Source organism: Mytilus californianus, unplaced genomic scaffold (assembly GCF_021869535.1).
Source record: "Mytilus californianus isolate M0D057914Y unplaced genomic scaffold, xbMytCali1.0.p SCAF_1, whole genome shotgun sequence".
Taxonomy (NCBI): Eukaryota; Metazoa; Mollusca; class Bivalvia; order Mytilida; family Mytilidae; genus Mytilus; species Mytilus californianus.
The window spans coordinates 139,470,786-139,542,874 of NW_026262581.1; the positions used below are offsets into that span (position 1 = coordinate 139,470,786).

Consider the following 72,089-nt stretch of genomic DNA (forward strand, 5'->3'; position numbering starts at 1 on the left):
CACTTCATGGAGGGGACACAATCTGTGATTCAACCAGCCGATATATTTAGCCTTAATAGTTATTGCGTGGCACAAAGGGAAAATTACTATAGTTTATAGTTTTTTCATTACCGTTGACGGGCAAATTCCGAAAGTGTCATGCTTTATCAGCACTGCTTGGTTAATCACCGTTTTGACTAAGGACATAACAATTCAAATAAGGGTAAGTATTTATGTCAGACATAAAAAGTTCCCCGGTTTTGTACATACACAGCATAGCTTACATGGTCAAGAAAAATGTTGCAAAAACATGAAATTTTGTTTTTAATTTTTTCTTCATGTGATAATTTTTTTCATATTGTTTCTTTGAAACCATGGAAACCTATGCTTTCCATATGAAATGGTTAGGTAGATATGTCTCCCGTTTCCCACAAATTGCACTATTTCAGCATGTTTAGTACACAGTATTCACTAAGAAAACAGCTAAATAAAGGAGAACTAAATAATTTCTATTCATATTACATACATATAAAACTGTTTATCAAATTGCCGTGACTGTAATATCAATGAAATAAAATAAAAACTTAAAGTGTTCTTTTTCTTATCAATGCAATATCACAATAACAGTAGTTTGTATATGCTGCCCTTCAAAAGAGCATGAACACTTTAAATAAAGGCAACAGTAGTATACCGCTGTTCAAAAGTCAAAAATCGATTAAGAGAAAACAAATCCGGGCTACAAACTAAAACCGAGGGAAACACATCAACTATAAGAGAAAAATAACGGAACAACAGAAACACTGAACTGCAACAAAAACAAACGCCAACATGCATAGAAACGGACTATCTGATAACAACTGCCAACTTCCTGACTTGGTACAGGACATTTAAAGAAAAATGGTGGGTTGAACCTGGTTTTATGGCTAGCCAAACCTCCCGCTTATATGGCAATGTTAAAAAATATCGCTAAAATGACAACACTACATGACATGAAGTACAAACAAACGCAAGAACACTCAGCACAGCAAAATGCATAAATAAATAATATAATAGTACATTACAACATGTAAATCGCAGAATCACAACAGACATCTCCCATTAGCGACAGCACAGGAAAGTGACGTATTTTTGTGACGTATATATAATCATACAATTATATGGAACGAGATCCAAAAATTCACAATTATTTTCACAATACTAGTCCAAATAATTATCATGGTTATGACGGTCTTGAAAGGCTATCTTAAATTAATGCTGTGACGACGTCATAATTATTTGGACTAACACAATACTTTATCCATGGAAAAATGGAAACTAACTCGACTATACTGACAAATAAGACATGTGAAATGTACCGAAAATACAGAATTTAAACCACAAACGATAGGACATAACACAATATCCAACCGAACTTACAAAAAAAACATCATAACTAAATACATGAATGGTGGATGATTAAATACCGAAACACGTCGTATAGCAATGCGAATTCACACTCGGCAAAACAGTCATATTCGGGAATAGGTCACATTCGGTACTTAGCAGACATTAGTGAATTCAAGTTGAAATATTAAAAGACAAGAGGCTGTCAGAGTGACAGCAAACCGGATTTTCCTGCAGAGGTCAAACACTGCACAGTTGAGCAAGTATGGACAAAACATTTAAGCTTAAAACAGCTCTGAATTTTGATTTTGATTGAATATTTGACACAGCATAGGTTAGGGACCCAAAATGAATGTAGTCAAAGAACTGAAAAATTTGAAATTAGACATTTACCTTTTATGGTTCAATATTCAAAATCTAAGTATATTGTAAGAATTAGCATTATCAAAGAACCCCAAGAATTAAATTTTTTATGAAATACTCATTTCTGTTTAAAGGGAAATAACTCAAAATTCATATAATAACTCAAATATATATAATCAATAATCATAATAAACAACCAGTGATAACTAAATACTCTAAAATTAGATATGATGCAATCACTAAAATATTGTTAGAATCAGCATATCAAAGAACCCCAACGTTTGATGAAATTAAACAAAAGTTTAATTTAAGACCCTTTAGACCTCAATGTGATATTATTTAATTAATAATGAAAATAAATACAGGTTTAGATTCAGCATTTCAAAGAACCTATATATTTTCAATTTATGTTGAAATCAAACACAGTTTAATTGTGGACCCCATTTGGACCAATTTGAAAACTGGGCCCAAATTCAGAAATCTTAATATATGTTTATTAATAGACATTATAAGCTTAGTTTTTAAAGGAGTTTTCTTCAACAAAAAAGTATATAAAGCATTCAGAAAATCAGTTTTTACAGAATAATAAACAAACCTACCACAAAATTCTTCAAACAATTTACCAAAGAAAAGAAAAAAATATATATAGCATTCAGAAAATTAGTTTTTACATAATAACAAACAAACGTACCACAAAATTCTTCAAACAATTTACCAAAGAAAAGAAAAAAAATCAAAATTTTATTTATCATTAATACAATGTCTTTTAAAAATCTATAAAACTTATCTGTAATTATCTTCAAAATGTCTAATAATGAACAGTAAATTTCTAACTTTATCTATACAGTCCTATATAAAATTGAGAAGGGAAATGGGGAATGTGTCAAAGAGACAACAACCCGACCATAGAGCAGACAACAGCCGAAGGCCACCAATGGGTCTTCAATGCAGCGAGAAACTCCCGCACCCGGAGGCGTCCTTCAGCTGGCCCCTAAACAAATAAGTATACTAGTTCAGTGATAATGGACGTCATACTAAACTCCAAATTATACACAAGAAACTAAAATTAAAAATGATACAAGACTAACAAAGGCCAGAGGCTCCTGACTAGGGACAGCCGCAAAAATGCTCAACCCTCCCCCTATACCTCTAGTCAATGTAGAAAAACAAACGCACAACAGTACGCACAGTAAAACTCAGTAAAAGAGAAGTCCGAGTCCGATGTCAGAATAGGAAACAAAAGAAAATAAACAAAATGACAATAATACATAAATAACAACAGACTACTAGCAGTTACTGACATGCCAGCTCCAGACCTCAATTAAACTGATTGAAAGATTATGTCTTCATCATATGAATATCAGGCACAATCCCTCCTGTTAGGGGTTTAGTATTATACCGTCATAAAATATATGAGAAGAACATAACCCGTGTCATGCCAACAACTGGTTTTAGAATAAATGTGTTAATTCCGATGCAAAGACCCTATAAGTGAATCAATATTAAAGCCAAAATATGCAATCTTTAATGACCTGACAACAGTATCGTAACTATATCCCTTCTTAATAAGTCTGTTTAAAGGTTTTGTTAGCTTTTGAGGTGAACACTGACATTTTTGTGCTTTGTAAAGAATATTACCATAAAAGATTGGATGTGAAATACCCGAACGTATAAGATGTCTGCATGTTGAGTTATATTTACGAATGATGTCCTTATACCGATGATAAAATTTAGTAAATGTTTTGACTAGTTTATGATATCGAAAACCCTGGTGTAATAATTTTTCAGTAATACATAAATTTCTCTCGCTAAAATCTAATACGTTGTTACATACACGAGCGAATCGTACAAGTTGAGATATATAAACACCATAAGATGGTGACAAGGGAACATCACCATCTAAAAATGGATAATTAACGATAGGAAATGAAAAATCATCTCTTTTATCATAAATTTTTGTATTAAGCTTCCCGTTAATGATATAGATATCAAGATCGAGGAAAGGACAGTGGTTATTGTTAGTATCAGCTTTATTTAAAGTAAGTTCAACAGGATAAATTTCTTTAGTATACATACTGAAGTCGTCATTATTGAGAGCCAATATATCATCCAAATATCTAAAAGTATTGTTAAATGTTTGTATAAGATATTGTTTCGATGGGTCTTTGCTGATTTTAGTCATAAATTGTAACTCATAACAATACAAAAATAGGTCCGCAATAAGTGGTGCACAGTTAGTCCCCATTGGTATTCCGATAACTTGACGACATACGGAATCTCCAAAGCGAACACAAATGTTATCAAGTAAAAATTCAAGGGCAGATATAGTATCAAAGCATGTCCAATTGACATAGTTCTTTTGTTTGTTGCTACTAAAAAATGACCTAAAAGAGTTTGAACATATGTATTCGCATTCCGACTTTTTAAATGCCCATTTAATTAGGTGTGTTTCTTAATAAGAATATGAGGCAAAGTGGTATATAGGGTAGAAAAATCAAAACTTTGAACAGATTCAAAATCACCAATATATGCATGCAATTTATCAAGTACTTCCAACGAGTTTTTGACACTCCAAAAGTAATTAACACCACTATTTTCAATGGCCTTATTTGAACAATTTATTATCAGGTTTTTGATTGTACCAAGTGTACTAGTAAGTACAATAGACAATTTAGTAGTGGAATAATGACTTGAAGACGAAATAAATCTATATTTGTAAGGTGATTTGTGTAGCTTCGGAAGCCGGTACATAGTTGGGACTTTCATTGTATTTGGTTCTGCTTGTAAAGAAGTAGCTAATAGTTTATGTTTGTTACAGATATCGTTTTCTGAAAATGAAGTCAGTTGGAATGTTGGTGAATTGGTGATTTCCTTTTGCAGAACCTCAATGTAAAATTTACGTCAAACTATAATGATATTATTAGCAGCTTTATCAGCCGGGACAAAAAACAAATTCCTTGGCTAGTTCTTTAAGTTTATGTTTGATACGAGAAATAGGATTTTTATGGTTGTTGTTAAGAGTAAAATATTCTTTAAAATGTTGTATACGTATATCAACTATCTACATTACTAAATTAAAAAAAGAGTCCAAAGATTTTTTGTCAGCTTTTTCCCGTTTTATCCATTTCAAACAGTAAGCACGAAGTGAGTCGTGGATGATATTACGACACTCATTCCAATTATTAATTGACGGGGGACGATATTTAGGTCCTTTACTGAGGAATGATTTTAACTCTCGGTCGCGAACGATGTTAAGGTCTCCTGTTATAACATGGGAAATGGGGCCATAAGTGTATTCGGAATATAGTATATAGCTTAAAATCATCAACACTTAGAAAACAGAAAATTTTCAAATAAAGTCAATCCAATTATAATTGTGTGAGACATTTACCAGATGCTCTTATCTATCAACAGGTGAAAATTAGTCATGTTAGTGTAATCAAACTTTATATATATAATTAACCATTTCTGTTCAAAGAGAAATAACTCATCCACATTAAAAATACCTCTTTTGGATATTAAAAGGGCAATAAGTCAACAAGGAGAAAAGCTAAAATCGTGAAAATTGAACTTGACCTTCATTTAGTCACAGGTAACAACATATCTAAATTTGAAAAAAAATTGTCCAAGCGTTTTCATGTCACCTCCGCCCGCCCGCCCGCCGTACATCCCCAAATCAATAACCAATATTTCCTTCGAAAATCCGGTTAAAAATTAAAGAAAATTTACTTTTAAAAAATTTTGAATACAAAACAAAAATTAACAAAAGGAGTCCACCCCACAAGCGCCTGTAGATTTTGTCTGATAAAAAAGAGTTGTGCCTTTGACAAAACAATATACAAAATAATAACTCAGCTAGAGTGTTCATTTATCAAACTAACTATATCATTGTAACCTTTTTTAGAAGCAATAATCACAGGTGACTGACCATCCTTGTTGCATTTATTATAATCTGCTCCTATCTCTAACAACATCCTTACTGTTTCTGTATGTCCATATCTACAAGCCCACATTACAGGTGACCAATCATTACGGTTACATTTATTATAATCTGCTCCTATGTTTGACAACATCCTTACTGTTTCTGTATGTCCATATCTACAAGCAATCATAACAGGGGTCACACCATCCTTGTTACATTTATTATAATCTGCTCCTATGTCTGACAACATCCTTACTATTTCTGTTTGTCCAAATTTCCAACAAACATAACAGGTGACCAACCATCATTGTCACATTTTTTATGATCTGCTCCTATATCTAACAACATTCCTACTATTTCTGTATTTCCAATTTCTGTATTCCCATAACTACAAGCACTCATTACAGGTGACACACCATTCTTGTTACATTTATTATAATCTACTCCTGAATCTAACAACATTTTTACTACTTCTGTATGTCCGTTTTTACAAGCTCTCATTAAAGGTGACCAACCATTATTGTTACATTGATTTAAATCTGCTCCTATATCTAACAACATCCTTACTATTTCTGTATGTCCCTTACTACAAGCAACCATTACCATTGTACCAGGTGACAAACCATAGCTATTACATTTATTATTATCTGCTCCTTTGTTGAACAACATCCTTACTATTTCTGTATGTCCATATGTACAAGCACACATTACTGGTGACAAACCTTTATTGGCACATTTATTATAATCTGCTCCTAAGTCTAAAAACATCCTTACTATTTCTGTATGTCCATATCTACATGCATACATTAGAGGTGACCAACCATCATTGTCACATTTATTATAATCTGCTCCTATGTCTAACAACATCCTTACTATTTCTATATTTCCACTACTGCAGGCACTTTTTATAGATGACCAACCTTTATTGTCACATTTATTATAATCTGCTCCTACATCTAACAACATTCTTACTATTTCTGTATGTCCCTCACTACAAGCACTCATTAGAGGTGATAAACCACGACGGTCAAATTTGTTATAATCTGCTCCTTTGTCTAACAACATCCTTACTATTTCTATATTTCCATATCTACACGCAGGCATTACAGGTGACCAACCTTTATTATAATCTAATCCCTTGTCTAACATCATCCTTACTATTTCTGTTTGTCCATATCTAGAAGCAAACTGTATAGGTGACCAACCTTTATTACAATCAACTCCTTTGTCTACCAACATCCTTACTATTTCTGTATGTCCATATCGACAAGCCCACATCACAGGTGACCAACCATTACTGTTACATTTATCATAATTGGCTCCTATGTCTAACAACATCCTAACTATTTCTTTATGTCCCTTACTACAAGCCCACATCACAGGTGACCAATCAGTACTGTTACATTTATTATAATCTGCTCCCATGTCTAACAACATTCTGACTATTCCTGTATGTCCATTTTTACAAGCACACATTATAGGTGACCAACCATCACTACTACACTGATTAACATCAACACCATGACTTAAGCACCAGTTGGTGATAGGAATATCACCTAAAAAACAAACCATCATCAGTACAGTAAACTCGTATTGATTTACATCACTGGTGTGTGCTAATCGTATCTGATATGATATGTCCAGATTATTCAAAAGACTGATAAATTGCTTTCTAAACTGTGGCTTTGTCATATTCATGTTACAAAATACTTCATGGACTTTACCCTTTGACCAGTCATCAATCATTCTTTGTATGTACATTTCATGATACTTAGGAGGCAAAATTGTTATAAACTGATTCATATTGTCTTCTCTTTCTAACAAAAATCTTTCATTGATTAAACTACTATGTGCATTCTTCATCAAGCAGTGGATTATTTTCCGTGCAAAGTAGTACACTAGAAAGTCAAATATTTTATCATGAATAGTTTTGTATATGTTTTGTTCTTTTTTCAGGAATGTATGTATAAGTGTGTTCAGTTCATCCTGTAAAGTAAGCCTTGATGTCCCTCTGTCCAGTCCACATGATTCACATGTATTCTCAATAATGGTTCTGGTTTCTTCCATCACCTCCTCTGTTAGCGTTTCTTCCTTTAAATTGTTGTTAAACATGACACATAAAGCCAAAGCACAGTATTTACTACAAAATTCTTTTTTCTGTAGCTTGTCAATCTCTGCTTCATAAACAGAAAATGGTCTCTGGAAAAATTCTTTTATATCTAGTGCAGGATTTTCATGATACAAATTACATAAAAGTGGAAAGCAATCATACAAATCACAAGACTCGGCAATCTCAGGAGCTTTTGTTTTCAGATATAACTCAGCTATTGATTGTTTTTCTGCTTTTGACAAGCAGATGCTATCTGATAAAAGGTTACATACACATGATTTGAAAACTGATAAAGATTCGAATTTGTCATCCTGATACACTTGTAATCGACATGCTACAATTATTTTAGAAAGTTTATTTAAAAGGATCTTTTTTATTTGCTTCATGACTGGTTCCCATACTTTCATGTCAGTCTGGTTAAAAGAATAGTTTCCACATAAATCATCAAAAACAAACAACATTTTCTGGTTTGGATTGTAAAACTTGACAATATCACTTGGATCTGTAACAAGAAGTACATCGTACCCTTCTTTTGCCATTTGTAAAGCCACATGTCGGAGTGTGGCCGTCTTACCCACACCAGAACTAGCAGTAATAGTTACACAACTGTTCTCTTTTATACATTCCAGTACATGTTCGGCAGCTCTGGTTGTTATAAACCTCTTGTCATTGTCCTGCCATTCCACAATGATCTGATTGATTTGTACTGAAATATAAATAACAACATACATATTATGGAATTTATTCAGATCATTTTGTGCTTGATACAATTGGTTATGGTTGTGATTCAGGGCTGGATATTGAATTTGTTAACGAATAAGTTTACTTATTTACAATAATTTCACTGAAATTTGACAACCAAGTTTAACACAAATATATAGTTAATATATTATGAAAATAAAATATCTTTTTTAAACTTAACCAGTTGTACGTGTCTTATTGTAGTCATTGACATCTAAAAGCATTTTTACTGTTATGTTGTATATTTTTATCTGAATGAATAAACCAAATCTCATACAATGTTTTATAAATGATTTCATTGCCCTTTGCAAAGGAATCTATCATGTTTATTTAAAGTTAAAGAACTATTAACCAGCAAGCTCACAAGCCCCAACATAAAGAATAAGAGATTATTACGGACGGCTTTCTTACTATTTTCAGTTTACTATAAGGTATGATTCCTTTAATTTATGATTTCAGAGACTTATAATGTTTAAAATTAAGTTGTTTTTATAATATAAACAAAAAAGAACATCTATTAGGGAACAACACTTCTCCAATAAATGGTCCCCAGTTTCAGAATTTTCTGATTATCGAACACTGAGGTTTTGATGAGTGGACATCTTCAATCAACCGCTTCGATGGTTTAGTGCGCTTCCTGAGTGTGGAAAGACGAGGGTAAGATCTCCAACCAGGTCAAATCAAAGACTACAAAATTGATATTTGCTGAATCTACATCAAGCACGCGGTATTTAGGAATACAAACAAAGATTGGTCGGTTGGAGCAATGAGCCAGGGTTGGGATAAATGTTTCCTGCAGACTCTTCCTTCGTGAACTAGCACATTAAAAATCCGTCTACGTGTCTCAGTCTAGTAAAAGTAGGGTCCATATCACATTTACATGTTCTCGTCCTAATATGCATTTTATTTTGCACTGAACATTGAAACACCAAACCATCATCATCATAACAAAACATATCAAATTTGAAGAGGATCTTATTAACTGAAGCATTGTAAAGCACGAAAATCACTGAAAAGTCAGTTTTTGTCTTAACTTAGTTATATTGGTGACTTGCAATTGTATCATTAAGTGGAAGAAGGGAATAAAATAAAAGGCTTTAAACAGTGCACTTTTTTTTTAATCTTATATTTTGCAAATGCGCAAAATCTTTTATCTCAGTTTCAGATAAGTTCATGGACTCAAAAAGTGTCAGAACTAGTTTGGATAATTTAACTGGTTTGGTATTTCTACTGACTTTCTTGTTATTATGTCATTTAGTGTATTACATATACATTATAAATTATAACATTTCCCTCTTTTGAGTATTGTTACTGACGTCATGGATGTGGGGAACTATAGTCTACACCGAGTCGTTGTGCTTAACCTTTTTACCCAATCTTTTCCTTGTGGGACTCAATGACCGAAGAATATTCAGCATTTAATTAATATTGTCATCATCTTACAATAATTTGAAACATAACATGTTGATGATCCAACGGTAAAAAGAAGTAACCAGTTTAACAGTATTCAATGGGTAGGACAATTATAAAAGGTGTCAAAAAGATCTAATTTCAGAAAGGTTGGAAAGGAGTTCATAGGTTGGATAAGGCCTTAATATAATGAATATGGCCCCTAGTTCTAGCTTAAATTTAATATATTGACCAATATCACAATGAAACAAATCTTAAACAATGCCATTAGATAGGTAATTTGTATTCTTGTTGAAAATTTAAGTATATATATATATGAGCGTTCTTTTCAAAACATCACAAATAGCACAAATTTTGATTTCAATTAAAAACTTAATGAAAACAGGTAAATTTCCATTATATTAGTTGTAGAAGTTGAAACATGTAGTGCATGCGTCGACAAAATAGATCTTAAATATTATGTTGATTGACATATCTGATTTGAATATTTAGTTTGTCGAAGCCTTTGCTCTATATGTTTACTAGGCCTAAAAATATTTCAAATCTAGATAATTTGGCCAATTTTCACCAAAATCTCTATTTCTTGTCTGTTTCAGGTGTAAATATGAATGCATAAGGTAGCAACACACAGTTAGGTAAATAACAAAGAAAATTGACACTCGTAATTGTTAACCACCTTCTTCCTTCCCTATCTCCTATTGATTTGATTTCAGATAGTTAAAATATAATCTCTTTTTGGTGTAACCATGGCTAGAATCTGTATTGTTTAACATATGCATTTCACCTCATTTTTCCATTAAATTGATTTGAAAAGTTCGAGCATAATACATTTGTTGGAAAACACTACAATAATGTCTGGACTTATGGCCGGTACGGATGTGAAAATACTGAGTGTCAAACAGTAAATGGCCTATACAGCATGCAAAAAGCAATCTTCATGTACATCATGTTCATATGAACCCACCTTGAAGGCTATACTATTCTTCAGCTATCTAAAAATTTATTTTATTGTACAATAACTTCCATATTTGAAAAATTCACCGGGGGCCAAAATGTGGAACCAAATTCCTAACTGTATATCGCTACCTAAGAAAAACTTGACAAATATAGATCTATTTCACTTTCTTACATGTCTTTTTGTCAACTTGAACGAATTTTTATCTTGAAAAATGGACTTTATATACAGGGCCAAATATTGCCATAACCGAACTGACGACTCTTTTTATCATGTCATTCTAAAAATACTTCAATAATTTAAATAAATTTACAGTCAATCCTTTTTTATTTCTTCCTCTTTTTATGCAACCTATTTACTTTCACAGATGTATAGTTATCAAGTATCACACATGTACTGCCCATTTCACACAAAATTGCTCTACACAACAGCAAAAAGGTAAAAAGGGTCTTTCCAAAAAAAAGGTTGTATCCTGGTGATAACAAAGTTTTGGTCAGACAAACTGATCGCAAGGTACCATCTAGTTGCTTGAGATACAATTATATATAAATATTTATTGACTGACAAATATTAACCTCGAATATTCCAAGGAACTGTATCTTTCTGAGAAGTTTTTAACTTATTCATTTGTACTGTCATATCTTCATTGATTTTCATCAAGCTCTCGAAAGATTTTTTCAGTTCCATTATTTCACCATTTGAACGCTTGATATCCAGCATTATTTCCTGATTAGTCTGATCCAGTATTTTTGTCTTCAAGTTATCACACTCCTGCTTCATTGGCTGTCCACCTAATCTGCTGATAGCCTGGAAATGTACAGATAACAAACATCACAAAGGTGAATGTAACTAACTCATTTTCTCCCTTCAACAACTGTATTTCTCTTCATAAAATTACTAAAATTCAAATTATATTTAGGTCTGGTGTGGATAGACGAAATTGATGTTAACTTCAGGTAAGTTTGACTGAGCAATGGCATACTTCAGCTGCTATCTATAACAAAAAAGATAACATAATCCTTGAAAAATATCATGTTTAACTGTTTTCATTAATAACAAAACCCCATGTTAATTAAGTAGGTTATTCAACTTTATGAGATAGCAACATCAAAACAAAAAATATACAATAAATCTTGAGTAAGGCAATTATAACAAGTAAGATTGCATATTGCTTTAGTGAACATCAAACGATTCTATACTAATTACATTAGTAATATTGACCCATGCTGTGGTGAACATCACATCATTCTATATTACTTGCATCAGCAATATTGCCTCATGCTTTTGTGAACATGGTATCATTCTAGATAACTTTCACCAGTAATATTGCCTCTTGCTTTGTTGTACATCGTATAATTCTATATTACTCACCAGCAAAATTGCCCCATGCTGTGGTTAACATCCATTGCCCCCTGCTGTGGTGAACATCATATCATTCTACATTACTTACACCAGTAGTATTACCCCATACTGTGGTGAACATCATATCATTCTACATTACTTATACCAGTAGTATTACCCCATACTGTGGTGAACATCACATCATTCTTTATTACTTACACTAGTAAGTTTGCCCCATGCTGTGGTGAACATCATATCATTCTATATTACTTATATCAGTAATATTGCCTCTTGCTTTGGTGAACATGGTATAATTCTAGTTCTAATATGACGTTCTTCAAACGCTTTGAGTACACACCCACGGCAAAATTCGAATATATTCATATGTCAGCTGATAGGCAACGTCATGATTTGTTTCGGCTGTTCCAATCCTACTCCCATGTCGTATACTTTTTATGAATGATTTACCTCACGTCAGATGGTGTAAATGACGCCATGGAATGATGACGTAAGAATGTGAGGATTTTACGGGAAAATGCACGAATGAGAAATTGAAAGTCGTCAAAACATGAAAACAAAAATAATTGATGGTAAGAATTTGTATAGTGTCCATATCTTCTTAAATGAAAGTAAGATAGTCAATTAAATTCATCCAAATCTGTCTTAGTATGTAAACGTATATCGTTTATGAATGTCACTTATTAAATTTTCTGCGTCGTTTACGTCAATACTAATAGTGTGTTCAATTACGGGAACAGCAAACATTTCCCTTCACATGAATTATTTCTTAAATTACTTACATCAGTTATATAGCCACATGATTTGGTGAACATCAATCATTCTATATTACTTACACCAGTAGTACTGCCCCATGCTTTGGCGTACATGATATTATTCTACATTACTTACACCAGTAATATTGCACAATGCTTCGGCGTACATGATATTATTATATATTACTTACGCCAGTCATATTGTCCCATTTTCTGAACTACATGGTATTTTATTTAATTTTACTTACACCCGTTATATCGTCCCATGCTGTGTTGAACTCAGTATTATCTATTTTTCCATCATCAAGGTGAGCCAGGATATTTCTGTAATATTTTATTCTGGCTAAATCTGAGGTTGGTGTAGCTTCATTAGCAGTAGGCAGTTTGTCATATCCACTATGAGGAGGGTTCAAACTGGTCAGGTTTCTAAGTAACGTTATCATAAGAGTTACATCAAATGTTTTAGAATCCGGAACATCTAAAATAAAATACAAAAATCATCATATAATTATGAAGAGTGAAGGCTATCATAACGAAGATATTATACATTGTAATAAGACTCTATGTTGACCTCTATGTTGTATGTTATTTGTGTGATTGGGTTGCTGTCTCATTGGAATATAATTAACAGCATCTCTTTTTATTCATCTGCACTAAATAATGATACAATCTCTATTCACAATGATGGAGTGTTGGTATAAGACATTTCACGGGAGCGCCGATTGGAAATCATACATCTCCTCATCATTCCGCCTAAAAGAGGGATGCACATTGTTTGTCCGTTTGTCACTCCGTCACAAGTGTAGTTTCTGGGTAATATAATTTTTTTAATACACTAACAACATTTTGTATTTTCAAATACAAAATTTACCTAAAATACATAAACCCTGAGGCCAGTCCACAGCGGCTGACAGACCGGTCCCAATTTTTGTTACATTTCCCATTTGCCAGGGCAATTACAAATTAGTGAAAATACTACTCCTTGCATAATTATGATAATACATTCTACATAAAAACCTGCATCTATTTTCAGTTAACATACTACACACCTTGAACCTTTTGGGTTTTGAAATGAAATTATGTGTTGATAAATTGATAAATTATCAAATCAAAGCATTGTCCGTGATGTGATCCAAACATTTGTGTTTGGCGAGTGGGAAATTTTTTCTGATCTAATTATGATATACTTTCTTTATACCAACTCCACAAGAGAGCAGATGCTAAGAGACAATCTAAAATCATAACCTCAATAAAAATAAACAACATAATGAGTAGATTGTAGAATGTCGTTCTAAGTATTATTTCACTAAGAGAAATACTAGAGTAATTTTCCTTTTTAAAACCACCCCTTTCAACTCATGAAATTTGAGAGAAAAAAATTCAGTTATGTAAGATACTTTAATTCTGACAATCAAAGTAATGGAAAGATTGGTAGAGTTGTGTGTATAATTCATATTTTCATATAGTTGATGTGTTTCCCTCGGTTTTGGTTTCAGTGAAATCGATTTATGACTATTGAACAGCGGTACACTACTGTTGCTGTATTCAGGTATTGTGCTCGATTTTCATATGATGAAAAAATAATCTTTTGATCAGTTTAATTGAGGTCTAGAGCTGGAATTCCAGTTACTGCTAGTAGTCCTTTGTTAATTTTTGTTGATCATTGTCATTTTGATAGTTTCTTCTGTTAATTATTCTAATATCGGACTCGGACTTCTTTTAGACTGAGTTTTATTGTGCGTATTGCTGTGTGTTTGTTGATTCCACATCGGCTAGATGTAAAAAGAAAATGTTGAGAAATCACAAAACATGTTTGACCCCGCCGCATTTTTGCGCCTGTCCCAAGTAAGGAACCTCTGGCCTTTGTAAGTCTTGTGTGTTGTTTTAATTTTGGTTCATTTATATGTTTTTGAGTTTAGTGTGGCGTCCATTTTGCTGACCAGTTTGCATTATTGTTTAGGGGCAGCTGAAGCCCGCCTCCGGGTGCGGGATTTTCGCTGCGCTGAAGACCCATTGGTGGCCTTGTGCTGTTTGCTGCTCTTTGGTAGGGTTGTTGTCTCTTTGACCCATTCCTCGTTTCCATTCTCAATTCTATGGTGTTTACAAAAAACTTGGTATATACATACATATCACTATTGCATAAGTTTAGAAAGATAACCTTTCTTCTTTTTTCAGCTGATAAAACCAGCTTGTTCCTCTTAATTTTCATATAAATAAATATAGTTGCTTTTGGGAGTATTGCTATGCTCAAACATAGGTATGACATTTTTATCTCTCATCTTATGATCTTTTAGATTTTTGAAAAAAAAAATTCTCAATAGTGATGCAAATTTTTTCGATATTTCAATTTTAGAAACATGTAGGAGCAATGATTTTTCACTTTTTTTTTAATATTTTTTAATTAAATGATTGTGATAAGGATGGACAGAAGAATCTTCAAAGGAAGTTAGGTATATTTTTTTTATGTAAAAGTTTAACTTGATAATTTTCAGAAAGATGCATTGAAAATGCACTTTTTCAACAACAACAAAATATAAAGTAATTTTTATTTAAATTGGTGTTCATTTTTTTCATTTGGAAACAAACATTTCCTGTATTCAGATAAACATATACAAATATCTTATACTGTTAAAAAATCAATTTAAAGATTTAAAGGTGAATAAACAAATACATTTTATTGCATAAAATGCTCAGGTTAAAGTTATGCAATTCTGTTTATTGTTTCAAGCTTAAATTATTAACTAATATCAGATGATCATGACACTGATTTCATAAGTAAAATAGACCCAGCGACGGCTGCTTGCATTTACTTTAACATTTTGTCTTTTCTTTGAAAAAGAAATGCATTGTATTAATCAATAATCATTCATCTTTGATTCATAATTTATGGAATGCTTTTATGTAATGTAGATCAAAGATAATTATTGGTATACTACTGGGGTCAAGAACTGTGTATACAGTTGTGTATTAAGTTGTATAATAAAGTGTCGATTCAATTATATAATACAAGATATATTTACTGTGGTTAATTACGATTATCATTTAAGTGGGGAAAATTCCAATTAAAACTCACACCTTTGTAAATCATGACAATTGTCAATAAAACTGGTATTGTATCAGTATTCTTACTTTACTTACGAATGAATTGACCTTATTGGACCACCAGGAAATTTAGGGAACAGGAGGTGTCACTAAGACTTAGTCTCTCTATACTTCCTATGAAATATGGGAAACTTTAGGTTCAACTGAAGCTGGAATTTAACATGCTTGTCTAAATATGTTCACTAACTAGGAAATCTTGGGAAAACAAGGTTCCACTTTGGCTAACATAAAGCATGTCTCTCTTATCTTACAAGGAAATCTAGGAAACAGGAAGTGTTCGAATGAGACTGACATATACTATGTACATGTATATTTATACATACAAGGAAATCTAGGGAACATAGGATGTACTGCGACTTCACATAAAACATCTATATATATGCTTACCAGGAAGTCTAGGGAACAAGATGTTCTACAGTAACTGACATATAGCTTGTCCCTCTGAACTTTCCAGGAAATCTCCAGAACAGGAGGTTCAACGACGACTAAAACATAACATTTCTCTCTTTACTTACCTGGTGACCTGGGGGTCAGGAGTTTCCACTGTGCTTGATTTATTACCCTCTTCTTTTGAAGATTTCGCAGTTTGTTATACTCTTTCTTCAGTGAGGTATCTAAGCATGCAGGAGCAAATTCACGATCAAACAAAGCTCTTGCTGCACGAGGAGATATTCCTGTCAGTAGCAAGCTCATCCTGACATAGTTTTCTTCTTCTTGTGAAAGTCTACATGCCATGATGTTAGGTTGTACTAGTTCAGTTTCTAGTTTTCTATTGTATATATTGATTAGATTGTTGTTTGCATATATAATTTTAATGTCCAGCTACAATTATCTCATGTTGTCGTAGTTGATGGCAATAGTTTTGATGCTAACATTAACTAAGACTGTTGAAATCAAATGCATTTTCATAGTGAATACAGAGATAATGAAATATTGGTCATGATCCTATGTTTCATTTTCAACATGTTGATAGTACTATGTCCTATTTTGAATATACTCAATGTACTATACACAGACTGTTAATTCTAATGACAAGAAATTGTGATTTTATGGCAGCAAACACTGTAAAAAAAATGTGAGAATTCATTTAGAAATGGCAATCTTAATTACATAATAAAATAGCTAGTAAGCACAGTATTGGAAAGATTATAAAGTTCTTGATATAAAACATGCTGAAGAAAAGATATACTTAAATTGAGTAAAAGTGACATATATCTCAAATTAAAGTCTTTATTATCAAAATAAGCTGTGTGAGATCATATAAAAATAAAATGTTCCGCTAGGTGCAGCTGGATACGACCGCAGAGGTCGAACCCTGAACATTTGGGGCAAGTATGGGCACGACATTCAAGCTTGATACAGCCCTGAATTATGATTGTGATTAAATATTTGACACATCATAGGTTTCTGTCACAGAACGAATGTGGTCAAAGAACTGAAAAATTTGAAATTGGATTTTACCTATTATGGTCTAATATCCAAAATCTAAATACACGGTTAGATTCAGCATATCCAAGTACACCAAGACTTTAATTTATTCATTTATTTATGCACCATAATATCTTAGTATAGCAAGAATTTTATTTATTTATTTATAAACACGGGCACTAGACTCTCAATTCCCTTTTCGCGTTGTCCTAGTGGCTCGGCCCCATGTGTTTAACCAACCAAACTACCAACCAACCAACCATTACATGCATGTTTCGGTCTTTTGTGTTTAATACGGGTCCAAGATCTTATTTGTTTCGTGTTTGCTTGTTTCAAGCGACCCTATCTCACGTGTGTAATAAGTCAATCAATCAATCAATCAATCAATCAATCAATCAATCAATCAATCAATCATGTTTCGGAGGGGAAAGACTGTTAACAATTGTTTTAAAACAATTGATTTATATTTATTTCTAAGTTTTATTGTGAATTTGACATTCCCGCCAAAATGTAACAGAACAAAGGAAAGCATGCAGAACAAAAAAAAGCAAGCTAGGGTGATCTGGTAGGGGTGATCCGGCTCAGATCAACCCTGGTAGAACAAAGGAGCTGGGATGTAAAAATATATTGTCGTATTGATAACTAATTTGTTAGTGTATTTTAGATCAGTTCCTGTACGTGTTACAAATCATCAATAAAGTTACAGTTATCACTCATGCATATCGTTATACAGGATAATAATAGCATACACTGGTTTACATCTATAAATAGCCAAAACAGCGTGTAAAGTGCGCACGTAGTGATTTAACTAATTTACGCTATATCAAGTTACACACTGTCGTGATTGTGCAGAGCTATTTGCAAATGTTACGTTCATGAAAACATGTAAATGGAGGAAGGATCGCGTATGATTATGTCTGTAGTAAACACAAATCAAAGATAAGTATATATATATTAACTGATAAAATTTAAATGCATAAACAAAATCCGAATGAAAAAATCTTCAAATGACTTATTTTAAATTAATTTTATCCCAGGTCTATAGGATAGTATAGAAAAGGCGTTGGTTGATGTAGACATGCGTCGAATTCCTTATCATGAAAACGTCCAGCAAAGTATAGTGAAGAGTGAAGTCAACTTTCAAAGAGGAAAATAATTTTTAAAAAATGATACTACTCATACAGGTAACTTTTTCGGGAAGGGAGGGGTATTTTACACTCATAATCGTCGGAACAGGTACGGCGGCTTTGTTTTCTTAGTTTCGTAAGGTGTTTTGAAAGCAGGAATATATATATACATATATACATGTAAAAAAAATTTAAAGCGTTGCAATATTTATTTGTGTATTCGAAGGAGATGTAGGGTATTATAAATAAGACAGCAACTACAAAAACTAAGCTAAACAAGGTCAACACTCTGGTTTCTTCAATGAATACATGTCGCTACAATATTTCAAGCTCTAAATTTTCAAAAAAATAGATAATTGTGGATAATTTTACAAAGATTTTCAAAAATATGCAATCAACACAAAATCTCTTAAATGGCAAAATTAGAATACAAAAATTTAGGAGACCTTAAGGAAATGAACAGAAACGAACTCTATACTAACATATGAGAAAATAATAATCACAGCTTCATGTACATGTTTGTATAATTGACAACAAATGGTATATAGTTGAAGTTTGATCGATGCATGTGATTGTGTTGGCGAATGTTTAAAACCATAGTTTTAGTTAATATTTTTTGTCATGGTTCAGAAAATAAGCGGGTCAGATATTTGTAACATGAAAATAAGAAAATGGGGTATGATTATCAATGAGGTAAATATCCACCAGAGACAAAATGACGTAGATGTTAGTATTTATACGTCAACCTACATCAATGAGAAAAACTCGTACCGCATTGCAAGCTATAAAAGGATCCGACATGATAAATGTAAAATAAAATCAAACGACAAAACCAACGGCACGTCATTATGTACAAAACAATTATAAAAAAAAAGCTAATATAAAACATAACAACAATTGAAACCCAGGCTCATGATTTTGGTACAGCCACACATCGAACTTGGCGGGGTTAACCATGTTTGCAGGAGCCCAACCAAACCCTAACCTGGAGCAGTGTTGTTAAAGCGCAACATACATCATTAAAGCGCTGTTCCTTTGCTCTTTGTGTTTTTGCTCTGCATGAGCCGATTTTGTGTCATGGGCGGATACCCTATCCTTTCTTTTATGTTACGTAAGAAATAATTGTAAAAACCAGTTGAAAAGTGGTTAACTCATTAAATTGATACAAAGTTAAAAAGAAAAAGTAACACCTATATATATATATATATATATATACATATACAAACACAGAAAGTAACGACCAAAGAGTCACACATGTATTCACTTTGCTTCATAACAAGCCAATTTGTTGACTTTTTTTTCAGAACAGACTTTAAATCGATTTACTCTTTAAACATTTTTTGCAGGAACTATGTACCCTTATACACTCCTAGGACCTGCTCAGGTAGGATATAGGGACACTTAGTTCTTTATTATAACGTTTGTGTTGGTTTATCGGGATAATTAATGAAAGATATTGATCACATTTTTCTCAGACACAATCAAACAAACAGACAGAAAACAAAAGACATGTATGCTGAAAAATATATTCATGAAAAAAGTTTACCGCAATCGGTACAGGCGAAAACGCAAGTGATTTAGAAATTAAGCTTTTTTCAGGGGTTAAAAATCACCACGCACAAAAAAGAAAATTGTAAAAGAGAGGCGAAACCCTTGAAATACTATATTGGCCTTTCTAATGTTCCCACTTTTTTTTACCCAATACAATTTATATGCAAACGTATATTCTGACTGGATGAAACTACAAATCAAAAAAAACATTTTTCAATATAATAAGCAATAAAACGGCAAGCTTTTTGGAAAAGCTATTACTTGTTTACACTAGAAATGTATGTCAGAGCAAACTAACAAGAACGCGAAAAGAATCAAAACAACTTGTAATATTTTAATGATGTGCAAGGGTAACATTGTGTATATAAAAAATAAATGGCTGTTTTACCGCATTCCATATCCACGAATATATGTGACTGCCGTACTTCCGGTTTTAACTAATGTTGCCCGAGTTGTTTCTTAAATGTGATGCTATCAAGATCGCTGTCCCCTGAAGGAAACTGGACTAAATGTGTGTGAGTAAGACTATATACAATTATAATACCTCAACCTATGGGCGTTGAATTTGTGTCTTCTATTATCGTGTACGTGCAGAAAGATGACAATAGGAGTGCGCAGACTCCACCATTAGCATCAGTTTTTCATGAGGCCCACTGGTGTCCTTTACGAATATTGGAGACGAATCGGAACAACTAATAAGTCCACTCGCACAAATTATAAAAGAAAATTCTGACTATTCAAACGATTTTTAAAATGCTATATTTCACAATAAAGTGTTCCTAAAATTTTGCTGAATTATCAAAACATTATAAAAAAATTTGTTTAATGTTAATTCAAATTTCTACTTATCTGTATCAAAACATCTCTTTTGCACCAAGACCCTGACAATTTAAAGAACAAAAATGTATTTTTTATGTCATAATTTTCTTATTTAAATTGATATGTGTTTATATACTGGCATGTTAACATATTCAAGCTAATAAATTCCTGTATGACAATACAGATGCATATTTTAAATAAACTTAAATCTATGTAAAATATTTGTGCTATACATATTTTAGAACATGAATTAATACCTTCTATAAATGAACAATATCTTTTGTGTAAACATGTACTAAATTCTACAAGTGATAATAAACAATATAAAATTGTCTGCTTATATTCTTTTTGGTATGATATATTCATTTTATTGTTTTGATTAATGATGCACTTTAATAATACATTTTTTGAAAACATAATTTCTTGGTTGAATAAATAGCACGTCTTATTTTCTATTTTCAGCTGCCTAACGACCTTGACACTGATATAGGCATGGCATGAATAAAAATAGTGATCGAATTTCGTGGAACCGAACTGCTTGTCGCTGAGTCTATAGACCATGACATAAGTGAATTTAATTTGAAAGAAACTGGATGTTTTATGTGAATAGTGAAAGATAATAATATCACCTGGAATATACTTTGCAATCGTCGAGATTATTCTATTTTTAGATTTGGAATGTACTTGAAACAAATTAGTCATCAACGGAAATTCCCTTTGTGTAGCTGATAAGCAAGACACAGTTATTGACAAATGGACATCTTTGATTAAACAATATAAAGAGAATGTCCTATGCGTATTCAAGCATTTGAACATGTAATGCTCTATAAATAGATTGTATGATATCAGAACTGTATGTCTGATGTAGATGACAATAAATAATAGATATGAATATACTGTTTTGGACTTGTATATAAATTTATATTTACATTTCTCAATTCTAATATCTTGAATTATATCAAATAAATAATCTGTATTGTACTTATTGTTATAATTATTACATGACTCAATGTGAGGTGATTGAAGTAAAAATTCATGATTTTTATAGTTTGTTCATATCTTGTTCTGTTACACAAGGGGGGGCGCCCGCAGATATGTTTAACTCCGCCACATTCTGTATGTGCATGTCCCAAGTCAGGAGCCTGTAATTCAGTGGTTGTCGCTTGTTGCTGTATATCATATTTGTTTTTCGTTCATTTCTTTTGTACATTAAAATGAGGCCGTTAGTTTTCTCGTTTGAATTATTTTACATTTGTCATTTCGGGGCCTTTAATAGCCGACTGGTGCGTTAGTTAACGGGTGCTTTGTGAATACGCTCCCTGTTCTTAATGACGATTTTTAAGAATACAATTATTCGTTGATAACAGTTTTAACCAGTATTTTATAATATTATACAATCTAAGATATATCAAAGGATATCTACCAAGCTCATGATACACATTCGTAGTACATTGTTTGACACCCGAAAGATTTTTGCATCACGACGGTCTTGAATTGTCTGTATAGACCGTCCGACTTGTCTTCATAGACGAATCCGTGTTTTCTTTTTTGTAAACGGTCATTTAGTATTCAAACAATCGAAACTGTCTTTAAATACTTTGTTCGACTTGACTTTATAGGCGGTCCGAGTTGACTTATTGACGACCCGAGTTGTCTTTTTTGTAGTCGGTCCGGTCCATTTTGTCTTTTGGCAGAGCCGTCTTGCAACCGTCCATTACCGGGTACCTAGTCCCGACTATGAATATATATAATAATTCATTCTCTAAAAACCAATACAATCAAAGGTACAGAGAATGACAAGCAAAAAAGAAAAACAAATATTTAATAGTGTAGTAAAGGTGAGTAATCATTGGTGTAGTATGAGATACTATGAGAACCCCTTACTAAGGATAAAGAAACAACACCACCTCTGTCCTGAAGAGACGTTTTCGGAAACAAGATAATTACCGGTTACACTTAGACTTACGATTACAATTGATGGAAAACAGTAAGTAAGTATGTGAGTAAATAGTTTATCATAGTGTCACAATCTAATATACATCATCATTCACAATATAAAAATCCTTAAAACCATATTAGATCCCTGCCTTTAAGACATATGAGACACTTTCATCCTTTTTAAAATATTCACCTCTCGATGTTCATACACAACCTGTATATCCTTGCTGGTGTTACCATTGGATAGGCGTACTTCCATTGGTATTGTATTATTCCTATCCTTTGCAATTCCTTTTTCCTATTTTCCGCCGAAAATCCTTCGTATTATTTTCTTTCTATGTACCAAAAAGTTCTTTTTGTTGGCGTTATTGATAATTTCGTTTTTTCCTTTCGAAGAAGTTTATCCAAATCATTTCTTGCTGTTACAAATTGCACTCGTAAACGTTTTTTCCTCGGTCCACATATCTTATATTTAATCCAGACTTTTACCTGTCTACATGCTTTGTTCCAATGTTCCTGAAGGTTTTCGTTCCAATATGGTTTGTATTTTGACTTTCTACTACTGTGGATTCATTAATATTCGTTGGATACTAATTTTCGTGAATTGAGTGGGAACAAGGGTAACACGAATTTAAATTTCTACGAACTACAAATTTTCTAAAGGAATATATGCAGATTCTACCAAAACCACGAAATTTAATATCCACGAAAATGCAAGTTTTCCTCAATCCACGAAAATTGGTACCCACGAAAATAAAAGAATTCACAGTAGTTATTTTATGCTGATCATCATGTGCACACTTTTGTCCTATTTTTGAGATAACTTTACTATTAAGTTTCCCTTCTTATTACTGCCTGTAGCACTAAATGATCTGGTATTTTACTGCACTCTTGTAGTTCAAAACTATCGATAATATTAGACATGGTTTTCACATCAAAGTCTATGTTCAAGTTTAGATTTTCGTGAGTTGTGAATATAAAGTCAACTACCGATTTACCACGTTTCGAGATGCACGTAAAGTCTTGTTTTCACTTTCTTCCGTTTATCCTCAATATGTGAGGACAATTATGGACCCTTTCAGGTCAAACATCTCAGCAACACAAGCTCATTGCTCTTTTTGGTTGTCGCCGACACCTCTTTGTAGCTGGTTTTATCGGTTTTGTCCCCTTTGTCAGTGCCTTCAGCTCCTCTACTGGTTCTGGTTCCTCGGCCTCTGTTCTGGTTCCTTGGTCGCTAAATCTGGTTTTTTTTACCGATAGCCACTGCGGGCTCGTCCACACTAAATGAAGTGGAATACTACAGTTTAGATGAGTTAGCTCGCTCAGCTTATGAACATTATCTCCTGTATATACGTCCACTGAAACAAAGAGTGTTTCCTCACTTAGTTCAGGTGTCTTATCCGGAACATAATCACTATCCAGTATAGGATAATTACCGGACTATCAAACGGTGTAGATAATAGACCCTCTTCTGTGGCCACCTAATGGATGAACATACGACCGCCTCTTCGCGGTGTAATGACACGGCTGGTATCTTAATGGCGGAACATACGACCGCCATTGAGCGGTGTAATGACACGGCCTGGTATCTTGCACCCGTCGGGTCTGGAATGGATGCTTCCCTTTTCACGTACTCAAAATAATTCCGTCACTGACCCCGTTAACCATTGAGATAAAAGGATCATCTTATGGACTCCGACACAGTAAAAGACCTGTCTCTCATTTCCTCTAGTGTAATTCTATTGCTAAACATCTCTGGCATTTGATCATCCAGATCATTTTGCCTTAAAAACATAGTTACCGATGATGGGACAATTAGGTTCCGGTTGCCCGACCCCATCTCTCCTTATATCAACTATAAGGTCCCGTCCGTCACTGTCACTGTAGTAGAACAATGATTTGGATGACACTTGAATCTGACATTCTAAAATATAGAAATAAAAATAGTTAGTTATACGTCAGACCACTTTCAAAAGTCTGAGTCCATACTCTCTAAATATGTTAAACACATTCTTTATGTTTATTAGTGTTTATCGAAAGATGGTTCCAAAACAAATATGTCATCCAGGGACGCAAGAACGGTTCTCCAAGTCAGCACCCTCAAAACATTAGTTCCTTGTATATTGCACAGCTAAACTCTCAAACAACCCATCTTTTATAACAAAGGCCGTAATTCTACGGTATTCTGGTTTAATCTTCGTCCAGGTGTGAATACCAGATGTGTCTTGCTATTTTCTCTGGACTAGTATAAGAATTGGAATGACGATGTCCAACAGCAGTGAGTTCCCAGGTGATTGATCAGTTTTGAAATCAGTTTTTGATTCTAAAGAGACATTAATGTGAACATGTTTGGATACGAATGTGTGAAGAAGAGTGCGGATAAAGCTGATCTGAAATTGTATCCCTTGTGTATGCACTGTGTAGCATCACCACCGGATAAAGGTACCCCCAAGCGGTGGAAAAAAAACAAATGTGAAGTCAGGTAAGGTCAAATTCTTCTTATTTTCCTTATATTCTACGTTTTGCTGACAGGTAAAGTTTTGTGATTCTGATTCCTAATAATGTAGCAACTACTTCGGTCTTAATTGGCTTGTTCTTTCTTCAAATCGTGATGATCGGACAGGGTAATATATGTTAAAAGAATCTTGTGACGAGGTCAAACATGTAAAAAACACATTTATCCCATATTTTTTCGCATAAAGGTGAATTTTACAAAAACATGTTTTCCTTCTGTTCGTGTACAAAGTAAAATCACAAAAATACTGAACTCCGAGGAAAATTCAATCGGAAAGTCCCTAATCACATGGCAAAATCAAATGACAAAACACATCAAACGAATGGACAACAACTGTCATATTCCTGACTTGGTACAGGCATTTTCAAATGTAGAAAATGGTGGATTGAACCTGGTTTTATAGCGCTAAACCTCTCACTTGTACGACAGTCTTATCAAATTCCGTTATATTTACAACGATGCGTGAACAAAACAGACATTATAAATAAAATAGTCAAAATATGGGTACAGCAGTCATCACTGTGTTACAATATCAAAACAAACAATTATTTACAAATGAACACTATATTTTGAAAACTTTCGGACTTTTCAGTTTAAAAACTGGAATCGTTACCGTAGTATAATTGCTAAATAAAATAACAAAAAATCGTAAAAAAAAATGTTGAAAATAGAAGTCAAGAGACAAGAGAAGATTTTTTATGGTTTGTCCGCATATAGGGAATCACCTTTCAGTTTGAATTTTCAAGTTAAATAGCTTTTATCTCACCTGCTTTCTTACGTTTTTGGCCAGATTCTTATAAACATATGATGATTTCATCCTTCCCATTTCGAAAATAGTCAAATTTTGAATATGTTTCCTTAAAATTAGACAACATCTCATATTTGTAAATATCCGCTTGAGAAGTTTTTAAAGGCATGTTAGTTTTAGATCCAAGACGAAAAAACACTGGATTATCCTCACATGTAATATAATTTATATTTTCAATCTACGACTAAGGGAAGTAATTTAATCAAAAGGGTCAAAGTTACGTGGTGCAAATCATATGAATAAAGTACCTAGGATTTTGCAATATGCTTCAGCTATTCATTTAACGTTTTCGTAGAACAAAGTAATATCATATTTAAGCTTGAACACCACTGTATTTCGAAATGAACGATTGTTTTCACAGACAAATTCGTGTAAATAAAGCGGATAAATTGTACGGCGAATCTTTTTTTTTACTGTACGAGGAATAGAATAGATACTTTTTGCTATCATTGTGTCTTTGCTTTGGAGTTACATATATTCGGTGGTGATGCTACACAGTGGTATGATAAATAACCAGCACTGCACACCATAAGAATTTTGGTATTCTTCCTAGTGCGCCCATGCAGGAGAAGGTGTCAGTATTCTAAAAATAAAATGATGCATCTACAGTTGATGCCATTGAAACAAACGGGACAAGAATGATATAGAAATAACAAATGAGGACAAAGAACGTATTGATTTATAAAAATAAGAAGATGTAGCATGATTGCCAATGAGACAACTCTTCACAAGAGACCAAATGACACAGAAATAGAACATTAATATAATGGAATATGTAGACAGCTCTCTCATCAGCTAAATACCCTAACTGTAAAATATAAAGGCATACAATACAGGCACAGGGAAACAATCTACTGCATCCACACAGCACGAGTAGCAAACCGTGCAGTAAACATAAAAATAAAATGATGTTGTATGATTGCAAATGAGACAACTCTTCACAAGAGACCACATGACACAAAATTACAGTAAAAGAAATAGAACATTAACATAATGGAATATGTAGATAGCTCTCTCACAAGCACACAACCCTAACTGTAAAATATAAGGGCATACACTGCAGGCACGGGGAGAGTCTAGCGTTGAATTTTACGGAGGTGATGGCAATGCTTGCGATTATGGTCACCTCACGGGGAAATATGACAGCGTCTACAAGGAATTAACTTAGTGTTTAACTTGATATTAGAGGAGGAGATTATGAGAGGAGGAAGGTATGATTTCATATCGGCTGGTTCAATTTCTCTCAATCACTGCGAACATTTAGTCGTACAGTATGACATTGTTTGTTATTCTTTTTCATGATTGTTTTGTACCTGGTTTTTTGTTTACTATCAAACCGTTTTTAGGTTCTAGTTTTTCCAAGTACTTATTCTTGTATAAATATGTTTATTGTTTTTTCTTTGATGAACTTTGTGTTAGTCCACTGATCGGGATTGAAATATAGACGGTTGAGAATCCAAAGAACTAATTTAAAGCAGATGCATATTCATATCGCAGTCGGCATCTTCGTTTTTCTTATTTTGAGAATGGGGTATTGATAGCAAATTGTTTCTGTTAAATTAATTCACAACTTGTACAGACTCATGAATATTTCACAAAGTGGACTATTTATAGCTTAATTGACGTATTGTGTAGACACCTGTCAATTCTTCAAGACCTTATGTTACCCTGCAGATGTCTTTTAGTTGTTCGGATAGTTGGGTTGCTAATTATGTTAATCTGGTATCTCCCCTTATTTATATTGTTCCAATTGTCATTTCTACTATTAGATTGTGATGTAACGACGCCAAAATATACAAATTTCAACGCCTATCTCCCTTGAAACTGTATCCAATTCTTTAAACATAAAACCCGTTTGCTTGGCGGAAAAGCAGCAACCATCCATTTTAAAGTCTGTTATTGTACCTTATTGTGGGTCCTTAAAAAGAATATAATTGTATCACACTCCATGTGACATGTTTTCTTATAGTAGTTAATATAATCCTGAACTGGGTTTATTGTTACCTTTGAAATTGATAGATCCTCCATTTTTTTCATAGCAATTATTACTACTGTCAGAATTGAAAATTCGTAAAAAAAATTGACTGATAAAAAGTAAGGATATTGTTACAGTGAATAGAATTTCATTGGAAATCAAGCATCATTTTCGTAAAGTCGACACTTTTTAATGTCGGTGTATGTCACAGTATATTCATGAATAATTAATATAGCTCACTAACACTACATTAAAACATTTTATTTGAATGTTTTTGTTAAAATGAAGTTTATCAAAATATACTTTAATTTCAGAAGCTATTATTGATCTTTTATGACATAATATTACGTCCAATGTATTTAATTGAGGATACAATGTAATTCTTTTGTTAGTTATACCTATAAATATTTAATGTGATTCCGTTTTGTGTAATATATATTTTTACATTTTGTATTGTACTTGGATACAGTTGGATAACTTAATAATTGTTAAAGGAAACGTATGAATGGTTTGCATTGGTAAGAGTTTAAACTGTTATATCTTTTTAATTGAATATAAATTAAAACAATTGTTTTAATTTCATATGTTTCATATTTCCCTCTTTGTTTTATCATTATGGGTTAATATAAATATTAGTCTTTTGTACAGCAGTATGCTACTTTCAGTTCAGGTAAATGAATATGGTCAATTTAGTGACTGCACCTTAATGACATTCCTTTTTATCTCAAGAGACATTGTATGTTGCTATTTATTCAATTATTTTTATCTTTGATAAGATTGTATTACTACGATCGTTAGATGCTCTTCAAGTACTTCCGACATGCACTTATTTATCAATAAATGGCCATTGTTATATTATAGTTCGTTTCTGTGTGTGTTACATTTTAATGTTGTGTTTCTGTTGTGTCGTAGTTCTCCTCTTATATTTAATGTGTTTCCCTCAGTTTTAGTTTGTAGCCCGGATTTGTTTTTTTCTCAATCGATTTATGAATTTCGAACAGCGGTATACTACTGTTGCCTTTATTTATCAATAAATATTTAGTGTTATCTAATAAATCACAACCCTGTCAGAATATTAATCTAACGAGTAGTACATTTTGTACCATGATAGCTAGATAACCACAAGAACAAGTAAAAAGCAGAACAAAATTGAGGAAAAAATAAAAACAGAAACAAAACAAAACAAAACAAAACAAAACAAAACAAAACAAAAACAAAACAACAAAAAAAACAACAAAAAACAAAACAATAGCGACTTGAAAAATAAAGATCTCTAGTCTCAAGGGAAAAAACTTGTTTTAAAATAAAATAAAATGAATTACCTTCTTTAAATATTGGACTGTATTTTCAAACGAAAACACTCTATCGATTTCTATCGTCCAAACGGTTCGTTTCGTGGATACCATCATCAGGAACGCTCAAAGCCAAACAAATAAAAACCATCGATGTATAAATGTATAGAAACGTTAAGAGCTATATTACCAAAAGGAACCTAAAAAGATTAGCCAAATTTATGTAATCTTAATACCGCCTGAGGGAATAAGAACCATAGTTTTTTTTCAACATTTTGCAACGGGAAAATTAATGGGTTATAAAAATAAGAAGATGTGGTATGTAAACCAATGAGACAATTGTTATTCAGAGACTAAATGAAGTAGAAGTTATAGGATCTGTTTACCCTTCCAGAGCACCTGAGATCACCCCCATTTTTTGTTGGGGTTCGTGTTGCTCAGTCCTGAGTTTACTATGTTGTATTTTTTATACTATTGCTGTCTTTTGGTCTTTTTTCCTTTTTTTGCCATGGCAATGTCAGTTTATTTTCGACCTATGAGTTTGAAAGTCGCTTTTGTTTCTTGTGCCTCTCTTTTATAGATTACTTTCAACAATGAACAAAACCCATACCGCATAGTAAGCTATAAAGTGATCCGAACAGACGAATTCTAATAATTAAAACGAGAAAACTAACGGCCTAGTTATATACAAAACAATAAACGAAAAACAAAATTGATATAAAGCAACAAACCGCAACCACTAAATTACAGGCACATGACTTGGGACAGGCACATACAGAATGTGGCGGGGTAAACATGTTTGCTGGCGCAAAATCCTCCCCCTTACCTGGGAAAGTGGTTTAAAAGTACAACATAAGAACATACTATAAAAAATCACCTGAAAAGGGCTTAATTGCTTACATCCACTTCATTTGAACTTTGGTGGATCTCCTTTCTTATTCTTAGTTTAACTCATCCGGTCGATGCACAGCACAAACAAACCCTCGTCTTTCTTAAATATTTTGAAAGCTATAGCTCAAAGTATTAATGGATAAAATGGGATAATTGGTATATGTCATTGAGAAGAAACAAAAAAACAGAATTGAAGTAGCCTGCTGATATAGATATCATGTCATCATTCACTCTAAATAAAGGCATCTGTGCTCAACATACTACTCTCTATTGAAATGGCGTCATGTTGTGACTAATATTTGTAATATTAAATCATTGATATGCAAAACACATACAAATCGCAATCAGATGCACACACCGTCAAATCAACATCTGGCATTTTCTGATTGTAAACGTTACAGACAAATTAAAACTCTTTTTCTTTAAAAATAAGAAGATGTGGTATGATTGCCAATGAGACAACTCTCCACAAGAGACCAAATTACACAGACATTAACAGCTATAGGTCACCGTACGGCCTTCAACAATGAGTAAAACCCATTCCGCATAGTCAGCTATAAAGGCCCCGAAATGAAAAATGTAAAACAATTCAAACGAAAAAACTAACGGCCTGATTTATGTACAAAATAATGAACGAAAAATAAATTTGATATACAGCCACAAACAATAACCACTGAATTACAGGCTCCTGACTTGAAGTCATTAACAGTCAAAGAAAAACATGACCTAGTGCAATGCCAAGATACAGGTATTGACAGATTGAAGAGCCACGAATATAAAAATAATGTTTAGTTTGATTTTAATTTGATGATAACAAAATCAATATTAATACCAATAAAAACAATATTCAAGGATCTAATTATATTGTTGAATTGGTAACCTTTTAGAATAAGCTTATTTAAAGGATCGATTTAGTTTACCTGGATCGTATCTAATTTCCAGGCTCATTAAACAACATCTCCGTTAAAATTGGGATGTGCTATCCCGTTTGAAATAAGTTTTCTACAGGTACAACCAAATTTCCAATCAAAATCTTTATATCTGAGGAAGAATTTAGTAAAGGTTTTAAGTAATTTGTGGTAACAAAATCCCTGAGTTAATAATTTACCAGTAATACATACATTACGTTCATTGAAATCCACAACGTCACAACTGACACGGGCATAACGAGAGAGTCACCGTAAGATGGTGCCAAAAGAACATCACCGTCCAAAAAAGGAAAATTAACAATAGGGAACGAAAAATCGTCCCTTTTGTCGTAAATTTTAGTGTAGCGTTTCCCGTGTTAAACTGAAATATCTAAATCTAGGAAAGGACAGTTATTACCGTTTATATTTCATTGGTTGAAAGTAAGTTCCTTTGGATAAATTTAGGCAGTATATTTGGAGAATTCTGGATTATTTGACGAAAAAATATCATCAAGATAACGGTAAGTGTTGTTGAATTTATCAATTAAATGCAATTTAGACGGGTCTTTACTAAGTTTGATCATAAACTGTGATTCATAACAGTAAAAGAACAAGTCAGCTTTGAAAGCGGCGCTATTGGTGCCCATAGAAATACCTACAACCTGTCGATAAACTTTATTGCCGAAACGTACATAAATATTATTAAGGGGAAAATTAACAGCATCAATCATCTCATCACACTTCTAGTGAGTGTATCTAGCATAGTAACCTTTCTCATTAGAGAAGAAGGCTTTAAATGAGTTGCAGCAAATATATTTGCATTCAGATATTTGCTGATATTAACCACATCTTTGTTTCTAGATCACCTTTCTCAATGTACAGACGTAAAATCACTGTTCCCCCTATATTCTGTTATTTGTTGATATTACCCACATCTTTGTTTCTCAGCGAACAGGTGTAAGATCACTTGATCTGCTATAGTCTGTAACTTCGTCTTAGTTTTTCAATGCACAGACGTAAAATCACTATGCCCACTTTATTCTGTAATTTGTTTGTATAACCAACATATTTCTTTCTCAATGAACAGGTGTAAGATCACTTGATCTGCTATATTCTGTAACTTCGTCTTTGTTTTTCAATGCACAGATGTGAAATCACTATGCCAACTTTATTCTGTAATTTGTTTGTATAACCCAAATATTTCTTTCTCAATGAACAGGTGTAAGATCACTTGATCTGCTATAGTCTGTAACTTCGTCTTTGTTTTTCAATGCACAGACGTAAAATCACTATTCCCACTTTATTCTGTAATTTGTTTGTATAACCCACATCTTTATTTCTCAATATAAACACGTAAAATACTTTGTCGACTAAAGTCTGTAATTTGTTCATAGAAAACACATTTTTTTTTATCAATGTACAAATGTAAAATCACTTGGCACGCTTTAGTCAGTCTGCAATCATGTCTTAGTTTCTCAATGTGCAGTTGTCAAAAAGAGGCGAAAGATACCAAGGGATATTCAAACTCATAGGTCGGAAACAAACTGACAATGCCTTGGAATAAAACGAACAAATACGAAAAGACAACCAACAGTATACAAAACACAACATAGAAAACTAAAAGTGAGCACCACGAACCCCATCAAAACCTTGGGTGATTGCTAGTGTTCCGGAAGGGTGAGCAAATTCTGCACAAAGTCTGGCACTCGTCGTGTTGCTCATGTAAGTACAAACCTTGTGATAAGTCTAATTTGGTAGGTCACATTTGAGGAAAAGTGGACGGAATTGTGGTTACGACAATTGAAACATATATTTCGTGATCTGTGAAACAGATATTCCATTACGGTCAACCAACCCGTGATTGCGTCCGTAAAATTTTTGAAGGAATATATAAGAAGATTTACAATATGATCCTATTATTAACAGGTCGTTTGCCAGGGGCCAGTATCAGTCATAAGGAATCTGAATTATAGTAACTGAAGTTTAGTACCAGTTATATTATTGTGATGGCCTGTCGACTTCCCTATTTGGAAGACCCAGTGCGACGATATTATATATTTAACCTATAGCTGTACAATGGAACCTATGAGAATGCAACCTGAGTATCAATCTCAGTAACCGAAAATCATACCATGGTTTTGTTAACAAATCAATATTAATACCAATAAAACAATATTCAAAGATCTAATTATATTGTTGAATCGGTAACCTTTTAGAATAAGCTTATTTAAAGGATCGATTTAGTTTCCTGGATCGTATCTAATTTCCAGGCTCAGTAAACAACATCTCCGTTAAAATTGGGATGTGCTATCCCGTTTGCAATAAGTTTTCTACAGGTACAACCAAATTTCCAATCAAAATCTTTATATCTGAGGAAGAATTTAGTAAAGGTTTTAAGTAATTTGTGGTAACAAAATCCCTGAGTTAATAATTTACCAGTAATACATACATTACGTTCATTGAAATCCACAACGTCACAATTGACACGGGCATAACGAGCGAGTTGTGATATACAAACACCGTAAGATGGTGCCAAAGGAACATCACCGTTCAAAAAAGGAAAATTAACAATAGGGAAAATCATACCATGGTTTTGTTGTATATAGTCTTCGAAAAGAAAAAGAAATATAGCAAGCCCAGCTGGCCGCCTGTTTTTTTTTTTTTTTTTTTTTTTTACACTGGAACAACAGAGTCAGTGCGGGGCCATTAGAGTAAACTGCCCGCTTTGCACAAGCCGATATAAATGAATGCCTGGGATGGGAATCGAACCCACGTACACCAACTCTGTTGTCCTATATTTTTAAATGAACAAAAACTCGCTCCTAGAAAAAAACAATCAAACAAATAAAGTTTAAAAAACATATAAAGGCGTTAAGATTTATTTTTATATATATACTAGTATATATATTATACTGGAAAATATAAGTTGATTTTCGGTTATTGAGATGTATACTTGGATTGCATTACAAAGGCTCCACTGTACAGCTACATGTTTAGGTTAAAATTTGCCGAGGCGGATTTTTTTTATGAGGGGGGAGGGGGCACGCCCCTTTTGAGGAGCTTCGAATATGGTAAATGCAACTTTTTCGTTGTAGTACTCCAAATGTTGGTTTGCTAGATCCCCCTTTCAAAATCATGGATCCGCACCCGATTTGTTATACACTGCTTACATCTAAACCGCAACGAGGTTGCTTAAGTAATAACAATAATGTTGGACCATTATAATTAGATAGCGTCTGGTTACTCTAAATGAAGCTTAATTTTTTTTTTAATCATCTAGTCAACATTTGATTTTAGTCGTGAACATTTTGAAATTCCTTTAAAATAATGTACGACTTGTGCTTCTGGTACAAATTAAAATGTGGAATGATTCATTCAAACTCTCAGAAAGATTCTTGTGAAATTAATGTCCTCAGAATTATAAATTAATATTAAAAAATAAAACATTTTGATAAAATAAATAAAAAAAATAACCCTTTGCAGTTCAACTTTTAATCTGGAAATCTTTCAAAATATCAGAAATCTGAAGTCTCTTCCATCTATATCGAGAACATCTAATTCCTTCAAAATGTTTTCGTCTGTAACGTTATCCGTCACCAATGTAAATGTGCATCCATCGCTGTCGAAAAATCTCGTCTAACTGTTTTTCCTATTGTTTCAGAAGCCCGTGCTTATTTTAGAAAGTAGGCGGAGCTTTATGTGTAAGGCCCGAAAGGGGTTATTTAACTGATTCTTATCAAAACTTTTTTTTAAAGTAAACAAACAAAAATATATGAAATATACAATTTTGAACAGCAAAAGATGCGATAGGTTTAAAAAGATATTCCATATTTATTGGAGAATTTTTCAATGTATCGTAAATTATACCATAGTTTTCTGTTGAAACCCCTCGGTAACCTCACTCGACTTCGTCTTCTAAGGTAATTGCCGGGGTTTCAACTCTATGGTATAATTTACGAAACACCGCAAAATTATCCAAAAGATATGAAATATCTATAACTAGTAGCCTTTGGGGTGAGATGAGTTTAAAACACATCAAAATATAAATTTAAACAGGAACCATAAAAGTACTGACATAATAGATAAATATTTATTTGTTTGCTTCTATTTTCAGACTTTGCCTTTGAAGTTCTTTGTATGGATTGAATTAGTAATGTCTGCGGAAGTGACGAAAAGCACAAATCAGTCTTTGTCGCCAAATAAAAAGTACCATGTATATATTTGTAGATCTCAACATGAAAACGACATCAGCTGGGTTTCTAAATTAAATGATCACCTGAAACAGCAGGGATATTCTGTGTATTCCCCAGAAAATAATTTCAATCCAAATATAACTATTGCTCAAAATATTGAGAAAGCAATGCAGTCATCGCTCAAAATAATTTATGTACTATCACCACGCTATATATCTAGTAAAATGTGTCAACTCGAAACGGAAATGGCGTTAAAGTTGTACTTGCATGACCGTCAGTCGAGCACAATTCTCCCTATAATGATTGATACTTGTGATTTGCCAGATTGTATGCTGCCTTTGCGGTATATAGATGCCAGAAAAGCAGAGAGCGACTGGTTGCCAATATTGCTATCATCATTAGCCAAGCCTATAATACCTAAAGCTCTCGCAGTTTTACCAGAGGGGAAACAGTATCACGTGTTTTTCGTATATAGAACTGTCGTTCCTGACAAAGATTGGGTAAAAGAGGTTGCATGCAGCCTTGAAGCTTATGAATCAGGTTTGAAATGTGCTTATCACGAACGAGACTTTATTCCAGGATTAACAATAATGGAAAACATTGTGTATTTTCTAAAGTGCTCATTAAAAGTGGTCATAGTACTGACTCCAGATTTTCTTGTAAGTTCCTGGACTAAATATGAAACCGAGTTAGCCCAGTTGATAAGTTTGAATCCGTCTGGTGACGTTCGTATAGTACCAGTCGTTGTTCAGCATTGTACGATTCCTGAAAGTTTGATCAATTTAACTTATTTAGACGCTACTGACACATTCTTCACATGGTGGCCTCGATTGCTGAAAACGATTAATATTCCAAGTAAGTGCATGTCAATAGGAGATATAGGATATGTATACGTCAATGAGACAGCAAGCCAACGACACAAACCTTTCGTTATTTCGATGATTGAGTTTAGCAGTTGAGCACACTTTCAAACATCAGTTGTATTCGCCGTAATATGTCAATTTTCAGTACATAGATACAAAGTGTATATCGTTGTCGACATCTAGAAACGAATTCTGATTAAACGGATTCTATGGCCGTCTTTAACTCGCAGTGTGTTGAGAGCTGTTGTTCCCCTTTGAAGGACTCACCTTTAAATAAACTCATCATAGATACCAGGATTGAAATTTTGTATTTGCGCCAGACGCGCGTTTCGTCTACAAAAGACTCATCAGTGACGCTCGAATCAAAAAAGTTAAAAAGGCCAAATAAAGTACGAAGTTGAAGAGCATTGAGGACCAAAAATTCCTAAAAGTTTTGCCAAATACAGCTAAGGTAATCTATTCCTTAGGTAGAAAAGCCTTAGTATTTAAAAAATGTAAAGTTTTGTAAACAGTTAATTTATAATTATGACCATATAAATAATAATTCATGTCAACACAGAAGTGCTGACTACTGGGCTGGTGATACCATCGGGGAATAAAAACTCCACCAGCAGTGGCATCGACCCAGTGGTTGTAAATAAACTCATCATAGATACCAGGATTGAAATTTTGTATTTGCGCCAGACGCGCGTTTCGTCTACAAAAGACTCATCAGTGACGCTCGAATCAAAAAAAGTTAAAAAGACCAAATAAAGGACGAAGTTGAAGAGCATTGAGGACCAAAAATTCCTAAAAGTTTTGCCAAATACAGCTAAGGTAATCTGTTCCTGAGGTAGAAAAGCCTTAATATTTAAAAAATGTAAAGTTTTGTAAACAGTTAATTATAATTATGGCCATATCAATGATAATTCATGTCAACACTGAAGTGCTGACTACTGGGCTGGTGATACCCTCGGGGAAGAAAAACTCCACCAGCAGTGGCATCGACCCAGTGGTTGTAAATAACTTTCAGATGAAGAACAGCACAGAAACATTGTTAATTCAGTTTTTAGTGTTAAGAGAGGAGAAACTTTTAATTGTTTCTAGAGCGATTATATGTATATATTTTCTTGTTCTACAGATAATGAATTACTTCTCCTACCGCCGAAGAATGAGGCTATGCTACAGACTTTGAGACTTGGAAAATTTGTTGGAAAACTAGAAAAAGAAGAATTCAAATCATGGTTGATTGATATCAAATTCGTCGATAATGAATATCTTCTTGTAACTGATGCTCGGAATAAAAAGATAAAAAAGTTCTGTTTCAAAGGACAACTCAAAAATGAAATCTCGTTTGTAAACAGACCAATGTTCTTCGCCTGTTTTGACGATCGTATGGCATATGTTACATTTCCTGACGGAAATATAATCAGGGTAGTAAGTTGTGTTGATCAACTTGAAGTTGTTAATGAGATAACAGTCAAAATAAGATGCTCTGGAATAGCCAAGATTGATCAAGATAAGTTTGCATTAGCATGTCGATCCAAATGTAAGATTTATATCATGTCCAGAACTGGTACAAAACTTCGAACGATCAAACCGTTGATAGGTATAGATGAAATGTCAATAAACCATATTCCGTCGACTTGGACAGATGAAGCAAATGACTCTGACGAAGAAGGTGACAACAGGGGGAATCATCATACGGCAGGTCAAAAAGATTTTGATGCTTTAAAACGTCATCGTCAGTCCTTGAAAGTGGCAAATATTCGAAGCAGACTTGTCTGGCCAGGATTTATCGATGCATCAGATAAACAGATATGTGTTACTGACTATGAAACTAGTCTTTTAACCATTATATATATCGAAAACGAGGCATGTTTCCGTCATAAATCTATTCCATTGGTCGATCCAAGAGGTGTAGTGATACATGACAATAAACTGTTTGTGTCGGCTGGTACGGTACGAATATTGACCTTAGACGGAGAACCCATAACTGAAGTCCCACTCCATGGTGATCCTATAACCTTTCCAAGATCAATTACATTTGACAAGACTGGCCATTACATGGCAGTTACTCATAAAGGAGATGGCGATGATTGTTTTTCCCTGTTCCAGTTACTGTCGTCCTGATATAATGGTAGTAACATTAACAGTACCACATGCACATTTGGACAACTAATGCCTCTTAAGTGATGCTCGAGGCCAAATATTTGAAGGTCTAAAAACTCATTCAAACGTCGAAATACCAAAAGTAATGCCAATATGTAAATGTGTATTTGCTAAATTGAAATCGCAATTAGGTCACCATTGATGTATTGAAAACTAGAGTAAACATCCTTATAGGAAATAATTGACTTGAATCTCATAATGACAGATATTGTTATTTTGTACTATTGCATTTTGGAAATCAATAAAAATTGAATTAAAACTCAAGATTCGTACAATATCAATGTTTATTCGAGAATATTCTGCTTGATGAATTTCAATAACCTCTTCTTTGATGAATATCTTCATTAATTTGACTAGATTAGTCAAAAATTATCACGGCAGCAGGTGAAAATAACTCGTTTATTTTTACTTTATTTTTACAATGTTGATACAATAAAGTAAACGCGGAAATACAATGTACTTAGATATTATGGAATTCAAGTGTCGACTCTAACTAGTGTCTTTAGTATGCAAATCGCCTGATATATATTGTATTGTCATTAAATCAATATTTCATATATTTTATAGGTAACAAGAGTTATTATCTTTCGGTTTAAAGGTTATATGGTTAGATATTCAGATTATTTTGACTATTTAAGACGGTGTGCTTTAGTTTTTCCTTCGTCTGTTGACTCGTTTATTTCGATAAGCGTATTTCAGGAAACAAACATGAAAAGGAACTGCTTAGTCCAGAAAAAGGATTCGTTGCTATTTAAACCTATATAAGGCGTTTGTACTAAGAGTTGTACGATTTATTAGAAATATTCACATATAGGTTCTTAGGCTTTGTAAGTAGTGATACGCCTGATACATGATAAGGATCTTATAAATATTAACAATACCAAGTGGAAGGTACTGGTATTGGGTTATAACAAGTGAAGGATTGATTGATACTAGAACAACTCATCACAGATACCAGGCTTATAATTTTGTACGCTAGAAGAGTGTTCCGTCTTCACAAGACTCATCAGTGACAGTAGTGGAGAAAACCAGAGTTCTGGCGACTTTTTGCTAATGTTAAGGTGGCTCACCCCAATAAGGACCCCCGGTAGAATTTTTTTATTTTCACATATTTAGTAGATTTTTTATGCTGAATCCAAAAATGCAAAGACAAAAGTGGGTCACCAGGCTCGTTTTCCCCTCAAATGGAAGCGAAATGTGCGATTTTGACCCTATTTCCAAACTTTTCCACCCTTTCAACAATAACGACTACATCAAATTCAAAGACTTTTAGAACCATGTCAGTATGATTATTATGTGAAAAAACAATTAAATTTGAAATATAAACGTTCCCCTTGGTTGTTTTAGACTTAAAAATCCTTTTATTTTCAGATTTATGTCTAAATTTTGCATACTAGTATTCTAATTTCATTTTAAGGTTAAAAAATATTGGTTAAATCGATTTTTCGTAATATTTCCGGTAGATTTTTTTAAAAACGGATATGTCAAAGCTATGAACTTTTCGAGCATTTTAAGGTAAAATAAAATGGGGGTCACCAGGCTTTTAAAAAAGTTACGAGCTTTTGTTTAACCCCTCTACCCCATGAGGTCTGATTTCAATGCACTCCATTTATTACTTTATGAATTTTTTATTGATGTCTCTAATAAAATAAGGTTTGTAATTATATCAATGGACGATAGCTGAATATAAATGTGATTAACATTTTACTGTTTGTTATAAAAAAGCGAAATTTTTATTATTTTGGTGAAATACGGTAATTGTGTCTGGCGCGAGTTGCTTCCATCTAACTTGGCGCCATACTCGGACAACAGAAATTTCAGGGCCGCCATTGTTGAGCAGCATACTGCACTGATAAATACGACCATGTACATGAATAACAGATATAGTGGCGAATAGACAACGATGAAGGTAGAGTCATTACATAAGAAAACATAGATTTTAATACATTAGACAGCCAAATGTTATCAGTATCACGTAAAATACAAAGTGGGGGGTTATCTCAAAATACTCGCTACTGTAGAAATTCAGTGCGGCTGAAACCTTGCATGGGCTTAAGTTATGTTCTATGTATAATCGTTATGGTAGGTATCTTATTTATGTGTTTATTTGACCCTTAACTGGATAGTTGTGAACATGTATAGCATGTTTTGAAAAATATTCGTGTCATACAGTCAAAGAGGAGGGGATGATCATTTTCAGCATCAACAATGTCCTACGAGAATCTCTGTTGATAGTCGACTTTATTATTTACAGAATTTTATTGATAGAATTTCCTATTCCTGTGATGATTCCCACTCCCTATCCCCAACTCGCATTTCCCTTCCCTTTAACTCTAAAATTTTCTCCCCTTACTTCTACTTCCATCCCCCTTGCTCCCAGACAAAAATATGGCAAAATATGATTATTCATCCCCCCTCTTCGAATTCTTTTCCTTTCACCTAAAATCATGTTCGCACCCTCAGTGATTTTGAACCCTTTAATTCTAAATCAGGCTTTTGTTAGTATAGTTCTATAACATGATAAAATAAAGATATATTACAGTAAGTTTAATTTATTTTCATTGTTTAAAATTAAAGTGACTCACACGAGATCAAAGGGTCTTTTCTATTTATAATCTTCATAAGATTTACTTCTACGAATTTAGTTACTTTTGTTTTCACTTCAGACCAGGCTAACTAAAGGACCTGCACATGCTACCCCCTTTTCCCGCTTCATGATCCCTCATTCTCATGTTTCCTTACCCCTGTCCAACGTCTTAATCACAATTTGTTTACAACTAAACCCCCTCCCCCCCCCTCCCGCGTCTCTCATTGGTATAAAAAATCAAGTATCAGGTTCAAACATACACGTAGGGCTTATCTTGTTTACCAAATAACACATACATTTGAGTTGAAAAATTTATTATTGTTTTGTGCTTAGTATTTTTAAATACAAAATTTGTGTATCCCATGTTCCAAACAGGTTACAAGACACCTCAGCATAATTTGGTTGACGAGGAGTACAAATATAGCTCAGCTGCATTTCAGAATTTTTAGGCAGAGAAATAACTTGTCCCTGGCAGCGAAACAGCATGCCCCGAGAAGTCTGTATTCAACATATATATATATATATAAACAAATTCACTATTTACACTTGCTGTGCATGTAATTTTATTTTGTTTGCTCATTATTGTTGCCACAAATTCTTCATTTTTTTACGTCGTAGCGGAGTGGGCGTTAAGTTTTACCCTTGTCTGTCTGTACGTATGTCCCAAAATTGGTGTCCGTTCTCGAACTTCAGTTTGCCTGAACCAAATGTTATGAAACTTATACATAATGCTTATAACCAACAAACACAGATCAATTTTTTTTTGGTGGTGTCACTTTTACTGTTCAAGAGTTATGCCCCTTTACAAATGGAAAAATTGCTGAATTTTTTTGTTTCCGTTCTCAAACTTTAGTTTGCCTCATCCAAATGTTATGAAACTTATAAACATTACTTATTACAACAAAACTTAGATCAAGTAAAACTGTGGGTAGTGTCATTCTTACCGTTCTTAAGTTATGTTCCTTTATAACTTTATATGCAAGCGGGGGCATCATCTGTGTCCCATGGACACATTTCCCATTTATTTAAAATGTGAACTACATTATGCTTTCAAATGTCAATCATGGTTGATTTTCTGACAGAATTACTCTGACATTTAATTTCAGGCTTAAAGTATATGTAAGAGGAAGGAGTGATTTGTCGTGAAAGATCCTGGAATGTTCAACTTTACTTGGAAACGATTGGCAAAGAACTGACAGAATTTACATGAGAAGCCAGTATCATCTTGTCTTGCAATTGGGAACTATATGTAAAGTGCTGAAACTTAAGAACAACATTAGAAGCCAAGATCAACAATACTTGGAACTACATGTATAATCAAAGTACTGTCAGAATCCATATGAGAGAACCCAAGATCATCTTCACTTGGTGTCTATTTGCAATGTGTTGTCAGAATCCACTTAAGAAGCCAAGATCAACTATAATTTGAAACTATATGCTTTAGTGCTTTCAAAATCCATAAAAAAAAATCCAAGATCAAAAGGACCTACTTAACCTACCTTTCCCAATGATAAATACAGATTATTGAGTCTTATAAAAAACACTGATGAAGAATATTGATATAAAAATAATGAAAATATAGAGCTGATCAGCTAATGATTGTACATGTACATGATGTATACATGTCAACAATTACTAGTATATTGAAATTTACAATGCTAATAAATGTTTTATAAATTTGATCTCATAGACATTTTAGGAATAAAAATAAAAAATGTTTCAAAAAATGAATTTTAATTGAGCTGATTTTTTTTTTGCTGTCTGTAGTGAATTTTGCTGCAAACATGATTCATGGTATGCAAACTGCATTATATGCAGTTGTCTTTAATATAGAAGGTAGCTATGAGATTTGGAAATTTTGGAAATAATAATACCAAGTGGCAGTTGTGGTAAATGCACATGCCTTTGCCTCATCTTTTACCTCACCAACCCCTGACCTAAATGGCCACTTGGATTATTTTACATCATTTGGCATTTGTTTTGCTATTCAGTTTCTATTTCAAAAGTTATATTTTCTTGATAAAAGGAGATATAAAATACAGTTTTGTTCAATGAGACAGCAACCAAACAAAACAACCAAAAGAATCATATATTGTCTTGGAAAATTTGTGTCTCACTAACTGACAACATTTTTACCTACATGTACTGTAAATTCAGAAATTATTGTGTGCATTTATTATTGCGATTTTTCACGAATGGACTAAATTGTGAGTTTAATTATCATGATTATTGCGATTACAAAAAAATCTGCATAAATGCGAGTTCTTATTATTGCGATATTCATCCTGTCGCATTATTTGCATTTATAAAAACCTCACAATAATTTCTAAATTTACAGTATCACAATGATCCAGATTAATATTGTTTTGTAAAATTAAATATGCACTCAAATTGATACAGATTGCAACAAAGATCTCAACCTCATTTCATGGATCAGTGATCAAGGTTAAAGTTACCTGATTAGGGTTGTTTATCAGATTCTGTTAGCAATAGGTCATTTGTCAATGTCATGTTGTTGTGTTTTTGTCTGTTTTTTCTTATACTAAAAGTACATGTAGTAGATAAACTATATGTATGCAATGATTCACAAATGTAAGGAGTACATGTCTGTCTGGCAGTTGTCATTGACCACATTTGCATGGTTCATTGGTCAATGGTAAGTCCTCTTTTAACATGCTGTATTGTGTAATCAATAGGTCATTATATTTTGTGTATGGTATGATTATTAAATGTATATATTGAAATATTAAGTAAAAAGATGTGATATAATTGTAAATGAGACACTCCAAAGAAACCAAATACAACAGAAATAAACAACTATAGGTCACCATACGACCTTCGACAATGAGTAAAACCTATACTGCATAGTTGGATATAAAAGGCCTCCAAATGACAAATGTACAATTTAAAACAATTCAAATGAGAAAAATAACTGCATGATTTATGTACAAAATAATGAATGAAAAACAAATATGCCTGTCTTGCAGGGTTTATCTGAACTTAACCTCAGTTTCAAGGTTTTGTCCTTTACTGGCATACTATATATGTTTCAAAATATTTGGTTGATGGGATGATTGCAACAGAGGCGGATTTAGGGGGGGGGGGCATTGGTTGATTATATAGGGAATCACTGAAGCATGACTGGAGCAGGCCTCTCTTAGTGAGTCACCCCTCCCCCTCCTTTATGAAAAATTCTGGTTCCGCCACTGTGTAAGGATGGCTTGGATTGGTTTATCTGACCTTGGCCTCATTTTCATGGTCATTGATAATATTAATTTTTTCGGATACTTGTAGTAAAACTTTATCTTTTGGAATATCAACATAAAACCAACCATGAATGATGATTAGTAAAGCAGGTGAGACATTTCAGCTTGTGCACTCTTGTTAACACAAAATAATGTATGCTTGTTATGGACAAAATATATCCCTTTTACCCTACGAGGCTGGAATAGGTCACCTTTTCAAGCTTGAGAATATGTCGGGGAAAACTATCAGAAATATATAAGGTCAATGAAGTTTCCGTAACTTCTTCGTCTCTCATCTTTCTTGTTGTTCCCCTGTGTGATTTTATCAAACAATTTTTCTCTTTTGACACTTTGGTATTCTAGTCTTACATTACACTACATGAAACCCAAGCATTATGGGGAAAATATTACATTTTTACCTACGCAATATATGAAAAGGGTGGGGTAACAGAACCCCAGCGGCACCCCCTATCAATTAAGTATTGAAGTGCCCCCCCTCCCCCCACTCGAGGTAAGTAAACATCCAGCTGTATGAACACCCTGTCATAACAAGGGATTATCTGTCAGATTAGGGAAGTCATATTTCTATACCCATGTTAACCCTACGATATGAAAATAAGGAGATGTGGTATGATTGCCAATGAGACAACTATCCACCAAAGTTCAAATTTAAAAGTCAATATTAAAAAAAATAATTTCATCTCCATATTATCATCATAGGCCGATAATTACGTTTCTTTGCAGCTAGCAGGTGGGTCAAACCAGTGTTCACTTATCATTAAAAAAGTTGTCATACCTATTTTTTGCCGCAATGACACACTCCACTTTAATTTTTTTTTAAATCAAGAACTTTCCTTATTAGCATCCTTTTGAAAAAACGCATGTCAAATAGTAAGACAGAAGTTAAAGTTTGCCAATATCACCGACTAATATAGCGTCCCTGTGTACTGGGCGGAGTTTTAAAATTACAATCCCAACTTTTCCTGAATCTAGTTAGTAGTATAGATTTTGTCTATATATAATGTCTTTAACTGGTAGTGTTTGGAACTGCCCGGTAGACTGCGGGTGTGTGTCCCAGGCAAAATCCCGATTTGGTCAAACCAAATATTTTGCGCTTCTCCGCAAAGTATGCGGTATTGAGGGATGATAGCATATATACCGATATATAAGGTCGGAATACTAGTAAGGTCCCGGTTACTATTGACCAATTTTCATTTACATGATCAAAGGTGGAAAACTGCAAATAATTGAAGAGTCGGGGGGGGGGGGGGGGGGGGATTTCTGCGTAAAACAAATACTGTAATCAATTTAGTGAAATGTGTTGCTCGAGTTCCGTTAGTCTATTATAATAACTCATTCTTATTCAATTACTTTTGTTATTACGCTGATATTTCCTCTTTTTTTTTAATGCGAACTCTGTTGGCATATTGATAGATACAAAAGAAAATAGCAAATTAACAAATAGCAAAATAAGTAAAAGGATAATATCATAAACCCCGAGGTCTCATGTTATAGGACTAGAGTTCAAAAAATCATAGAATCATGATATGAGAAAATTTGTTAGATATTTTCGTGCCCATTATTTGATAAAGTATATAAATCTTTGAATAAAAATGTTATGTGTGACTGTCAAGTATTTAGACTTTGTTTGAAAATTGTAATGTCCAAAATTATTTTGGAAAATAAAAAATTTTGCAGTGTTAAAATAATTCACATACTCCGGAATTGTTATGTTAAAAAATTTTTGGCAAATAAAAAATACGTAACTATTATCAAAATTTTGCAGTGGGAAAACATTTCACATACTCCGGAATAAGATTCTTCCTATACTTGGAAATGAAGATATTTCAAGTAAAAAAGAGATTTTTGACAGTGACAAAATGTTATAATACGCCAAACGGATAAAACGGTTAAAAGCTCATTAGAGCTTATGTTGACTCTGTTTGTATACTTTACCGACTCTAAATAAAGCTTATTTATTATTATTTATTATTTATAGCGTGCAGATGAACCCCGATGCCTTTATACTATAGCATACTACATGGGTTTTACTTGTTTTTGAAAGCCGTAAGGTGACATGCAGTTGTTTACATCGCTATCCTTTGTTTACGGTTAAACATTGCGTCATTGGCAAAATATTTTCATATATATATATATAACCGGTCTAAAAGGGTACAACATCACCAAAAAATGACAATAAACGAACAAATGTAACTATAAATATTTCGGATAACAGATATCCTTCATCAGTATGAGCACGATGTAAAATGAATCAGATCAATCTATTCTGATTATTAAACTATAGCAATCTTGAATTCTATACACTGAAAATTTAAATTAGTCACTATGACTATTCAGTTAGTCAAATATTAGCCGAAAGGTAGTCAACAGCATATTTGACTACCCATCAAGTCATTGTGACTACCTGCATAGTCAATTGACTATGTTAGGTGGTCACAGCATCACGTGGTGTAGAGTATCGGTTTTCACGCGCACTCTTTCGCGTTCCCTTTGTTCCCTTGATCGTGTAGATGTAAACAAACCAGGAGGCACGAAACTGCTATTTTGTCAATTAAACCAATTGTTTAAGTAAGTATCATGTACATTTGTTTTAATTCTAACTTACAAAAATTAAATTTGAGAAAAAGAAGTGTAATGAATGTAATATATCGGCACATGTTGACGTAAATTAATGACAATACAAAACAGAGGGAGATATGTATACGGGATATCAATTTTGATACACATACAACGTATTTTCGATTGAAAAGAGTATTTAGCGATATCTATTTTTCACCTGATCAAAAACTGTTAAAAATAAACACTGCAATCGATATTCACAACAATGAATAAAAAAAAAACCCGTCAGGGTAGCTGTCAAGATCCTGGCGCTTACATTACAATGCTGTGATATAACATGGGTGGCTGTCAAGATCCTGGTGCTTACATTGCAATGGTGTGGTATAAGATGGGTGGCTGTCAAGATCCTGGTGCTTACATTACAATGTTGTGTTATAAGATGGGTGGCTGTCAAGATCCTGGTGCTTACATTACAATGTTGTGTTATAAGATGGGTGGCTGTCAAGATCCTGGTGCTTATATCACAATGTTGTGGTATAAGATGGGTGGCTGTCAAGATCCCGGTGCTTACATTACAATGTTGTGGTATAAGATGGGTGGCTGTCAAGATCCTGGTGCTTACATTACAATGTTGTGGTATAAGATGGGTGGCTGTCAAGATCCCGGAACTTACATTACAAAATAATGGTATAAAATGAGTGACAAAATCACTAGATCAAAGATTTTAAAATTTGTTTTTTCTTTTAACTTTTAACATGACTGATATACTTGTTTATTGTTATATTAAAGCTTCTAAAATGATATAATTATATTTTTCAGAAAATGAAGACATTGCTATTTGTATGAACACAGCTGAGAGATTTTTGACCAGAGAGCTTATTACACTGACACAGTTGATACTGAAAAAATATCTGAAATAAACACTTCAAATTAACAATGAGTTTATAAAATAAATATATTTTCTTTATTTGATTTTTAGACTTTAATATATGTCACTGAGTAAAGGTAACACATGAAAATCATGAAGATATAGGAAGGTTTTGAACATTGAGCACTTTGTGGTCCTATACGGTTTCGATGTTAGTTTTGCTGTTGTGGTATTTTTAATGATATAATATTTCAGATGTATTTGTCAATCCTATGGAAGAGAAACAACAAAAAGTAGAATAACAGAAGAATGAAACATAAAAGTACAAAACGGATAGAAACACACACACAGTAAATTGGTGGAACAAAAAACACAACACAAATTAAAATAACAGTCTAACAGTCGTGACTATTCACAGTAATCATGTTGACGAAACAACATGGTCACTTTCGACTATTTCAATAAGTCATATGGACTGCATTCAATTGTCAAACTGACAAATGTGCATAGTCAATTGAACAATCCAATTCGTCATAACGAGTATAACATATGGTCATTTTGACTCCCAAACATAGTCATAATTACCACCCTACTCAGTCAAATGTGACTACCCATCTAGTCAAACGACAAAGAGCATAGTCAAAATGATTAAAGTGCATTGTCATCTAGAGGACAGTCAAAATGACCAATTAAATTGGTCAAATTGACTATTTTATATTTTCAGTGTACAATAAAAAAAAAGTGAAACAGTTTCACTCGAACATCATATGTAGAGACGCTAATAAATTTTTAAAATTTCCAAAAAACGACTCCAAAACTTTTTATTATGTTTTTATGTACAAAATATATTCTAACTTTGAAGAAATGTCTTTTTATTTACTCTCATTTAGATTCTAGGAATTAAGATTAATGCCTGGACATATTTTTCAGGATTTAAGCTTAAATCCTAGGATTAAAGAAAAATGCCTAATACCATTTAGGCAATAGACTTACTGCCTAGGCGTTAGTGTATTGCCTAGGATTTGAGTTTAATGCTCATTTTCACTTCTTGAGCTAACATATATAACTGGAACGCTACCTAAATATACTGTTAGTACAATATAGTAATGGTCATTGAAATGCTTAACAATTCTAACAGTTGCTAGACGAGATTATTTTTAAATATTATATTTCCAGCACTTGATTTGGCTAAGAGAACACTGTCTTGTAGTTGAAGTGACAGTCACATACTCTTTTGTCGATCATAAATGTCGATGCATTGTGAAGATCGTCAGATACATCACCACAGAAAAAAAACACCCTGCAGTCAGTTTTTTTGTTGATCAACCACAACTGTGTCTGATTATCTTACTGGTATTTTTAATCGGTGAATCGTCTTCAACTTGAGACGTATGTTGCCATTTTTCCTGACGAGATATTTTGAGATCTGAAAATTTGTTTCGACAGGATTTTTGCCATTTGCTTTGTGATTCTTAAGTGTTTCTGCAATTCCATAACCTTCATTCAACTGTTCCAAGTGATGGGTAAAACCAATTTAAAGCGCAACATCTTTGTATGTACGTATCAAAGGATTGATAACCAGCTCAAATGTTTATTGTCTATTCTTTTGTTATTGGCTGGGCATTGTAAATCATCACGTGTCCTCTCTTGGCATATCACACATTCTTTCCAGTATATTTGTTCATTAGAGTTTTCAGCTCCAGTATTTTTGATATCTATAATTTTGATCTATTTCGACATAGTGTGGTCATATATTACGTTATTTTTCTGTTGCAAAATATAACTTAGACAAACTTGTAAGTAAAAGAAATTATGTAGTAGATACCTTCATTTCGTCAACATGTGCATGACTTATTTGAACACTTGGTGAATATCCAATATAAATATCAACAGTTCTATAACAATGGTTTGCAAAACTAGTTGTAAATCCATCAAACCTTTAATAAAAATGCAAATAGCAAAATAATAAAAATAGCCAATAATGATATGTCCGAAATTCTTGTTTCCAAAATGGCCACCATTTAAGATGGCCGCCATTACTTCAATATCTGAAGTCCTCAGATGAAAGTCCTTGTCATTAGTTAAAAATATGCCAAGTTTTATCACAATTGGTAAAGCTTTTTATTTTTCATAATTTTTTTGTGGAATTTTGTGGCGGCCATTTTAAAATGGCCACCCAGAGTAGCCATTTTAATATTTTGAATTAAAATCCTGAAGCACAGCTATTTTTTTCAAATTCAAATTCCTGTGATTGACAAATAGGAGGAGATATCCATGACAACAACTTTCTGTTTATGTTTACAACGAAAGTAGCATACTACATGTTGCTTTATAATCTAAAGCATGCATTTGTGAATTGGAAATCTACTTGCATATTGCAGGGGATCAATCAATTATATAATCCTTTCAAAGCTTCAAAATATAGATAGTCTTTTAAACTGTAGTGCCAACTATTGTTTTAAAAATATGTTATATCCATAACAAAAGTCACTTATAATAAATTTATGTAACTATTCCCAGAGGTGGCCCAAATAAGTAATATTTTCAGGATTGGGATGCCACCCTCTTACTAGTTTTAGGACACAATTAGACATAATATCTCTTTTATGCCATGTGTAATTTTTGAATTTAGGGTCTCTTTCAAGAGCAGCTTGTTTTCACATTACATATCTGTCATCCTTTCAAGATTCATGTTCTAATATTTGTACTTTTCTTTTCGCAAACTATGATTTCTCGGTTCACTTTCCCATCACATTTGTCTGGTTTTTTGTTTTGTCACTAGTATGTGTGGACATAGTTTTAAATTTTGCAATCTCATTGTCACTATCTACTAAATTTACATGCCAATTGTAATATCCATTTTCATGGATTTTCAAAATGTCCTTAGTTCGTGGGTTTTTGAATTCGGTGATATTATTAGAGCATTTTAGTTTAAAATGGAAATTTTACATTTCGTTGAGAATTTGAATTCGTGGTTGAACCAATCGCGAAAACCACGAAAATAAGTATCCCAGGAACAAAAGTACTTTCACAGTATCCAAATAAACTGTAAATAGTTTCCTTTTGTTCTTCAGTGACAAGAAGTACTATTTTCTCCATTTTGCCAAGTGTTTACTTTATATCTAATTTACACGACTTGAACTTTTATCAAGCTAGAGCAATAAAACAACAATATTTTTTCCCTCCAAATCTTAGCACCAAATATCTTGGATATCATATTCCCAGTGTTTTACACGCTTTATATTATAATAAGGAACGTCCAGGAGAGATCTTATTCATATTTTATGTTTTACACTGAAAGATTCTACATATCGGATAAAAACTGACATGATGAAATGTTTAAACATATCTAATATACTTTTGTAAGACATTGCGTCTGTAATACTTTGAAAATTATGTCCAGTACTCCTTTAGATTCCCCTTTCAATTTGTGAGGATATCATGCAGGGCAGTGCATGTTTAGTAAGGCTTTATTATATATTTGTTTAATTTTTTCTACCCCACCCCCTATAATTCAATATTTAAAAAAAAACCATTGCTATAATGTACTTGTAAAATTATTATATCCATAATAAGATTCCTAGAATTTGTAGATAAAAAAGATAAATAAAACAATCCCCTGCCATGGTCCGAAATTTTCTTAGACTGGGTCAAATTACTCAACTGTTTACATATAGATCATGCAGATAATCTTCTAGATGTATAATATTATATTGAATCAGTTACTTTTAGTATTATTCACTTGCTATTTAAAATGGGAAAAGAAACAAAACGACCTCCTTCCTTCAAAATTTTTGTTCCTGGAGATGAAAGTAAAAAGCAATTAATAATTTCAAAATTAAAAAATGTTCGGACTATACTTGTGCAGCAACTGAATCACCCTGTAAATAATGCTAACATCTTAGAGAAGGTCTTAGACAATTTTCTTTTTAACCACAATGGACAGTCCTCAAAGTCTGATATGACAACATTAGATTTGAAAACCTACATTCAGGTGCAGAAAAAAGATGTTGATCAAAAATTATTCCTAACAGCTGAAACATTACTCCTGAAAATCATCAAAGTAGTAGAAAACCACTCTTTCGTTTGCAATGGACATTTCAGTAGGAAGAAGTTGACACCAAAAGGACATGTAGCTGCAGTGCGTTTTAATTGTGGCAAAGATAAACACCATTCTATTTTATGGTCATGTCTTTGAAACACATGTAGTGCTGGTTTTTTTTTTGTTGATATGTCCAATTTTAGCAGCATCAGCAAATCTGTTGTAGTGCACTGGTAACATTCCGCTACAAGTATATCCATGAAACGTCCTCAAGTTTGCACGGTAAATAAGGAGACGATGACCATAAAATTGAATGTTGTTTATCTTTAGAGGGAAAAAATATTGTTGTTTTATTTCTACAGTTTGATAAAAGGTCAAGTCGTGTAAATTAGATATAAAATAAACACTTGGCAAAATAGAGACAGTTTATTTGGATATATCAATTGGGATGTAAATTTAGTAGATAGTGACAATGAAATTGCAGAATTTACAACTATGTCCACACAAACTAGTGACAAAAGTCACTTATAATAAATTTATGTAACTATTCCCAGAGGTGGCCCAAATAAGTAATATTTTCAGGATTGGGATGCCACCCTCTTACTAGTTTTAGGACACAATTAGACATAATATCTCTTTTATGCCATGTGTAATTTTTGAATTTAGGGTCTCTTTCAAGAGCAGCTTGTTTTCACATTACATATCTGTCATCCTTTCAAGATTCATGTTCTAATATTTGTACTTTTCTTTTCGCAAACTATGATTTCTCGGTTCACTTTCCCATCACATTTGTCTGGTTTTTTGTTTTGTCACTAGTATGTGAGGACATAGTTTTAAATTTTGCAATCTCATTGTCACTATCTACTAAATTTACATGCCAATTGTAATATCCATTTTCATGGATTTTCAAAATGTCCTTAGTTCGTGGGTTTTTGAATTCGGTGATATTATTAGAGCATTTTAGTTTAAAATGGAAATTTTACATTTCGTTGAGAATTTGAATTCGTGGTTGAACCAATCGCGAAAACCACGAAAATAAGTATCCCAGGAACAAAAGTACTTTCACAGTATCCAAATAAACTGTAAATAGTTTCCTTTTGTTCTTCAGTGACAAGAAGTACTATTTTCTCCATTTTGCCAAGTGTTTACTTTATATCTAATTTACACGACTTGAACTTTTATCAAGCTAGAGCAATAAAACAACAATATTTTTTCCCTCCAAATCTTAGCACCAAATATCTTGGATATCATATTCCCAGTGTTTTACACGCTTTATATTATAATAAGGAACGTCCAGGAGAGATCTTATTCATATTTTATGTTTTACACTGAAAGATTCTACATATCGGATAAAAACTGACATGATGAAATGTTTAAACATATCTAATATACTTTTGTAAGACATTGCGTCTGTAATACTTTGAAAATTATGTCCAGTACTCCTTTAGATTCCCCTTTCAATTTGTGAGGATATCATGCAGGGCAGTGCATGTTTAGTAAGGCTTTATTATATATTTGTTTAATTTTTTCTACCCCACCCCCTATAATTCAATATTTAAAAAAAAACCATTGCTATAATGTACTTGTAAAATTATTATATCCATAATAAGATTCCTAGAATTTGTAGATAAAAAGATAAATAAAACAATCCCCTGCCATGGTCCGAAATTTTCTTAGACTGGGTCAAATTACTCAACTGTTTACATATAGATCATGCAGATAATCTTCTAGATGTATAATATTATATTGAATCAGTTACTTTTAGTATTATTCACTTGCTATTTAAAATGGGAAAAGAAACAAAACGACCTCCTTCCTTCAAAATTTTTGTTCCTGGAGATGAAAGTAAAAAGCAATTAATAATTTCAAAATTAAAAAATGTTCGGACTATACTTGTGCAGCAACTGAATCACCCTGTAAATAATGCTAACATCTTAGAGAAGGTCTTAGACAATTTTCTTTTTAACCACAATGGACAGTCCTCAAAGTCTGATATGACAACATTAGATTTGAAAACCTACATTCAGGTGCAGAAAAAAGATGTTGATCAAAAATTATTCCTAACAGCTGAAACATTACTCCTGAAAATCATCAAAGTAGTAGAAAACCACTCTTTCGTTTGCAATGGACATTTCAGTAGGAAGAAGTTGACACCAAAAGGACATGTAGCTGCAGTGCGTTTTAATTGTGGCAAAGATAAACACCATTCTATTTTATGGTCATGTCTTTGAAACACATGTAGTGCTGGTTTTTTTTTTGTTGATATGTCCAATTTTAGCAGCATCAGCAAATCTGTTGTAGTGCACTGGTAACATTCCGCTACAAGTATATCCATGAAACGTCCTCAAGTTTGCACGGTAAATAAGGAGACGATGACCATAAAATTGAATGTTGTTTATCTTTAGAGGGAAAAAATATTGTTGTTTTATTTCTACAGTTTGATAAAAGGTCAAGTCGTGTAAATTAGATATAAAATACACACTTGGCAAAATAGAGACAGTTTATTTGGATATATCAATTGGGATGTAAATTTAGTAGATAGTGACAATGAAATTGCAGAATTTACAACTATGTCCACACAAACTAGTGACATTGTACATGAGGAGATAGAAGATGGAATTGAAGAAAACCAATTCCTCATAGAACAAGACCAAGAATGTGAAGAATGTCCCTTTTGTTTTTGCAAATCTTGCATTACTAATGAAAAAAACGGACAAATGTGGTGGGAAACTGAACCTCAAGGGAAACATCAAAGAAATCATAGTTTACTACGAAAAAAAAGTACAAATATTTCTGGACAATCATGTTTCACCGTGAAGCTTGAAAGGATGACAGATATTTAATGTGAAAACAAGCTGCTCTTGAAAGAGACCCTAAATTCAAAAATTATACATGGCATAAAAAGAGATATTATGCCTAATTGTGTCCTAAAACTAGTAGAACGGTGGCATCCCAATCCTGAAAATATTACTTAGTTGGGCCACCTCTGGGAATAGAAACATAAATTTATTATAAGTGACATTTGTTTGGGATATAACATATTTTTAAAACAATAGTTGGCACTACAGTTTAAAAGACTAACTATATTTTGAAGCTTTGAAAGGATTATATAATTGATTGATCCCCTGCAGTATGTAAGTACATTTTTAATTCACAAATGCATGCTTTAGATTATAGATAATAAAGCTACATGTAGCATGCTACTTCCGTTGTAAACATAAACAGAAAGTTGTTGTCATGGATATCTCCTCCTATTTGTTAATCACAGCAATTTGAATTTGATAAATAGCTGTGCTTAAGGATTTTAATTTAAAATATCTTTATTGTATGTTATATCATTTTCTCACGTTTTTGCCCAAACTGACCATTATTTATGTTCTGACAACTGTACAAGTTTAATAGCAAAGAAGATAACAATTTTAGAATTAATTTTGAACTTCTTAACCCTGCTCAATATTTGAAAAAATCCATGTTTTCATGAATTGTCTCCATTTTATACCCTAGCCCCGGACTTTAAGACTTTTTTTAAATTAGTTTCAGTTTTGCCAACATAATTACAGCTTGCAAGTCCACAAGAAAAAATATAAATACTAGTTTCCGTTTTACAGTTATATGTTGCATAGATGTTGTATCGCTGCTTAGTTACTGTACTGGTGAAAGAGTTTTCAGCGTTGGCGACTTTACAGCACTTACAATTGCTTCCTCTACATTGTTTGTAACTGTTTTTTTAGATGTAAGGATTACGATAAAAGCAATCTGAATAATACATTTGAAATCCATTACTGTACATAATTTGATTTTATAAGATATATCTGTTCTGGAAATACAATAAATGATATAGGCTTATCCTTTAGTGCATCTTCTGAAGACATTTCATGCATTAATTGATTAGGAAAATACCTTTTAAAATACATCAACCAATTATTATATATTAAGGGAATATATAAGCAGCTTTCATTCTAAATTATTTATCATGTCAATGTGATGCAGATAATCAATTCGAGACAATACAATGTGAGGCCAAAAAACGCAAGATTAGCCAACCAACACGAGATCTGTAATACTAAGGTCTTTATTCAACAGAGAGTAACATGTAAGATGTTGCTACTATTCTGTTTTATTATTCCGTACGTTCTGACTTTTCATGTAAGATGATGCTACTATTCTGTTTGATTATTCCGTACGTTCTTACTTTTCATGGATACCGAAAATCCCAGGTTCTTTGTCATTATGGAAACAATATATACAGAAATGTGTCAGTTCAGAGTATAGTACACTGTGCTGTGATTTGTAATGCTGATTTCGGTCTCTGTAGCAGATTTATATATAGGGGCAAGCAGTGCATGTTACACACGGACAATCCATCGGTATTGTCGACAGTTATGTTCACTACAGACGACTTGAGTTTGTTCTTCACCAAACATAAAGGTTTGCTCATTTTTGTTCATGTTCGCAATATTCGTTTGTCTCAAAAACATTATTGATATTGGCCTGAGATTAATTTTGTTTTCTCTTTATTCTTGAATAATTTTAATCCTTTTGTACCAAAAAAATATATATCGCCATTAACTGTAATGAATTATCACGTATGTTGGTATTTAATCTTAAAATAGATTCATATGTGTACAGACTTCACGTAAATTCAGTGAAAAACGACCTTAAATATAAAAAAAAATTCTTTTCAAAAAAAGTCAAAATTAGAGTAACGCTGTATATGTAGACATAATCGGATCGTAGCGACTACTCTCGCATCTGAAATTCTATACAAGTAAACCATATGTTATTTTAACATTGAGATTAAATCATATTAGAAGAAAAATAATTCTCAAAAAAAAACGTCGTCACTCCGTCCTCTATACGGGGCACATAACATTTTAGCAAAAAATATAAATTACTAGTTGACATTTTAGCGCCGACCTTTATAGCCCATTTTAGCAGTGTATTAATCCATACATCTGTATTTTCTTAAGCACATTTTGGCGCCAAATTTCCCGAGAATATACTGAAATACTTACTTTAGTTTACATATATTTAAAAACAAAAAATGTCGTCTCGCCCGTTAGTGTTGTACGTAGTATATAGATATAAGAAGATGTGGTATGAGTGCCAATGAGACAACTCTCCATCCAAGTCAAAATTTATAAAAGTAAACATATATTTTTAAAAAATCTCGTCTAGCAACTGTGACAAAATAGTATGTTCGGTAAACATGATTTAAAATTTAAAGCTTGTCATAATTGAATTGAAATTATAATGCATATATTCAGGGTTTTGAAACAGATGACAACCAGTTAGATGAATGGTGTTATTCCTGTTATTGTAGAAGATATTCAGACTTTCGAACTGTATTTTAATGACATATGACGTATTGTTTTGACATTAAATTCATTATTTAACAATTTTATGTTATATATACGTAAAAATGGATAAAGTACCTTTCGTCAAAATGGGCATTAATAATGAAAGTGTTGCTGAAATGGGTTCAAAATTTTGTGATAAAAAAATGGCTTAGACGTGGCGCTAAAATTTCCCATATTTTTCACACAAATATGCTATCAATTCGTAAAATGTCTTCCGACGTATTAATGTGATCTAGAAGTATTTTGTCATCAAATATTGACAAAGATTTTTCTGGTCGAAATTTTTTACGACCACATTTTGTTTTTAAGCTTCTTTTTTTATTGTTATTTTTTTGGCGTTTTGGCGATTTACGTTTTAGATTTATTGGTTGTACATTTGGACTCGTATATAATTAGTTGATGGGATGGATCACGAAGGTAATAGGATATGTCTTCCTTGTAACTAAAATTGGTACACTATTAAATTATTACAGATTTGGAGATATTTATTTTGTATTATAATGCAGGAACCATAATGTAACGTTTGAAAGTTTCAAAATTTACACAGAAAGAGATTTGTTTAGTTGTAATATAGTTACACTTAATGGAAGACATTATGACATGATTTGGTGGCCGTTAAGATGATTTTGTTTAACAGATGACCACGATTTGGTACAGTCCTGTCTTTTTTCGTTTCTTACTATCAACTAATGCTACTTATTATCGGGTATTCAATGAGCAACACGACAGGTGCCACCAGTGTATCAAGAACTATTTAGTATTCCATCTTGAGCACCTGAGTTCAACAGTCATTTTCCTGGTTGGATCATATTACTAACCCTACTTTTTGTTTACTGTTTTTGGACGGTTATTTTTTTCGAATACTGATTTGATCCCTTCTATTAAATTGTTCTCTTTAGACGTTTTTTTTTTCTCTTTGTCTACTATGTTCTAATAATGAAATTACCCAATGACTGTTATGCCGAAGAAAAGAGCTTAAAAAAGACACCCTTTCTAATTCCACAAGAAAACCAAAGTGGCAAGACCCCGAGCCATTACTTTACTTATGTTATCATCTAATGAAAAATAAGAAAAGGCAATATAATTGCCAGTTATGCAAACTGTCCACAAAAATTGAAAAAAGGACAAAACGTTCGAATAAACAAACATTCAGCTGTGCCGAAAACGGACAACTACGATGAATGTACAGTTTATTGTTAACCAACAATGATCTTTTTAAATAAAAAAAAATCTTTTAAGTAGAAATTTCACAAAATATTTTTTCAGCATGTGACCTTCGTGGATATGATTATGATGTATCTTCCAGTACTTGTTTAAAATTCAATCACATACAGCTAAATTGGTATGATGCAAGACAAAAATGTATTGATGAAGGCGGAGATCTTATAACAGTAGAGACAGATGAAAAATTGACTTTCCTCAAAAGTAGTTTGAATAATTGTAAGTTGTTCTTTTACCAAAACCACACACTCTTCAGTAAACTAGTTAAAAAAATTGCACATATAGGAAAATATACGAGCTTTGAAAACAAGAAGAAATCGAAGATAGTTTTGTAACAAAAACAAATAATATATATACATATTTATATATTATTTTTTAACATTCCAAGTTGTTGTCTTTGTTTACAAGTATAATAAGAATGAACATTGTTATGATGGTAATCTCAAGCACCTAGACAAAGTGACGACTATGTTGATTCATATCAGATTTAAGATATAAGAAGATGGACATCGTTTTCTGTATATTTTCTTGTATAAATCAAATGATTAAAGGTTCATTTTGTGTTATGAAATATCTCAGATGTAAGTTCGTTTTCTACTATTATATGTAATTATTACTTGCATAGTGTTTCTGTCAAATCTATGAATTTAACATGATGGAAAGTCTTATCCTTTTAAACGTTTAGTACCCAAAATACTAAATTGATTTATCTAAATTCAGGTTCCACATCGCAGTTTTATTGGATCGGCCTTATCAATGGTACGTGGACGTCAGGAGAGTCATTTCAGTACATCTATGGAGTAGAACCTTCCGATATCCGTATTGCAGCGCGTTTTCCCGACAGATGGTGTGGCCGCCTTAGGTTCGCACCAGGGACTGATAATCTGATGTATGATGGAAACTGTTTTTTCTTGAGAGAATTTGTGTGCGAGCTTAACATTTCCATTTGACTCTTTATACATAAGAAAATATTTAGATAAATATTTCATTTTTGCCTAAATAAATACGTCATTCGTTTTCAAATTATCTTCTACATAACATATTGTTTGTACTGCTTTGATGACAAAATAATGAGTATCTAACTGAGATGTTATATTTCATACAGACAATGCTAGTGCAATAAATACAACTCATTAAAGTTACATTCAATCGAATAAGCAATGGATTTTGATTGCTGAAAAATATATTGTTAATAATTGGAGAAGAGGTTTCCTGGAGCAATTTATACACCAAGCAATATAACGATGTTTGCAAGAACACTAATCAACTTATGCATCTAATAGAGGGGTGGAAGATCCAATTCTTTATCTGTGGTTGAAATTCCAAAGGAACTTACATTAGACGTATGATTTTTTTCGGTTTCGTGCGTGTTGCGAATTTACCATACTTCATTCCATTATCTCGCAGTTGATGCACTGTGATAAACAAACAAATCGATATTGTTTGGGTTTTTGTCTGCAAAAGCAACAATATACTTGTCAAAATGCTATCTATATACATGAAACGTTTGATTTAATCAAAATGAATTTGATATATAATTACAATGTTTTATTAATTTTTCGTTAAAATTCAATCTTCTTTTGTATAACGGATTTTTCATGACATTAAATAACTTTCAATTATATTGTGACTGTTTACGGTAGTTGTGTATTAGAACAATGTTATAAGATACAAAGTCAGTGATAACTTTAATGATTCTTCCTATGTGTAATGAAATATAAGTTGAAATTGTTCCATAAATCACATAGTAAATATCGGGTCAAATCAGGGTGATGCAAGGCTCTGGAAAGAGGCACGAAATTTCATCATGGATTATGTTTTTGTTCTGTCTTTAACACACAGTAAAATGGATTGATTTTATTTAAGTATTTATTTATATTTGTCAGTGTAAACTTTAAATTTGTTCTTGTGTCATGTTTATAATCTTTGGTTTTTGGACTGCCATGCACGCTCTGGGAATGAATGACTGCCTTTTTGACAGCTCAAAAAAATTATGAAAAAAATTGAAAAAAGTCGTTAAGTAGCATCCTTTATGTATAACTATATGATAAAACTTTTAGTCCAGAACGTGCGACTTGGCCAATAAAGAGGGACACATAGGTTATAGGTCAATAAAGAAAATAGAAAAAGAGTTGTTTCAGAGAGCAATGTATATACATGTAGTAAACAAATATTCATCAGCTGAAACAAAATTCATTAACTGCCCTGTCCTATCTATTTCTACATGGAAAAAATGTAAAAGTCACAAACATCCAGAATATTTCATAACACAGGACTGTCTTTCAACAAAACAAACCGCTGCTCTAAACGAAAACATTTGGAATGAAAAAGAGTGGAAGGGTTGGACAAGGAGATCTGTGAACCTAACCATACATAACAATGACGGTGTCAAACCTGGTTCAAAACTAAGTTAAGCGATTTCAGAGTGTTCTCAAGAAGTAAATGAACAAGACATATAAGTAATAGATATTGAAATAGAGGAGACGAATTCGCTTCTCTAACAGCTTTTGTCGGTTTATCTTACCACTGTTAGAAAACCCAATCAATCAATAAGAAAGCATAAATAAGCAGGAGAGAAATACCATACATTGAAAACGCTAAATCGAATCTCACATAGCATTGGAGAATAAAGTACTGGAGAAACATCTACATGCCAGACACTTTTGGACAAGGCAAAAACAGGTAAGTAGAAGACCTTAGGTGGGTTTATCCTCTCACATTACTACAATACCACAAAAGTCTGCACTATAGCATAAAAGTATATCCTGTTAGTATAAATAAAAAAAATAAGAAGATGTGGTATAATTGACAACAAGACAACTCTCCACCAGAGACCAAATGACATAGAGGTTAATAACTATTGGTAACCGTACGACCTTCAACAATGAGCAAAACCCCATACCGCATAGTCATCTATATATAGTTATATTTTATTAAATAGTATATAGTACGAATGCATATATCCGAATAAACATATAATACAAACATATGATTATGTCCATATAGATATTTACCCAACATATGAAAACCACTCATGTCTACCATCAGAAGAAGTACTCGTCTTACCAGCAATCGGAAAAGTAGTTCAGTAAACACATGATAAGAAAGAGAAAGAAAATTTGAAGAACCCTGCAGATATGCAGCAGAGGACAGGTATTTAATTCGCATGTGCACTTTGTATAAAAAAACCAACTACACATACTGCAAACACCTGAGCACTGTCAAACAAGTAGTATATATACGGTTAAAGTGGTGAGGTGTTATAACTGCAACAAATTTGGACACATAGTAAGCGCTGCCTAAATTTAGCAACTTGCTCAAACTGTGGGGAAAAAATTGCAAGACAAGAGAGTGCAAAAACACCCCGTGTTGCGTAAACTGTGGTTACATACACAAAGCAGCATCAACAAAATGTGAAACATATCTGGAAAAAATTAACAAATGGAGACTTTAGAGCATACTCAATACACAGAATGAAGCTCCTCTTCCTAAATGGGCAGGCCATTAGTACGGTCTACCAACAACTTGTGCATATTGTAAATAGTCATGATATAGATATTGTTTGTGTAAATGAAAATAAATAAGAGATTAAAAAACTTACATAATTAGATAGCTATTTGCATCAACACTAAAAAAAAACTAACTTCACAGTTAGCCACTAGATGCACAGACTTTGAAGACACCAACTATGAAAGTTTAGCGGCTACAGTACACACAAATAACGTTGTATTCAATTTGCCAGTACCGTACATTCCACCAGAAGAAAGAAAACAATTTGAAGAAATAACATTAATTGGTATCTTTCGCCTCTCTTTAACGAGTTCAAAAGGTGCAACAAGTCATCAAACATGAATTGGTTAAAATGGGAGACCTTAAAGGCAGGGGAAATAATTGAAAAATTCAGGGCCAAAACAGGCATGTTGTGTATAAATGATGGTCAGCCTACAAGACGGAATACAAAAAGTGTTATTGATCTAATACTTATAACACCCAGCACACAAAATAATGTACAAAACTGCTCACCATTAGTCCATGAAAACATACGATCTGACCATATATGCATATTAGCAGAAATTGACGTTTGCGAAGCGGAACACAACAACAAACCGGCAAGTAAACACAGTAGACTTGAATAAATGGAAAGAACAAATTAAAAAGCATATGGTAGAATGGCTACTTAACAATCAAAGCAGTGACAATGTGGACGAAATATATTAATCTCTTGAAGACAAAACAATGCAGGAAGTTATTTGCCAGAGATAGACGAAAGATAAAAATTCAAACAAACGTGCATGGTGGAATTATGATGTAAGTTAAGCAAAAAAAAAATTTAAACCATAAACAAATGCATTATAGAAAGATTAACATCCCACAAAACAAAGAATCCCTTGTTACAACAGAAGTCAAGTTTGAAAAAGAAAAAGATGAAACTATGAATGATTGGAGTGAACGCTCAGTAGACATGTTTAAACATCCAGGATTTCAAAAGAGGTATGGACTTATTAGTTATTGAGCAAAAATAAAGATTACAACACCTTTCTACTGTAAAAAGATGGAGATTAATCATCAGCCTTTTCAAATCAAGAAAAAAAACTGCAAAAAACGTTTTGAAGGAAAACACATAAAGCTCATAGAAGAAAAACAAGAAAGATTCAGGAGTAAAAAACACTTAACTTCAAACTGCCTGCTCAGATTTATCAAAAACACAATAGAAAAATTCAATAAAGGAAAAATCACCCTTGCATGCCTTATAGACCTAGAATAAGCATATGATTCAATCTGAAGAGAGGGACTATTAGTGAAACTATATCGCTTCGATACAAGAGGAAAAGAATGGGCCTTCGGCTGTTGTCTGCTCTTTGGTCGGGTTGTTGTCTCTTTGACATATTCCCCATTTCCATTCTCAATTTTATCTGCATTAAAGATTTATCAAATAACAGAATGGCAAGGTGCATCTTTGAAAACTATGTTGGTGAAGAATTTGAGATAAGGAAAGGGCTGCCACAAGAATCAGTCCTCGCTCCTACAGTTGAAAATTCAAAACGGAAAGTCCCTTATCAAATGGCAAAACTAAAAGTTCAAACACATCAAACGAATGGAAAATAACTGTCATATTCCTGACTTGGTACAGGTATTTCCTTATGTAGAAAATGGTGGATTAAACCTGGTTTTATAGCTAGCTAAACCTCTCACTTGTATGACAATCGCAATGTGTGAACAAAACAATCAGACATAATAGGTAAAAATGTCAAAAATAGGGGTACAGCAGTCAGTATTGTGTTATAATCTTAATCACTATAAAAACAAACAAATATGTCAACAAAGAAATACAAAATGGCATATAAGCAAAGTACATAAGCAAAAATGAAAGACAAAAATGCACAAAATGACGATAGCACAATAACACAATGGCGGGATGTATAAGTACCGAGCCACACCAAGAGGATATTACCAAAAAAAGACTAAACAGTAAAGTTAATAATTTACAAAGACAAATAATAGAACACCACAACATGTTATTAAGATGATAAACAACGTCAGTACCTAGAATCTATACTTCAAGACCATCGTGTATTATTTGTGAAGTTGATACGGAATATTTATCAACAAGGTCTTGGTATCTTCCGATGAACTTTGTTAGAAAAAGGACGGGACGTTCTTTGACATAACCTGGTTCATCAACTTTCTCCTCAGACACTGGTGACGTTTAATGAAGTCTGAGTAGCAACTGCAATCTCTTGAATACCGAATGAGTTGGGAAATGAATATCCCATATGCAGGTGAAGTTGGTATATTGCTACTAAGGTGGGGGAAATTGATAATTTCAAAATTAAAAGAGGGACGAAAGATACCATAGAGACAGTCAAACTCATAGATCGAAAACAAACTGACAACGTCATGGCCAAAAATAAAAAGACAAACAGACAAATAATAGTACAGATGACACAACATAGAAAACCAAAGACTAGTAAAAGTTAATTCAGTTTGAGTAGAGACGTCATTAATTAAATGCAAAATCTTTCAATAAAATGTAAAATTTTCAATTATGTATATTTAAAATTATATCAATACATGGCATTTTGATTAAAGGGGCATTAGCTGTCAATTTTACGTTCACCGATTTGACTCAAATTCTCATATTTGATCTATAACTACTACAACTTATATCCAAATTGCAAAAAGTCTAAAATAAACATTTAAAAGAAAGGCGAAAGATACCATAGGGACAGTCAAACTCATAGATCGAAAACAAACTGACAACGTCATGGCCTAAAATAAAAAGACAAACAGACAAATAATAGTACAGATGACACAACATAGAAAACCAAAGACTAAGCAACACGAACCCCACCAAAAACTGGGGGTGATCTCAGGTGCTCCGGAAGGGTAAGCAGATCCTGCTCCACATGTGGCACCCGTCGTGTTGCTTATGTTATTACAAATCCGGTAAGTAGTCTAATTCGGTAAGTCACATTCGTGAAAAGGGAGGGTATTGTAGTTACGACATAAAGAAAATAACTTGGATGGAGAGTTGTCTCATTGGCACTCATACCACATCTTCCTATATCTATATCCGATATCATCTGTGAAACGGTTATTCCATAACGGTCATCCAACTCGTGATGGCGTCCGTAAAATTTACGAAGGGATGACTTCAACTTCACCATTTGGAACTCTTGGTTTAATAGCTTCCTTGTGAGCAGCAATCCTCTATCAAGGAAATCATGATAGGAAACACAAGCCCAGGAATATCGTATCAATTGGGAGATATATACTCCGTATGCAGGCGCTGCTGGAATGTTGCTACATAGAAACTGAAAGTTCACAATTGGGAAGCTGAAATCATCTCTTTTGTCGTAAAGTTTTGTTTTCAACTGACCCTCATTGTCTATTTCTAGATGTAAGTCAAGATATGAGGCAGACTTAACTGTATCTGTAGTATCCTTTATCTCTAGTTCGATAGGATAGATTCGTTCAACATAGTCACCAAATTTTGTATTATTTAGTGAGAGAACATCATCTATATAGCGGTTATATAGAGTTAAAGGATATTGCTAACTTCTTATCTTTCTTCCTAAGAAGTACCTGTATGAAGTCAGCCTCATAATAATAAAGAAATAAGTCGGCAAGAAGAGGGGCACAATTGGAATTCCGACAGTCTGTTGAAAACACGTCCTCCAAACGTAACAAATATGTTGCGTCTCGTCTCGTTTGTCATATATTCTGGTACTGAGATAACCGCTCATGTCAAATTCGAGGTATAAATCTAAAAATGAGGCGGAGGAAGCCGTGTCTGTTGTTTCTTTAATTTCTAGTTCTGGAGGATATATTAATGGAACCCAATCAGAATATTTTGGGTTGTTAATGGAAAGAACATCATCAATATATCTGAATGTGAAATTAAATTATCTGTCTTCTTTAATCATTCTGTTTTTGACAAGTGTCTGAAGGAACTCCTACTCATATGAAACTAAGAAGAGGACGGCAAGGAGAGGCACACAGTACGTTCCCATAGGAATACCGACAATTTGTTGAAAAGGTCTACTTCCAAATTCAACAAATATGTTGTCAATAAGAAACTCCAGCAAAGAGAGCAAAAAGGAATTTAACAATATTGAGAGAAGTGAGACAGATTAGCAAAGTTAGGACAAAAATGCTACTACAATTATACTACAGTCTAGTAAAATCAGTCATGGAATACTGTAGCCAGCATGGCAAATATCAGAACCAAAGGACCTGCAAAAACTTGACGGAGTGCAGAGGAAAACATTGATTCTATGCATGGATATGCCTACAACATCTGTCAGAGAAACATTAGAAGTCAAAACAGGAGTGATGCCGATAGACCTAAGGTTGGAACAAACAGCCATAAAAGAGAGAGCCAAGAATGAATAAGAACCGAAACAGTTTAATAACTGTTTGACAAAAATGCTACTTCAATTATACTACAGTCTAGTAAAATCAGTCATGGAATACTGTAGCCCAGCATGGCAAATATCAGAACCAAAGGACATGCAAAAACTTGACGGAGTGCAGAGGAAAACATTGATTCTATGCATGGATATGCCTACAACATCTGTCAGAGAAACATTAGAAGTCAAAACAGGAGTGATGCCGATAGACCTAAGGTTGGAACAAACAGCCATAAAAGAGAGAGCCAAGAATGAATAAGAACCGAAACAGTTTAATAACTGTTTGACGAAAAATGACCTAAAAATGAAAAAAAAAACAAATCCATTTAAGGTAAACTTTCATTGAGGTAGTTGGAACCTTAGTATCTTATAGTTTCTAAATTTGTAAACGCTCAATTTAAGAAAGGTTTGTTATAAATCATAAACTGATGATGGCCATATGTTAATCAATTTTTGTCAATAGAAGGATTCCAAATATGAAAGATTTGATTATATTGTTGATCGGCAATTTGTACATTTCCCCCTTGATCTTACTGCCTTATATATTTTAGATCATAGACAGGACTTGATAATCAGAAGTTTTAAAAGAAAGAAATGACTAGTATCAGTTCAACAACGTCACGTGTTCATGTCCACGTGTTAATTTATCAATGAATTGCACTTGACTGTATTCATACACTTGGACAATCACAACGATTTGTCTGCGTAAACATAGTTTTAATAACTATTTCTGTTTTCTTACATTCTCAACCAAAAACAATATAGCTAAGACAAATTGGCGATAAGAAGAATAATCATGGCATTGTATTGTTTTATACTGAATTCATCAGCTCGAACATATATTTTTGCTGATAAAAGTCGGTATCAAAAACAAAAATGCCATTATTCTATATTTATCGTCAATAGGTACATTTCCACTTTACTCAAAAATAGTAGGCAATGACGTCACGTAACAGTGCAGCAACGTCAGGCGTTCTTGTCCATCCTCGCCGCTTTATCAATGAATTACACGTGACTTCATTTACATACCCGAACAACCATTACAATGTTTTGTATGCGTAAACTTAGTTTCACTAACTACTTCATTGTATTTCATATTTGAAGAAAATGTTGGGTTAAACCTGGTTTTATAGCTAGCTAAGCCTCTTATGTGTATGACAGTTGTGTCCCTATTCTCGCCAACATGTTCCTTTATTTATTTGAGGCAGACGTAATACAGGAGCATTTCACGAAGAATAAAAGAAAATTATCTTTATCCTCTTAACTTCAAGGGTTGCTACAAAGATGATGTCATTTCACCAAATAAATCGAAATTTGGTGACTATGTTGTACGCATATATCCCATCGAATTTGAAATACATGATACCTAATAATACAGTCAAGTCTGCTTCGTATAATTACTAAAATCTAAAACCTTGACATTGGGGGTTGGTTGAGAACAAAACTTTAACACAAAGGGGATGATTTCTGAATTCAAATTGTGAACTTTTAATTTCTGTGTAGCAACATTCTAGCAGCACCTGCATATGGAGTATATATGTCCCAGTTGATGCTATTATATAGATTATTAGAATTAAAATTCTAAAATGGATATAAGGAATAATCATGATTCTAATATGACGTTCTTCTTTCGATTTTGAAACAAAGCCATGTTCTAATTGCAATAAAACAAGGGCTGCACGTGATTGACATCACAATTGAAATTGCAACGTCATTTGTATTTTGAACAACGCCGGAGATCAAAATAGACATTTGTGTTGATGTTGCTCGCTTGGAAATTTAATAAAATCATTCTAAAAGTAAGTTCAAATGTATCTGTTCATTTTTTAATCGTTAAACTGTTGATTTTCTATACCGTATTTGTTCATCAAATCAAAATGGCTGCCTTTCGAACGTGTATTACAGGTCCGCTTCGAAGTACAAAGTTCTAAATTTTCCTATTAGAATCGAAATAATTCTATCATGCCATGCTCTATGCTCATTTTAACATGGGTCGGCATTATATTTGTCAATATTTTACACCTCTGAAGGTTATTATTCAATCGCTTTTAATGAAGAATATGCTATTGGTGTATTGCAAGTAAATGAGATTAAATCAAAGGCAACTTTAATGAAATCCAAAGAACAATAAATGAACTAAAAATCATATGCATTGAGAAAAGACATACGCAAATTACACGTGTACAGAATAAATAACGTTGGAAACCATTCAAATTAAAGTTTTCTGAATGGATAACTATCACAACACTGATTTATGCCAGGTTATAGTTTCCAAAAGTAATGATGTCGGCAAACAATCAGTATTTAAAAGTAAGGCTTTGAACACGGAGAAATTGCACCACTACAGGATCCGGGTTACAAACTAAAACTGAGGGAAACGCATCAAATATAAGAGGAGAACAACGACACAACAAAAACACAACATTAAAATGTAACACACACAGAAACGAACTATAATATAACAACGGCCAAAAAACAAAATCATTACAAAAAGAATAAGCATGACTAATCAAAACAGCACGTAAATCTGCATACTAAGTATAATGAACAACTCAAAATAACATGTTTCTCATCTTCAATTGGATTATCGTTACAATTAAAACACACTCTATCATTAATATGTAAGTTACCTACCCGTTTCAATTTTTAAGAGTGCAACATCACAGCGAAATGTTAAAAAAGTGAATCTCGATATCCCTGCAATATCTTTACAAATGAGACAGCGTATATTTTTACATGTTTCATTTATTAGTATTTTACATTTTATTACATGCCAGATATTATACTTTATTCATTCACTCTGATCATTTGATCTTTTGATTTATAGTCTATTATCTCTTCACACTTTAAATTGTATGAAAGTTCTAGTCAGTCATACTTCATTGAGCAAAGTTGTAATTGTATCTACCTATAAAACTCATTAGTAAATTAATTGTCACACCTTGTTTACCTTTATGGTCAGTTCTTGTTGGTCATTCTGGACACACCTCAGATTTTGTAAAAGAAGAAATGGTGGTTAATTCTTGAAAATTGAAGACATACATATTTAATATATACTTCTTATTTAAACAGTACATAGAGCTGAAACTTACATAAAGACATTATATTTCGTGCACGTTAGTACTCACTGAAGTTTCCATACTTTGGAATCGCTGTAGGTATTGGAAATTACATTCTTTATATCTGGACACATAGATTATGATGTTCCTGTAACATACTGGTTGTACTGTAGATGTTAGATAACCTGGTTCTTCAGATTGGCTTATTGTCCCTACGTTTACTTGTATATGTAATAAAGTGATGTCAAAGAACCCTAGACCTGTCGTTTATGGAACCCCCGTAAAGCAACACTATTATACAAATATAACGTTGTACCATAAACTCTGTTTTAAACAATTTATAAGTACGTAGTTTGGCATATTCCTTCGAAACCAACTTATCATACAATGCATCTTTATATAAATCAATAGATAAGCATTATATATCCTTAATTACATTTTTTAGTTAACAATATATCACAATTACAGTATGGTTCATGATTATGTTCTTTAATTTTAGTCAGTACTCTGAAGCACTAATTTTTTAATCGTTTCATTTCCATACTTATACGAACACATGAATACTCGTTTTGTTCAATCTTTCGTTCTCCATTTTACAAAATCTGGACCATAATTCTAAAAACCAATGTCCATTGCTTTTCAATTAGCATGGGATCCAGCCCTCATCACCATACAGAGATAAGTTTCGTGTATATTTTCCTACGCCAATAAAAATTCTGTTTTTAACTATATTTATGCAAGAGAATTCTCTTGTTCCTTAAATTGAAGCACCATAATATATGTCTGACCATACTAGTGTGTCAAAAGGCTTTGTATATGTTGAATAACAAAAACCACCATTTGACTTACACATGGCGATCAATAACCCGAGAGCTCTACTTGCAGACGTCATTTAATCATAATTTGAAAACTCTGTAAGATGTAAATCAAGGTAAGTATATTATGAAACAATATCAATGCTATCATTACCAAGCATAGATTTATTAATAGACATGGAAGATGAAGGTGTTCTAAAATGAGTTATCTTAGATTTATTCAAATTGTCCCTAATAGCATTTCTATTATATGCAAATCGTCTAAGAGCATTAGTAAGTCTGATTCATTTTCCGCTTATGGCATACATATTTTTTCTTCCTTTACTGGAATGGCAACATTTAAGCTTTTAACATCATCTACAAATTATTAAAAAAATGAACAAAATGGGCGATAATACAGACCCTTGTTATATTCCACATTTAACACGGATGCAGTTACTAAATTTATTACATTAATGCCCAAGAACGTATCTTTAACACGCTAATGATTGTTAATAAAATAGTTGTTACAATATATTCACGCAATATTTCGCTAAACAAAATAGCTTCATCAGGCGCGTTCAACCATCCAGATAAAATCGGATGCTGTTAAGAAATTATCGCAGCTTATCATACATTTACAATAAATATATTTTTGCACCTTATTATACATTGCGTTTAACTGATCAAAACAGTTAATTGTGTTAGTTAAATAGAATGAAGTTCAAGATTATTCCTTTGGTTTTGAATAAAAATGGTTTTTCATCTCTCTCATTCCGTCTACTATGTTCAAGAGTACTTATGTCTACTTATGTATCCCAATTTTGGTTAACATCTTTTATTTGAAAAGTGATATTTTCAAAAGAATGTCCTGTTCTTAAGGATATATATATATATAATATATGATGGCCCCTAGCGGAGTAAGGCAAACTTCATTTAAAACAAATTGTCTCGAGTATCCATTTCATGCAACTTTCATCAAAATTATTAGGTTGAAAAGAAAAGGCAAACAATAAGTTTCGTAAACTTCCTTTCAAGAGACTAGCGGTAGATAAGTGAAATGCAATTGGTCAACAAGAAATGAAATGGAATGGGAGAATAAAGTATTATAGGCAAGAACAACATATTTATGGAAAAACTTCCTGTCCACATCTAATCAAAATTAAATCTGTTTTAATTAAAATATTAATTAACAGACTTAAAGATCATTTAGAGATCATTAGACCGTTCATGGATTAATTTCTAAGCCAAATGTGTTACTTGCATATACATTTAAAAAGATAGATTTTTTACTGATCGAAGATGCATCATAAGATTTGATTGTATTTTAATTATAATAATAATTTTAAATACGTATACATTTTGCCCTCTTTGATTGAAATTGAAGAAAACTCTTACATATAATTATGTTGTTGTTTCTATGTACAACTATAACCCTTTCCATTTGACAATTTGTTTGCGATAAGCCTTGTTTCCTTGACATTTGTTGACGTACGGATGTGGTTAAGGACTCATATCAATACAGAGAATATCAGTCACGTGATTCAATCTGCATCAAACCTCTACCATTATCGCTATTTTACGAATTTTTCCTTTGATCTTGCTGACTGATAATTTCCGTTCTCAGCGGAGTCGAGTGATATTGTAATAACTGGAACAAATAACATTTAATAATAGATCCTAATCCTGGGTTCCATGCCAGCCATACCACCTGCCAGAAGGGATTGGAAATCAACATCCATTAAAATACCAACTGGGACAACATACTTGGAGTGGCCACCCAGGGATTGGGAAACCCTAACACCAGACCGTAAGCTGTTGGCCTTGGAATTTGCAGCTTTCCAGTTGGAGTATCACTCCACTGGGAAATTTCCAAAACTAG

General features: G+C 33.0%; 2 protein-coding genes and 1 long non-coding RNA gene across 3 annotated transcripts; 2 read left to right on the forward strand and 1 right to left on the reverse strand.

The window, feature by feature from the left end:
* Positions 1-5,729: 5,729 nt before the first annotated feature.
* LOC127736784 (uncharacterized) lies at positions 5,730-20,896 on the reverse strand. Its single transcript, XM_052247385.1, has 5 exons — positions 20,730-20,896; positions 16,595-17,141; positions 13,226-13,455; positions 11,439-11,670; positions 5,730-8,463 (listed from the first exon to the last, which is right to left on the reverse strand). Exons 2-5 carry the CDS (start codon positions 16,812-16,814, stop codon positions 5,903-5,905), a joined length of 3,243 nt encoding a protein of 1,080 aa, XP_052103345.1. The 5' UTR covers positions 16,815-17,141; positions 20,730-20,896; the 3' UTR covers positions 5,730-5,902.
* A 7,802-nt stretch (positions 20,897-28,698) lies between these two features.
* On the forward strand, positions 28,699-38,802 carry LOC127736891 (uncharacterized). Its single transcript, XM_052247459.1, has 3 exons — positions 28,699-28,758; positions 35,446-36,379; positions 37,508-38,802. Exons 2-3 carry the CDS (start codon positions 35,485-35,487, stop codon positions 38,497-38,499), a joined length of 1,887 nt encoding a protein of 628 aa, XP_052103419.1. The 5' UTR covers positions 28,699-28,758; positions 35,446-35,484; the 3' UTR covers positions 38,500-38,802.
* An 18,916-nt stretch (positions 38,803-57,718) lies between these two features.
* On the forward strand, positions 57,719-60,301 carry LOC127737023 (uncharacterized). The gene is made up of 2 exons (XR_007999269.1): positions 57,719-58,660; positions 59,162-60,301. It is a non-coding gene; the product is annotated as an uncharacterized LOC127737023 (long non-coding RNA).
* The last annotated feature ends 11,788 nt before the right edge of the window (positions 60,302-72,089 follow it).

Excerpts from the sequence above, each read along its gene's own strand:
- LOC127736784 (XM_052247385.1), bottom strand. The coding sequence starts at position 16,814 with ATGGCATGTAGACTTTCACAAGAAGAAGAAAACTATGTCAGGATGAGC. Across the intron at positions 13,456-16,594 it reads CCTGACCCCCAGGTCACCAG|ATGTTCCGGATTCTAAAACA; the intron begins GTAAGTAAAGAG and ends ATTTTATTTTAG. Across the intron at positions 8,464-11,438 it reads AGTTCCTTGGAATATTCGAG|TACAAATCAATCAGATCATT; the intron begins GTTAATATTTGT and ends TTTATATTTCAG.
- LOC127736891 (XM_052247459.1), top strand. The coding sequence starts at position 35,485 with ATGTCTGCGGAAGTGACGAAAAGCACAAATCAGTCTTTGTCGCCAAAT. Across the intron at positions 36,380-37,507 it reads GAAAACGATTAATATTCCAA|ATAATGAATTACTTCTCCTA; the intron begins GTAAGTGCATGT and ends CTTGTTCTACAG.